The sequence below is a fragment of the Myxocyprinus asiaticus genome, chromosome 30 (assembly GCF_019703515.2).
Source record: "Myxocyprinus asiaticus isolate MX2 ecotype Aquarium Trade chromosome 30, UBuf_Myxa_2, whole genome shotgun sequence".
NCBI lineage: Eukaryota > Metazoa > Chordata > Actinopteri > Cypriniformes > Catostomidae > Myxocyprinus > Myxocyprinus asiaticus.
In genome coordinates this window covers 31,030,625-31,102,713 of record NC_059373.1, presented here as the reverse complement: position 1 = coordinate 31,102,713, position 72,089 = coordinate 31,030,625, and positions in this window count along the sequence as shown.

The following is a 72,089-nucleotide window of genomic DNA, read 5'->3' as shown; positions in this document are numbered from 1 at the left end:
TCATGGTATTCTCCAAAGTACCTTTGAGTACCATGTTAATACCATGGACATATGCTAATCATTTAGTACCATGTGTGACATACTGTATATCAAAGTATTGCCATCTGATACCTTTGTATACTGTGAAAAGTGAAAATGTGCAATTATTGCTAAGATGAGCTATTTCTACCTGATCGATGATCAGTGATCAATGAGTTTTGTTGGTGTAACAATGTAGTCAGGTTGATACTGATATTTTTATTGAAAAATATTCTAAATTATAATTTATAATAATATTATAAAAATATCAGTATTATCAATAATATTTTTGACTCAATAAAACCAGTAAATTTATACCACATGAACCACATTTTACAAACATGTCAGTGTACCCTGGTACCACCACAGTATTATTATTTTTTTCAAAGTATAGAGTATTTTGAAGCTTATCTAAACTACATCTTCCATCATCTACACTACAGCATCAGTGTGTGTGTTTGCCTCTTTTTCTTTCTCCTTTGTGACACTCTTAATTAGTCTCTTAGTCACCGTTCTCAAATTAACACTATAATAGTTATGTCTGTCATTTTGCAGTGCAAATAGTTTAATGAGTGTAAAGCGTCTCTCTCGCATTCACACTCTGTCTCTGGTTCTTACACCCCATCTAAACTGCTAGCAATACAACCAACTACTAAAGTTCTAATTGTTTGCACTGCGTTGTTCACATACAATGTAGATGTGCTTTCACCCACACTGAGATGAGCCGCAGTCCCGCAGCGAGGAGAGATGAAGTCCCTTGACACTCTCTCATGCTCCACTAAAGCAGGTTTCAGCAGGAAATCAATCCCTATTCCTCTCCTGGAATTCACTGCCATGTTTATCCTCTCTCCACCTGAATGACTGTGAGTATATCAATCCGCCTATATAGTCCACACTGCTCAGCGGGAATATTCAGTACAACTGGAACTATGCTCATGCTCTATTGTTGAAGGATATGTAAAATGTTTGCTATATAGCCTCTTTTTTTTTATCATTGCATCCTGAGTCCCTCGATAATATAACATCAGCAAATAATTAAAAACAATAAATAAGAATTAGAAAAAATAATGAAGAACTGCAATTTAGTGAAAATCTTAGCTCTTGCTTTCTTATATTAAAACTTGGTGCATCTCGATCGTTTATAAGACATGCAAAAACAAATGGGATTCTTGGTGTCATTAATGAAAAACCTGGAGCGATCCGAGTTCATGTGCCAAATTTGAATATAGTCAAATGCAAATTAGTGATGGGAAGGTCGGATCATTTTACTGACTATGGATGTTTGAATCTCGTTCAGCAAAATTGACTAATCTTTATTCAAGTCATTTCGTTCATTAGTCACGTGACAACTCAGTCTTCAGATCTGAGTCTTTCGTTCATTTGTTACATGACCGCTACTAGGCTCTGCATCATCATGATGGCGCCGGGGATGGCCGCCTCGGTGTGGAGCGCTCCTATTTTTTTGTTTGTCCTGTGTTTAGTAATCTTTTTTCCAATCAGTTTTAACAGAGACGAACTGCTGAACATTTGACAGCTTATACCAGACAGTCTTTTCCCGGTTTTTGAATATTCAGACGTTTGACTAGACATTTTAGTTGGAGGCGCGGCTTTGTTGTTCAAGACGCAGGCGAGGAAGACGAGCCGGTGCGCTGGGCAAACTCCGTCGGTGGTGCTTTCGAACAACGCTGCCGAGCATTCATCTTGTGAATCTCCGCTCTCTTCCTAACAAAACGGACAAACTACATCTCCTCACCCGCACAAACAAGGACTTTTCAACCTCTGCTGCCTTGTGCTTCACAGAAACCTGGCTGAATGAAGCCATTCCAGAGAGCGCGTTACATCTGCCGGACATTCAGCTGTTCAGAGCGGATCGCATCTCGGAGTTAACGGGGAAAGCGAGAGGTGGTGGAACATGCTTTTACATCAATGAATGTTGGTGTACAGATGTAACAACGTTAAAGAGGATGTGTTGTCCTAATTTGGAAGCGCTCTTTATTAACTGTAAGCCTTTCTACTCACCGCAGGAGTTTTCCTCGTTTATTCTGGTGAGTGTGTATATCGCGCCAAACACGTGTTTGAATGCGGCACTGCAATAGCTGGCTGATCAAATCAGACACGGAACAACAATACCCGGACTCAGTTATTATTATTCTTGGGGATTTTAACAAAGCAAATCTCACATGTGAACTGCCCAAATACAATCAGCACATCACATGCCCCACCAGAGACAGGAACATACTGGATCATTGCTACACAACAATAAAGGATGCATATCGCTCTGTCCCTAGAGCAGCTTTGGGACTCTGATCACTGTCTGGGTCATCTTCTTCCAATCTACAGGCAGAAATTAAAACCAAGTCAGTAGTAAGGACTGTAAAGAAATGGACCAATGAAGCAGAGCGGGAACTACAAGCCTGCTTCAATTGCACGGATTGGAGTGTTTTTGAGGCTGCAGCCACAGACCTGGATGAGCTCACAGATACTGTTACATCATATCAGTTTCTGTGAGGATATGTGCATTCCTACTAGGACTTATTTAAAGTTCAACAATGACAAACCGTGGTTTACAGCAGAGCTCAGGCAGCTTCATCAGGCCAAAGAGGATGCTTACAGGGGTGGGGATAAAGTCTTGTACAATCAGGCCAGGAACACACTGAACAAGGAAATCAGAGTGGCTAAAAGAAGATACTCTGAGAAGCTGAAAAATAAGTTTTCAGCTAACGACCCTGCATCAGTGTGGAGTGGCATGAAACAACTCACAAATTACAGGACTCCTACCCCCAACCCTGTGGTGGACCAACAGCTGGCTGATGACCTGAATGTGTTCTACTGCAGATTTGAAAGGCCCAATCTCACACCCCACACCCGCTCTGACCTTCACTTCACACAAACACCAACACCTCCTGCAAACCCCCTCCTCCCCCGTCCTGCTACTCAACCTGCACTTAACATCTGTGAAGATGATGTGAGCTGCGTCTTTCGGAAACAAAAGACGAGGAAAACTTCAGGCCCAGATGGTGTCTCACCAGCGTGTCTTCGATCCTGTGCTAACCAGCTGGCCCCCATCTTCACACAGATCTTCAATAGATCACTGGAGCAGTGTGAAGTCCCATGCTGCTTTAAATGCTCACATTATTACTGTCCCAAAGAAACCAAAAATCCCAGGACTTAATGACTACAGACCTGTTGCCCTGATGTCTGTGGTCATGAAATCATTTGAGAGACTGGTGTTGGCCCACCAGACCCTTTCTAGATCCCCTTCAATTTGCTTAGAGCAAACAGGTCTGTGGATGATGCAGTCAACATGGTATTGCATCATATCCTGCAACATCTGGACAGACCAGGAACATATGCAAGGATCCTTTTTGTGGACTTCAGTTCGGCTTTCAACACCATCATCCCAGCTATACTCCAGAATAAATTACACCAGCTCTCCATTCCTATGTCTATCTGTCAGTGAATTACCAGCTTTCTGACAGACAGGCAGCAGCTTGTGAGACAGGTGAAACTCACTTCCAGCACCTGTACAATCAGCACTGGTGCCCCCCAGGGATGTGTGGACCCCTCTATCAAGCTCCTGAAGTTTGCAGACGACACCACTGTCATCGGCCTCATCTGAGATGATGATGAGTCTGCATACAGAAGGGAGGTTGAACAGCTGGCTGTCTGGTGCAGTCAAAACAACCTTGAGCTGAACATGCTCAAAACAGTGGAGATGATTGTGGACTTTAGGAGGAACACCCAAACACTGACCCCCCTCACCATTCTAAACAGCACTGTGGCAGCAGTGGAGTCATTCAGGTTCCTGGGCACTACCATCTCACAGGACCTGAAGTGGGAGACACACATTGACTCCATTGTGAAAAAGGCCCAGCAGAGGTTGTACTTCCTTCGCCAGCTGAGGAAGTTCAATCTGCCACAGGCGTTGCTGATGCAGTTCTACTCAGCGGTCATTCAGTCAGTCCTCTGCACTTCAATATCTGTCTGGTTCAGCTACGAAATCAGACATCAGAAGACTACAAAAGGACAATTCGGACTGCTGAGAGGATAATTGGTTACCCCCTGCCCCCCCTTCAAGAACTATACACTTCCAGAGTGAGGAAAAAGGCTGGAAAAATCACTCTGGAACCCACTCACCCTGCCCACTACCTTTTTGAACCGTTGCCTTCTGGCTGACGTTTCAGAGGTCTGAGCACCAGAACCGTCAGGCACAGGAACAGTCTTTTCCCTCAGGCTATCCATCTCATCAACAGTTAAATTGCCCCATTGAGCAATAACTATGTGCAATACACAGTTTAGTCTTTTTTTATATTTATCCAACACATTCAACCTCTTCTGCCATTTCATTCCTCATAAAAAAACAAAACAAAAAAAAAAAAACATTTGCACTGTACATAACAGATTTGTATTTGCACTGTACATAACAGATTGTATTAGATTTGTATGTATGTATGTGTGTGTCTGTACGTATGTGTATAACTAGTTTTATTTTTTATTTTTTATTATTATCTATGTCTTGCTGCTGTTTTTGTATTGTTTTTGTATTGTTGTACACTGGAAGCTCCCGTCACCAAGATAAATTCCTTGTGTGTGTAAGCATACTTGGCAATAAAGCTGATTCTGATTCTGATAGAAGACAAATGATGTTAATACATCTATAAATACATTTTAAAATCATAACATTGACATGATGAGCTATTTTCATGTATTTAATGCAGTGTTTACAAGATATTTTCTGCCAAGTGTAAAATTAAAGTAAAATGGTCTTAGATGACTATCAGTAAATTCAAGGGGAAATTTAAGGCATAATTGATTTGGGTCTACAGTTCACAATAAGGACGAAGAACATAAATTATACAACAAGGGGATGCATCATGAGGGAAAAATAAATTACAGTTGATTCAAAATCAATTCAGGTGTCAAGTCAATAATATGGGGTTTTCTAATTGCTTTATAGTCTATGATATTTTATGAAGAAAAGATAAGTTTTCTTCGTGGCTGTCCCGCATCAAATGAACGGAACACGTGAACAGATTTTGTGCAAGCGTGGCCATGACAAATAGAACGAATCACTCTCCGACACTACTCGTTCAAGTCATATAAAAGATTAGTTCAAAATGAACTAATCGCTCATGAACGACCCATCACTTATGCAAATGAGATTTGCGAGCTATGGCAAAGGGGAATATTCAGTGAATAATTACTTGAATTTCCACCTCCATTCAAAGCTGTCCTATGTCTTCAGAATATTTGGACTATAGTGCACAATTAATGTAATTTTGACTACTTTTATGGTGCTTTCTATCCTTTTCAAAACTTGGCAGCCCCTAATTACTACTCTATATGCTTTCACTGTACAGAAAAGATCAACATGAAAACTCTGCAAAACTTCACCTTTTGTGTTCCACAGAAGAAAGTAAGTCAGACAGGTTTGAAACAACATGAGGGTGAATAAATGATAAAATGTTAATTTTTGGGTTAACCCAACTAAGGACAAAAGCAGTTCTGTATAACACAACCGAAAGATTACAGTACAGTGTGCTGAAGATGTTTTTCACATATTTAACAACCTTGGGATTACAGAAATTTAAATGTGGTTGTGAATAAATTGTTGATATGTGGTCTGCCTAGGAAAAGATATGACTGGACGTTCTACAATGACCCGAATAACTGAGAATCTTCACAGGCACTGTTTTTTGTGTCTAGTAGTGGGTCGGGGTTTCTGCCCAGAATGGGAATGTTCTGCCAAAAATGAAGTGAACTGTTTGAAGACAAGTTAGTGGGTGGTGGGCAGTATAGCAAGCAGGACGTACTGTATGTTTACACACAGCAACAATCTATGTATAACTCTGCACAAGTATGCAAACACAACTCAAGCATGCCTGCAAGTGATGTATTGCGAACATACATCCTGTTCTACTTATTTTGCATGTGTTCTATGTTCACTTTAGTGACGCTAATGGTAACGTGAGAATTCAACACAGAGGCTACACATCACACATGTTGGAATAAGAAGATGTGTGAAATCAAACTTGCATCAGTAGAACATTTTTTGTTTATATACATGTGTAGAGTGTATTTTTCAGGCCTTACCTTAACCCATATTAGAGATAGGTGTCTATCACTAAATTCAGTTGACTTCAACACCGCTTGTTTCATTATTTGCCAATGGCATGAGTCAAAAAAAGAAAAAAGTTTGGAGTGTCTATAAGTCCAGAGATATTAAGGAGATCTTAATATCCTTTTAGATTCTGGTTCAGAATAAACTTTTCGGTAGCACATATTTTACAGTACTTTTCTACATTTGTGTACTATATAATTACAACAACTACAGCAATTAACCCTACTAACCCTAAACCCAACCCTAACCCTAACCTTAATCCATATTAAGTACATGTAGTTACCTAATATTACTTAGTACTTTCTTGGGTAAGTACACTGTAAGTATACTGAAAGTACACGTACTCTAAAATGACAAAAACTTGTATTACACATGAACGTTTGTACTTTAATTCATTTTCACAGTACAGCCACAAATCGGCACTTAAAACCTCTCAAGTCTGGCACTGCAACTTTAAATCTTCACGCCTTGACTTTTGCCACTACTTTTGCAAAAAACCTGTAGCAAAATTCACTTGAGCACTTGTAAATGCTGATGTGAGAGAGCAAGAACAGTGTTCGGTGGGGGAGGGGTAAATGAAGTCGTTTTATTGGTTGATGAATGAATGCCACCGGTGTGGATCGTGTTAACTGGGGATGTGCGCTTGCATGTGAATAATTTCACTTGCCTTTTCAGCAGATTTGTTCAATGTGAATTGCCAAGGAGCAAAGAAAAGATGTTTTGCACATTATAAAAACAGTTTTAAATTACATAAAAGTCTTTCAATATTGTTTGTTAAAGAATACAAAACATAAAAAGTATGCCTGATCATAAAATGAGTTGGATTGAAAACATTTCAGATCTACCAACTTGCTTTATTCCACCACTGTAGACAATCATCCGCAATCCTCCTTAATAATACTGCTCTATGCTATTATCATTTTTAATCAAACTCATTGAACACAGGCTATATGTTTAAAACCTACAAATCCAGAGCTGGGTACCTGCCTACAGAACATCCACAAATTATATCATATTCATCAACAAAAATACATGATCACAAAGTGAGAATACCAGACTTTCCAAGATGTTAGATTAACAAACAAAAGTACAGCACAGGTAAGGTTTAACGTGCACTGCTGCAGCCATGGATGACAGAAAAATCAGTCCATTTCTCTTTCATATTATGTTGACAGTGAATCCAAACTTATTTTCAAGTACTGAATTTTAAGAAGCTATTTTTGTGAGAATAAATAAATGCATAAATTAATAAAGATTATCTGTAATAAGATTCCTTACCCATTCATCAATCAGATAATTAATTTGATATAATCTATTCTTAGTATACTCAAACACTTAGATACATAACACGCATTTGTTGAGCCAATTATAATCAGGGCTCGAGTTGAGGGGGGATGCGAGGGGATGCCATCCCCCTTGTTGCAAGAAATACCAATAAGCATCCCCCTTGTAAAACCACCATCCCCTCTTACCATCCCCTTTAGACCAATTGTGTCATGTATTACTTAGAACTAATCATGCAAGTAAAAGATTTCATATTTAATTTGAAAATGTTTGATAAATAACAGACTTTAAGGGCGATTAGCAGGTCAGAATTAGATTGACGTGTGAGGTTGCCAGATTTCTATAGGTAAAATTCCCCAATCAGACATGGACACTTGTACAGTTTGGATATATGCTGCCAGGGTGACGCTTTAGTAACGCAATCTGGCAACCTTGAGCACGCAAGCTCCCTCTCCACTGCAAAAAAAGACGCTGGTTTTCTGAAAACACTGGCAGGTATTTGCGATGGTTTGATTTGTCCTTCCTAGTGTTCACATGAAACTTACACCACAAGTTTTCAAAATGTTTCACGCACTTTCAAACATGGTCAAGTAGTAGATTGGAGTAAAAAAATGTGTGTCTGCAGTGGGCGAGCGATCTAGAAAAAAACTTTTTCATGATCATAGCGTGGATTCTTTTCACAAGATTCATCATAAAATACAATTACAGAGGGTAACAGGTGCATATTATGGCCATGTGTCCTAAGTGTCAATGAAGTGATGCTAATTTTTGTCCTGATCTATTCAATTAAAAATACATAAAAAATGCAATTCACAAAAACCATTTATTTGAATTGACCTCTTCTATGATAAACATTTTTCAATTGCTGAGTTTAAATTCATATTGATATTTTTTTCTGGTGCTTAAAATAAAATAAAAAAATAAAAAAATACATTTTGTGTCCAGAGACGGTAAAAAAAAAAAAGGTTCATTAAAATCTGAAATTCCTGAAAAAAGAAATGTTGGCATGACTAGTGCATAATAATATTTTAAATTGTTTGAAAACTTTTTGGAAATTAATGAATAAGTTGTTTATACTCATGTATTTAAGGTGCAAATAAAGTATTATAATACTTTTTACTTAATGGTTACACCACATGACAATTTGAAAGTCTGATGATGATGATTATTTTTATTTTTTTTAAGAAAATGCTACAAAAGTTTTTCAAAAATATAAGAAACCAAATTGGACAAAGATTACATTTCTGAGAATAACATAAGTGTTTTAAACTAGATTTTTAAAAGGTTTCTTATTTTAATTTTGGGTGTAATTTGTCAATGACCCATAAGTAATAGACCCCAGCCTGTTACAAGCAATACGAACCACATGTGGATATCACAGAAACGGAGCGTTCATATAATCGATGTGTGTTTGTGTGTGTGTGTTTTGGGAAGACTGCAACTCTGCGAGGACTAGTCAGAAACTTCGCTAGTTTTTCTTCCTCAGAGAATCATTTTTTTAAATAACACAAAAATGAAAATAATATAATGATGAAATCTATATTTGTCTCTTACAGTTAGTTAGCCTCATTTGACAGTGCAATTTATAAGTAGTAGTTACACATACCTGAAGCAGTTAGCAGAATACATCTTGCTGTTGAAGTGCTGCTGTCGGCTGAGGCTGTTTTACTACTACTTTTTTAAAATGTCCATTTCAATATTCTAATAAATCTCCTCATCAAGACAAGTGCACACCTACGAACCATTTGTATCTAAAGCATAGAGGTAATTACATCCAAAATTTCCAATCTCATTGGCTGGATCATACGTTACTTCTTATCAACGATTGGCCAGTTTACATGTCAATCAGTACTTCTTGTCTGATTGGGTGGTTCTTGTCAAGAGTGAATGAAGACACTGTTTGATACGCAGCGAGCAGAATACCGGTTCAAATAAGGATTTTTTTTTTATTGCGCGCATGGAGAACTCGGTGATTAGTACAAGGTTATAAAAACATTCAGGGCTTTTGCTGAAACATCCGGGGCTTAAGCCCGGTAAGCCCACCCCTAGCGCTGCACCTGATTTGAACCTGGGTAGCTGAATGTACTGTCAGTAGAATTAACCGCTGGACCAGCATCCCAGCTCTATTAGATCTGTCACTTTGTTGATTTTCAGGGTAATCAAGTCATTATAAAGAAATAAAAGCAATTGAAAGGATATTATTGACACATATCAGCCTATGATGCATTAATTTTGCACATAAAATAATTCCACTTGCGATTTACTGCTCTGACAAGTGTAATCATCAGTTCCCATTCAAACCGATCCCACGTTAACATAGGTAACCATGTTACCCTGTGAAACCATTAAAATCACTCTTAAACTGTGTCAGATTCATTAGAACAGACGTCAATGAAACAAAGCGGGTTAATAATGATACCAGCACTGTTTTTATAATGTGCAAAGTGTTTTTCTTTGTTCCTTGGCAATTCACATTGAACAAATCCGCTGAAAAGGCAAGTGAAATGATTCACATGCACGCACACATCCCCCATTAACACGATTCACACCGGTGGCATTCACTGGCTAGACATCAACCAATAAAACAACTTAATTGACCCCTCCCCCTGCAGAACACTGATCTTGCTCTCTCGCATCAGTATTTACAAGTGAGTTTTGCTACAGGTGTTTTGCAAAAGTAGTTGCAAAAGTCAAGGCGTGAAGATTTAAAGTTGCAGTGCCGGACTTGAGAGGTTTTAAGTGCCGATTTGTGGTTGTACTGCGGAAATGAATTAAAGTACAAAAGTTCATGTGTAATGTTGTGACTACTTGTCTGCAATTGTGAATTCAAAACACAAACTTTGAATTATTGTCTGTGAGTGCAGATTTCAACATTCAACGTCAAATTTTTATTTTACAAATTTTCACATTAGAACTGTAAGTGTAATTTTCAAATTATTAGTACACATATTTATTGTACAATTTCCCAAATCCAAATATGCATGCTCTCAAGTTTTGCTACTGATTTACCTTCAAAGTTTTTACACTCCCAGAGTGTAAAGTGCAGCATTAAAAAGAGACTGCTTAGCAATAAGTTTTTTGCTTAACATCTGCCCATGCCTTCTTTGCCTGCGGAATTCTGACATGTAAAGGTAATTGTGATAGTGCCTTTACACAGCGAGGGCGAGAAGTGTGCACACGCCACTGACAAGGAGATGCTTCGCGTGCTTTCAAGGGCAGTCGAAGAGCCCAGTCTCGAGTGGTCTCCTCCAGAGGAACTGGAAAAATCTCGCCTTGATGAGTTGTTTACTGCATTCCGGATGTCGTCAAGTGACCGTGTTCCACAGATCTGCCCCGTTCTTCCCAGAAGTTCATAAAAATTTACAAAATCCTGGAGTGCACTCTATTCAGCTTCACTCTCCTCAATAAAGTGGACCACGGGGAAGACGAAGGTTATGCCAAACTACCTCCTGTGGAGGAGGCAGTAGGGGCACATCTCCACCCAGCGAGTAGCAAGCCGTGTCGACTAACGTCCACACTGGCTGGAAATACATACTCAGCAGGGGGCCAAGCTGGTTCAACACTCCACACGATGGTGGCGCTCCAAGTTTTCCAAGCTAAGCTCCTAAAGTAAATGGACAAGCAAGGCTACGATCCAGAGCCGTTCAAAGAGCTCCTCACCGCTATAGACTTAGCACTGCGAGCCACTAAATTCACTGCGCAGGCCATTGGCAAGTCAATGGGCAACCTGGTGGTCTTGGATCTTCAGATCTGGCTGACCCTCATAGTGTGACGCGGAAAAAGCCGCTCTTTTTGATGCTCCGGTGTCTCCAGCAGGCCTATTTGGCAGCTCTGTGGATGGGTTTGCTTAGCGCTACATCACGACTCAGCAACACTCGCAGGCTATGAGATTTCATGCCAAAATGGAGCAATATTTCATCACAACCGGCTCGCTCCAGCTCTGTTTCGGGCCAGCGCCTGGCTAAAAAGCCCAAGCCTGCTGCCTCAGTGCTGCCAAGTCACTACCGAGCCGCCGGTAAAGCCATGGCCCAAACGAAGGCAGCCACCTCAGTGCGAGTCCTGTGCCGATGGGAAATACCACTGAGGAGGGATCTCCTCTCTCAAATGCAGGGCACAATCTGGCATCCCCAGCCCAAGCTGTGGAACCTGCATGTGTGGCCTCTGAACGGAGTGTGCTAAATGTGCCAGAACTGACTCAGTCAGTTATGAACACCATTTTACAGGCTAGAGCACAGTCTATGAGATGCCTTTACACGCTAAAATGGAATGTGTTCACTAATTGGCGCTTTTCACGTGGCAAAGACCCAGTGAACTGCCCCATACCTGAAATTCTTACATTTCTTCAAAAAGCGATTGGACGCAGGGCCACTCCATCAACGCTCAAAGATTATGAAGAGACTGTCTCTGCATATCATGCACCTGTAGCCGTCACCTCTATAGGCAAACATGATTTGATCATAAAGTTCCTTAGGGGAGCGAGGCAGTCCCGACTTTGGACCCAACTTTGGTCCTAAAAGCTCTAGCAGGGCCCCCCTTTGAGCCTCTGGACTCTGTTGAATTGTGTGTGCTTCCTCTTAAGACCACATTACTGGGGCCTGGGTAGCTCAGTGGAAAAAGACGCTGGCTACCACCCCTGGAGTTCACTAGTTCGAATCCCAGGGCATGCTGAGTGACTCCAGCCAGGTCCCCTAAGCAATCAAATTGGCCCGGTTGCTAGGGAGGGTAGAGTCACATGGGGTAACCTCCATGTGAAAAAAGGGCTGCATTACTGCTTGCTTTGGCCTCAGTAAAAGGGGTCGGTGATTTGCAAGCACTGTCAGTTGACAATTCATGTCTGGACTTTGGTCTGGGTCTTTCAAAAGCCACTGTCAAACCCAGAAAAGGCTATGTGCCTAAGGTTTTATCCACGCCCATTTATCCAGAGCTCAGATGGTCCACCTTCAAGCCTTTTTCCCTCCTCCATTTAATTCAGATGAGGAACAGTCCTTGCATTTATTATGCCCTCTGCGAGCGCTACACATATACATTGAGCGCACCCGCCAGTTCAGACTGTCTGACCAGCTCTTTGTGTGCAATGGAGGACGCACAAAGGAATGTCCGTTTCTAAGCCTTTCTCACTGGATCGTTGATGTGATTGCACTGGCTTACGAGTCGCAGGGTGTGAATTGCCCAATTGGTGTTAAAGTACACTCAATTAGAAGCATGGCCTCTTCATGGGCATGGACAAACTGTGTGTCCTTGCAAGACATATGTTTTGCAGCAGGATGGTCTTCTCAAAATACATTTGCAAGGTTTTACAACCTAGATGTAACGTCTCTCTCATCGCAAGTCCTCTCTGTCTAGAGCATTTGCTATTTCATTGGCCAAACATATACTTATGCCTCTCTTTTTAAGTACAGGCTGCCTGTCATTTTACACAACTGCCTGCATTCAGACCATTGTATTTCCCAAAAGTCACAAGTACTTTCATTTTAATAAAACTTCCTTCCCGACTGGGTTCGTGAAGGAGTTAATTCAAACTATATGACTATAGTTCATGTATCCATTCTGAGTGTTCCACTCCTGGCTTACCATGATGGTCATTCACTTGCAGCATACTCATGTTGGTCGCCGTCCCGTGGGACTGCGGAGTCATGTGTCCTCTTTGGTAGGGTTATGTCATGTAGTGTGGCATGATAGGACTCTGTTCCCCATAGCGTCAGTTTACTGACACAATGTAAAGTGAACTGAATCATAAGGGAACGTCTTGGTTACGTATGTAGATGAAGGGAATGAGACATTGCATAAGCTGGCTGCACTACAGACAAAGAGTTTTTTGAGGTGCGAGTGATGCGCTCTTTGTTCCTCAGTCAGAATTCTGAGGAATAGTGTTTGCGTGCCTGCTTTTAAACCAGACAGATTCACACCCAAAAGAGCTGGGCTTAAACACCATAGCCAATCTTAGAATTGCCGTTATTGAAGAAGGGTTTCAACTAGGTCATGTAGAAGGACACTCCCCACAGCGTCAGTGAGACGCAAAGTCTCGTTCCCTTCATCTCAGGGAACCGAGGTTACATACGTAACCGAGATGTTTTCCACAAGTCTTAACAAATTACACTGCACTCATCCGAAAGGGAAGCTAACGGATCTCACACTGTAAAGCAATGACTCATTTCGAGTCGTTAGTTCAAGTCACAAGTACTGCCATAAACAGGGTTGCTGCAGAGTTTTTAAAATCAAATTTAAAACCTTTTAAGACCTTTTTCCAAGACCTGAACAACAAATTACAAATAAAAATAAAATAAAAATACTAATAAACAAATACAATTAATACCGTATCCCCATACCAAAACAAACCCACACAATCTCAAAATAAATCATGTATCACAGGCTCTTACTTAAACAGGCAGGGACACACATTCAATGTGCCCTTAACATTACTTATCAGTAAAACAGGGTAGGCTATTTGCAAGTTTAAAATACTTAAGACATGTTTTCCACATATATATCACATAAAAATATTTGTATGTACCATTATATAAATAAATACAAATTAGAGGTTGACCAATATTGGATTTAGCTGATATGATAATGAGTTGAAAGGCAATTAATCTGCCAGTAGTTTTTAAAATTTGAAGACTATATGAAATGTTCTTAGTCTTTCCTTCATGGGGAGGGCCAGACAGAGACTACAAGAGTCCAAATTGAATTAAATTGCTGATGCAGTTTATAGTGCAACCAAAGTACCAATATCCAGGGGAAGAAAAATATTTGATTCATAGTGCGGAACTTTTACATTTAAAAGCTGAAATACACCGGGGACTTTTATTTTGAAATGTTTCCACTTCACTGCATCCAGCTGCTCACTCAAATAGATAAGGGAAATAAAATGTGTACTCATACAATGTAAACAATTAAAACATTGTCATATTTCATCAACACTACATCATCATCATCATGAACAGTTGATCATTAGTAATCGCTTGTCATAAATTTCCGATATGGCCTAATGATTGCGAACTGCTCAGCAACAGCTGAAAACACTCACAAGACCCCATGTGCTTGGAGAAAATGCAGTGCCATTTGAAAGATGCAGCACATGCATTTATTTAATTGAATCATATTCATTTGAAGTTTGATAATCACATTAGGTCATATCACGATTCCCATCTTTCCGCCCCCAAATTTAAGACCTCTTTAAATGATAATTAAGGCTTTTGTTGTATCATTTCAGATATTTAAGACTTTTTATGTCCTTAAATTTTGGAAAACTGAATTTAAGACATTTTAAGACTTTTCAGGATCCACGGGAACCCTGATAAAGTCAAAACATCATGTATCAAGTATTCTAATATTTGCCAAGTCACACCATAAATCTTCAAAATGTTCTAGTTAAAATCTGTCTCAAGTCCAAGCCAAAGTTTTCCAGTGCATATCTCTGGTATTTCAGGCTGGAGTAGAATAATAATAATGTGTGCGAGTTGTGGCTATTGATCTCAGTGGACAGTCTGTCTTTTACTTATTTTATTATTTTATCACTACATATCTAGTGCTGTGATCATGATAAATGATGTGGAGTCATCCTGAAGGTCATGCTATATAAATATAAATCTGCTGACATTAAGTATGCTAGTAATACCATAGACCATAGATAAAATGAAACCATTTGGTAGTTTCTGTGTCTGTATATTAGTGTTATATTTTTTTTCTCTATTGCTCTATTTCCTGGAACTGGGTGACATTTTATAGGCCATCTTAAATATACACAGAAATAGACCTCAGAAGTTGAAATAAACTATTATTCCTTTAACTTTGGTTTGTATGTTTATTGAAGATACTTTTTCTTTAAACACAGGCAAAAGTTTGAAAGTCAAACCACCAAGCGATTGTTTTATTTATTTAAATAATTATTTAATGAGTAAAAGGTCCCTACACTTGGTTCTTCTTTGAGATTTTAGATGTGCAGTAATTGGTACATTTAGAGGTATTTAATGATTACTTTTATTAAATTTATATATGTAGCGCCCCCTACCCTCTTAGGTGTGTATTGCCTAAGCTCTGTTAGGGTGGAGCACCCAGGTTCACTTACCTTTGGCACTTTTCCACTGCACGTTACGGTTTGACTCGACTCTACTCGCTTTACTTTTCTGATCTTGCTTTACCACTGCAGTTTAGTGCAGCCTCAACGTGGGTGGGATTATAGGCTGATCATCATAGTTGCGCCGCCTCTACTGCCGTGACCTCGTCTTAAACGCGACACACAAACACACAACAAAATAAATAAAGTGAAGCATTCAAGCAGAATATAGAGTTAACGTAACAAAACGTACCATCCTCCATCGTGGACTCCAACAACGCTGTGGCCGAGTCTGGGGCACTCTCCCTCCCATTGCTCGCTGGTCTATTGCCATAGATAGCATCCATTTGGTCGAACCACTTCCACTTTCTTCTGTTTGAACCACTCCGGCTGTTGTGGTCTTTGATAGTTCTGTAGTCACTTTTACGTTTTTGTAACTTTTCCCTACACTTTTGGTAGGTCTGGTAGTAGCCGTGTGCGGCCAACAGCTGCTGAGACACTTCCTGAAAGACTTTTTCGTTTCGTGTCGCCCCATCCAGCTCTCATTGGATCCTCTCCTCGGCTACTAACGAGAGGAACGTCTGTACCTCGTTTATTGACCATGGCGTGGTTTTGCGCACAGCCATTTCTTTTTACAATTCGAAAGTCACGTGAACAAATGATACTGCTATCGCTGTTGCTAACTTTAAAACTAGTGGGTTGATGTCCCGTGTCGCAAATCCAGTGAAGCTAGTAGTGACGATTCTCTCTGACCAATCAGTGATCTGCAGGGTTTTTACGTCACATTTAGTATCAGCTTGGCTCGTTTGGAACCTCGACCGAGGTGGTACTAAAAAAAAAAGTACCAGGTACCAGGTACTATCCACAGTGGAAAATCCCCAAAAAGCGAGTAGATTCGAGTCGAGTCGAGCCGTACCGTACCGTGCAGTGGAAAAGCCCCATTTGTGTCTCCTGACTACATATAAAATCTTACTCTGATACCACTATTATTATATTCCCACAGAAATATAAAGAAAATAGCAAAGACTGATTTATAAACAATAATCCAATCGATTTATTTAGAATAAAAGTATTAGGGAAGATATGAAATAATAAAGCAATATTATATTCAATGCATAAACAATAAAGCTTTTTTTTTTACTCTGTTACTGAGAGATGTTATTTTGTGAATATATTCAAATATGCTTATAGTACTTATAACACTTATAGTGCAATTGTAGTGCAATTAACACTGAATTCAAAGTATATTACTTCAGTAGTGAATATGAACTAATATAAGGCAACCATTTTTCACAACTTCAAGTATGATAATATAACAGTATACTCTTTATTAAATGTGGGCACACACACACACACACACACTCTCACACACACTCACTCACACCTCCTGATGCAGGCCTGTAGCCTTGCGGTCTTAGAAATAAAAAGACTGGCCTCTTCACTTGACTGATCCACATAAAACAAGGCTAGAGGTACCTGAATGCTCTTTTTGAAAGAAGCTGATCTCATTCTGTATCAGTTCTTGGTCTGTAAAGCACTCACGAACCTGGTTCGGTTCCAGCGTGCAAACGCTTCTGCGAATTTCACACTCTCCCTCGCTGCCAGAGGAGCCGCGAGCCACAGGGGACTTGTAGCACTATCTGGAGCATCGCGTCAAGGCCGTTTCACACAAGACGTGGAAAGCGGTGGGATCGCCGCGTGGCTGACGTGACGGTGCTCACGTCGCGGTTTCAGGGGCAGACGTTGCCATTGTTACAATCAACAAGGACACATTTGTTTTTAATTTTACAAAGTATATTTGCCCTGGCAACTAAAAGGCAACTGGCCAAAACAGCTTAACGAAAAATGGCTAAATTTGTTTCTTTAACGGTTTATATAGTTCATATAGTAGTAAAATCAAATCAGTAATTAGTCAGTTAATCAGTAAATAAATCTGTGGCATGGGGGGCGTGGTAATATGTCGGTCTGCGGGAGAGCGGTAAGGCTCGTCACCTGGCTCATAATTATCTCTAACACCTGTCTCTCATTATAGTGATGGTGGAGTGAGACTTAAAAGGCATGCCAAAGCATCAGAGAGGGAGAGAGACAGGTGTTAGAGATAATTTTGAACCAGGTGACGAGCCTTACCGCTCTCCCACAGACCGATACATGACCACACACCCATGCCACAAAATCATAATCAGTTGTTAAAGCAGACAAAAAATTATTAAATAAAACTGGCACTTGTGATTATTATTGACTTGTGTCTGTCACAATAATGTATTATTTGTTGTTATTTATAATTTCATGGCAATTAAGCAAATATTGTGTATGGTTTATGACTAGCATAATGTCACACACAGTTAACTGACATTTTGCATGTATTTTTACCTGGCAAACCAACTCGTGCACTCACAATCTCCCACGTTCTGGATTTTTTATTTATATCTCTGTATGAGTTTTTTGACATGTCATACAACTCAGGAAATTCCATTACATTTAAAACGATCTTCTCCTCCAAGTTTTCAGCACTCTGATATGAGCTCAGTGAAATGTTCTATGATTAGTTGTTATTAATCTGTTCAATGATTGGTTAAAGCCGACATGGCTGCCGCTGCCGCTCACAAAAAGATCAAATATATTTACCTCTCGCGGCACCTGTCGTGAATAGCTGTGCACGTGAAAGCGGCTGGATATTGGGTGCATGAGCACCGCTTGCGGACCGCCTCCGTGCCGCTAGCAAAACTGCTTGCGATTTGCTGCTTTCCACGGGCCTCTCATTGAAAATGAACTAGATACTCACGCTTGCCGCGTCCCGTGTGAAACAGCCTTCACTCTTCGTCGCACCTCCGCATCTCTCATGGAGCGAAAATAAGCAGTTAACTACCAATACATGCTGATTTGCACAGCGATCCATTCTCACAGCTCACAAACTGTCCGTTAAAGAGCAGTAAATTTTTGTGATGAAGCTTTTAAGCAGCGATTTCACTCGAACGCCAGTGAAGAGAATAATGAAGTCTACCACTTTCAAACGTTCACTTTAACACATAAACAAAATGTAAACACTTCAATAATGAAACAAAACATTATAACTTGCATGTTTGAGCAGTTAATTCACCCTTTCTCAATATCGGAGCATTACTGCATCTGTTTACGATCTGCCAGTCTGGACTGACTTTCTAAATTCCAATAACAATCCGCATAATAGTGTAAGGGCAGGTCATAAGCAATTAACATTCAATAAAATAAAAGGAAACAAACATGATGGGAAAAAACACAGTTTTGCACAAGTGAAATTAAACCGAACTATAATGTAATAAACTATAATAAACAGGGTTTATCAAGGAAACATTTGCCTGTATATGCCATTGCAATTATATTAACTTTTACAACCCATAAACATAGTTATAGAAACATAGTTATAAAAACAGGGGATGCCAAAAATATTGTCATCCTCTGTTGGACCATCTCCCATTACTTCCTCTTGGATATGATCCTGTTCACCACTGTGATAAACAGTTTCCTCCTCCACAGTTGTCTGAGAAGATGGTGGCCTTTTTTGTATTCTGACCCGGTCTGGGTAGTAGTAAAAGGGGTCATCCTCTTCACTCTCAGAGGTATCAACTTTCTCACACTCTATGGGTGCAACTTTCTCTTTCCTTGACTGTTTCTCTTGTTGTCTTTTCACAGCTTAGGCTCTGGTTACCGGCGGCTGTGGGACTCTTGTCTGTTCATTGGGTGCAGACAATCTCACACTGTCTCCAATGGATAACAGGTGATCTCAGCAAATAGTCCTCGTACTTCCCATTCCAGTCTCGGGCTTCAGCTGATACACAGGTAGGTTCTTCAATTTCTCCACAACAACGTATGGTAGGGAATTCCATCGGTCCTGCAGTATGAGCTTTCCAGTAAGGGCAAGATTTTTGATGAGCACACGGTCTCCTACTGTCAGTGTTTGGTGTTTCACTCTTTTGTCAAAGATGAGGGTAACGAGATAACATGTCAGTGACAATGTTGTGTCAACCTGGCTTGTATTGCTGACTAAAGTTGTAGGTGGCTAAAACTGCTAGCCAGCAATGACCTGTCACGTTCAACTTTGCACTTGTCAGCATGTAGGTAAATGCTTCGATGTCCTCAGACTCAGCGCGGCCACAAGTTCGGGGTCCGATCCCCCTCAACGTGGTGCCTCCGGCTCCGCCCCGCCATGAGGCCCCACCCGCCGGTACGTCTGATGCCATTGTCTCCTTGGTCCCCCTCGCCCAGTGCTTGGGGGCGTGGCTTGCGCTCCCCAACCCGTCGTGATGGCTGACCGGGACCGTCCGACTCGGCTATGCGATTCAGTTTGCCAGGCACCCGCCCAGGTTCAGTGGCATCCGTTTGACCTCAAGTTCAGGGTGAGAACACCGCTGCCCTGCGTGCAGGGATCGCGTCCCTTCTGCGGAAGGACATGGTAGAGCCTGTCCCTCCAGCCGAGATGAAGAAGGGGTTCTACAGCCCCTACTTCATCGTACCAAGGAAAGGCGGTGGGTTGCGGCCAATCCCGGACCTGCGAGTTCTGAACCGGGCCTTGAACAGACTCCTGTTCAAGATGCTGACACGGAAAAGCATTTTAGCGAGCGTCCGGCATCAGGATTGGTTCGCAGCGGTAGACCTGAAGGACGGGTACTTCAATGTCTCGGTTTCTCCTTAGCACAGGCCCTTCCTTCAGTTCGCCTTCGAGGGCCGGGCACACCAGTACAAGGTTCTCCCCTTCGGTCGGTCCCTGTCGCCTCACGTCTTCACGGAAGTTGCAGGGGCAGCCCTTGCCCCGCTAAGGGAAGTGGGCATCCACATCCTCAACTGTCTTGACGACTGGATGGCTCTAGCTCACTCTCGAGACTTGTTGTGTGCGCACAGGGACCTGGTGCTCAGGCATCTCAGCCGGTTGGGGCTTCGGGTCAACTGGGGAAAGAGCAGCTCTCCCCGGTACAGAGCATTTCTTTTCTCGAGTTGGAGTTAGACTCAGTATCTATGATGGTGCGCCTCACGAGGGAGCGCACGCAGTCAGTGCTGAACTGCCTGAAGTTGTTCAGGCGGAGCACCGAAGTCGCACTGAAGCATTTTCAGAGGCTCCTGGGGCATATGGCGGTCATATCCCCCGTATGTCTGGGGGAGCGGCATGCAAATTCCACTCGCCAATTCCCATTGGCCTTTTCTCAAAGATCAGATGTGTCTGGGGCTCCCAAGAGCGACCCCTAGTGTCACTACATCGGCAACTTTTATGCGCTTTTTACACATGATGAAAGTTTATCAATCAACATGCGGACCAAATTGGCCCAATTTTTGACCGGCCCAGTGGGAATTCTCTTGATCTTCCTGATTAGCCACTCCGGCCCTGCTCACATTTAATAAAGAGTATACTGTTATATTATCATACTTGAAGTTGTGAAAAAGGGTTGCCTTATAGTAGTTAATATTCAATAGTGCAGTAATATACTTTAAATTCAGTGTTAATTGCACTACAGTTGCACTATAAGTGTAAAGTTTATACTGTAAAATGTAGTTTGCACTTACTGTGAAAGTCCAAAAGCTAAAGGGAGTAATTTATACTGAGTATCTAGTGAAAGTGTATACACTGATACACATCTGAGTTTATTCAGTGAATTTTGCACTTAAGAGTTCTGTGAATGTGTATTTGTTGAAGAATATTTGAATATATTCACAAAGTAACATCACTCAGTAACAGAGTAAAAATAGCTTTATTGTTTATACGGTGGCGGAATGATCCGCCCCTCCGGCTTGTCATCGTTGCCCCGCCTCTTAGGGCCGCCCTTCAGCCAGGCTCACGATGGGAGTTGGGCAGGAGAGCGAGAAGAGGTGCATAATTAATAAGCCTTGTTCTGACAGCAGTGAATGAAGCACACCTTATGGGAATAATGCTTCATCACCGCTGTCTTTAAAATGCAGAGCGCATCTCTTCTCGGGGAGCCGGCTTCAAATCTCCACGTGTGCACACACTGGCATCCTCGCACGCCCAGGACCAGAGCTGGGAGGGTTCAGAGTCGGACGCACTGCTGGACCCGTTCCTCGGATGCATTAATGAGTCTCCGGGGGTGAACAGCTCACGTCACCACCGACGGGCTAGATGCTGGGCCGCCTTCCCCTCACACCTGCCACGGGCCTGGGAAGACAGGCCGCCAAGGACGCCACCGCCCCTCACACCGTGGACCCTGGAGGGGAGCGTTAGCGGCCGACAGACCCAGCTTATCCCTGGGCCATCCTATGGACACTACCCCGCCCTTCACGGAGCCCCGTCTCACCGTGAGGATGCCAGATTCTCCCTTTATTATGAACACTATTCCCCTGTAGCAAATTAGCTTAAAAAGGGAATTATTTATAATTAATTATAACTGGTTATAATGAATAATAAATATTTAGATTGGATCTTAGAATCAACTGTAACAGAATCGATATTACAATTATTTGATCTGTCCGTCCAATATAAATATGTAGCAAATTAGCTTAAAAAGGGAATTATTTATAATTAATTATAACTGGTTATAATTAATAATAAATATTTAGATTAGATCTTAGAATTAACTGTAGCAGAATCGATATTACAATTATTTGATCTGTCCGTCCAATATAAATATGTAGCAAATTAGCTTACAAAGGGAATTATTTATAATCAATTATAACTGGTCATAATTAATAACAAATATTTAGATTAGATCTTAGAATTAACTGTAGCAGAATCGATATTACAATTACTTGATCTGTCCGTCCACCGAGCAGACAATATAATTATTTATCAATTCTAGGAAGATTACTTTCCTGGCCAAGGAACGATAGCCTTCCTACTTATACAGTGCTAGCAGTAGTTTAGCATGTAGCAAGGAGCAACATTCAGTGACTTTGAATTGTGAGCGGAACACAGAGACAATCAATTGTGAATATAAGGGATTTAATAAATGAAACTATAACTAACATACAAACAAACTAAGCAAAACATACATATATAGAATGAAGGAAAGTAAGGAAAGGATAGAGAAGAGCAGAGAAAGAAGGCAGTATTTCACATCAGTTAACCACAACCTAAATGAGAATCATCAGAGGCACAATTCACCTTAAAAGGGGTTCAAACTTAAACGCACATCTAATCAGTTGTAAATGGTTACTTGCATTGGTTTGTTGCTGAATAAGAGTCTTGATGCGGTAGACGAGGTTCTCGATGATTTCTTTAGGAGTGAGTTGAAGAAGTCCCCAGGAAATCCACAAAGTTACTTGAAGGTAAACACTGCCAGAAGGTTAAACTCAAGAGGAGAGTTTTGGAGTGTGTTGGTCTCAAGGAGAAGAGTTTTGAGCGATGATTAGTCTGCGTTCTGGAGTTTTGAAAGTTCATTGCCGCACCCATTTTGTGGGTGGAGTGGCCAATCAGAGGCATGCATTTTGAGCGGGAGAGACATCCTTTGTCTCCGTTTATGGCCCATTCGCATTTTATTGCTGATCTGGACCGCTATTGCAGCTTTTAATTCAAAACATAGTAAGAATTGTTCGATGCATTTCACGATCACATGGTGTACATTATGGTGTGAGAAATAAAGAGAAGATCATTTTGATACCAAGAAGGTAACCTCCAGACGATATTAAAGCAGAGATACACTCATACACTTGAATATAGGCGTTTAACGTCTAACTAATACAAGTAAAGGGTTTTAAGTAAGTTAATATAATAGGGGAATATACATACAACACATGCATATAGCAGATACATTTATAACTGCTTACTATGGCCTAAATAGAGAAAATGTCTTTAGGTGTGTGTGTGACGTGTATTGGAATTACTGGAGACAGACAACTGCTCTGGTGCCTGGCACGGGGGGGGTCACCCCCCTTTCTGTGGAATGTGTTTGAAGCTTGATGGAGACACTCCAGAGGCGACCTGTTTTAGCATCCTTTTGATAGTGATAAAGACCATCTGCAATTTAGCACCCATATAAATGTAAACGCGGAGGCCAGGTCAGTAATTTATATGCAAATGTCAAAAGGCTAAAAGGTTTTTTTTAAACAAAGTGTAATTAACCATCACTGATCTTACACAGACGTTACACCCCCTTGGACACTTTATTACCCCTTTGATGGACTTGCATCCCCACTGAACTGCTGCCTACTGATGGTGAGGAGACTTGTTAAGTCAGAGTTGGCAACGACAGTAATACAACACATACATCTGCAGAGTTTTCAGACAAGCTTTCAAAGTTCCTGATGAAAGAGGGGAAGTCTATGACTGACACACAAGCCTGACTCTTAGTTCCCATGCCAGTTCTCCTGAGTCAGTCATCTGTGCTGTGGGTGAGATCCTAGAGAAGACGGCAAAACAACAGAATGACAGAAATGCCTACCGCCATTTATGTACATTTTCTGGCACTGTTCCTACACCCTCTGGAGAGGAGACATGGAGAATTAGATAGAAGAAGCTAGGCTGATTATAACTGAATGTGAGTGTTCTGAGAAAGAAAAATGGAGACGAATTGTAGAAAGTTTAAAAGGCCCTGCTCTGGATATCATCAAAGTTGTTCGATTTTCCAGCCCTGATGCTAGTGCTCTTCAGTACCTTGAAAATTTGGAAAGCACCTTTGGAAACTCAGAGTTGAGTTTGATATGATGCTTCTCCAACTGAGGTTAAGAGAGCATAAAGAATGCCCACCTGCTTTACTAAGCCTCTTGAATGAGATATGTGAAGCTGAGGAGAATGAAGCCGTCAGGCACAAGATCACTGCAACTGCAATGCCCGTACATCTTATGGATGAAGGAAAGATCAGTCCATTTGTAGTGAAGGAGCTCAAAATGAAATTTAGGAACTGTGGAACCAAATAAGAGGGGAAGGTCCAACTTCTGTGTCTGCTTTAACCATGACACACTGGTGTCAGGAGCACAACCTCTCCCTCAGCATCAGTAAGACAAAGGAGCTTGTGGTGGACTTCAGAAGAAAGACAGAGAACACAGTCCCATCACCATCAATGGAGCACCAGTGGAGAGAGTCAGCAGCTTCAAGTTCCTGGGTGTCCACATCACTGAGGAACTCACATGGTCCATCCACACTGAAGCCGTTGTGAAGAAGGCTCGTCAGCGCCTCTTCTTCCTGAGACGGCTGAGGAAGTTTGGAATGAGCCGCCACATCCTCACACGGTTCTACACCTGCACTGTAGAGAGCATCCTGACTGGCTGCATCTCTGCCTGGTACGGCAATAGCACCACCCACTACCGCAAAGTACTGCAAAGGGTGGTGCGAACTGCCAGACACCTCATCGGAGGTGAGCTTCCCTCCCTCCAGGACATATATACCAGGCGGTGTGTGAAAAAAGCTCGGAGGATCATCAGAGACTCCAGCCACCCGAGCCATGGGCTGTTCTCACTGCTACCATCAGGCAGGCGGTATCGCAGCATCAGGACCAGCACCAGCCGACTTCATGATAGCTTCTTCCCCCAAGCAATCAGACTTGTGAACTCTTGATCTCCCATGATCAAAATACATCAGCACTGCACTTTATTACTCTTATATCTCACACCGGACTGTCATAAATTATATTATTATTATATTATATTCTCTCTTAACAACTTACTATCAACCGACAGCCTGAATGTCAACACAGTACAATACAACCTAGTGTACATTCTATATATACTATATATACTTTTTTATTGTATTGTGTGTATTGTATACTGTACAGTGTATTTTATTATTTGTATATTGTGTTGTGTGTATTTATGTGTATATTAGACTTTAATTGTGTTGTGTTAATCTGATGTTTATTTTAAATTGGTATAAGTCTCATCACTTTCACGACTGCTATTTTGCTCGGAACTGCACCCAAGAATTTCACACACTATTGCACTTGTGTATATGGTTGTGTGACAGTAAAAGTGATTTGATTTGATGATGCTAGAGACCAAGACAACCAAGTAAGAAAAGCATAACAGACAAATGAGAGACAAACAATGATTCAGAAGTACAAGCATTGAAGAAACAAGTACAGCAGTTACAACAGCAGCTGGCCATCATGAGTGTTGGTCACAGTCGTCCTGTGAGTCATGTTCTACCGCTGCATCATACCCAACCACCATCCCAGCCTGCTCATTTTACATTGAGGTACAAGTCAGTCAAGAACAAAAATGATTTCTTCTGCTATCAATGTGGAGAAGACGGCCACATTGCTACAAAATGCCAAGCACTCAAACTCGACTCAAGTGATTCAGAAACTAGTCTGCTCTTTATGGAAGGCAAAAGGGGTGAAGAATGATGAAAATCCTAAACAGCAGCAATGCTGGAGATCAATAATTTTTTTCAAAAAAGAGTCAAACCAATGCACAAGTGTCAAGCAGTCTTCCAAAGGGATTGGTAGGTCCCGCCTTTGGCTGTAAAGATTAATGGATATCCATTGCAAGCTCTGCTAGACAGTGGGTTCCAAGTCACCATCGTGTTCGATACCTGGTATTATAGATACCTGCCTGATGTGCCTACCCATCCTCTCATTGGGTCATCCATTTTGGGCCTCAGCTCATCTAGTTATCCCTACAAAGGATATGTTATGGTAGATGTCTCATTCCCTGCTTCTCTTACTGGGGTAGAAGGGTCCATCTTAATTCTTGGTCTGGTCTGTCCTGAGCCCTAAGGCCCTCAACAGGTTCCAGTAATAATCAGAACCAACGCCAGTTTCTTAAAGCATCTGACTGCTCTTAGCGGAGACACAGGAGCTACAAACATTGCCCACACCCTAAGAATTCAGTCACACCCTGAACTCTGCCCACCTCAGAGTTGCAAAAAGAACACCACTGACCAACCTAAAGGAAAATTCAAGTAGATGGGCCCAGATCCTTTCACCGTCCCTTCAAGAGGTGAGCGGTATGCTGTCTGTAAAGTGGAGTCTGATAAATCACTAAAGAATGACATCTTTGTTGTTGAAACCCTGCTGATATAGTCCCAGCTGGACTGTTTATTCCCCCTGTAGTACTGCCCTCTTCAGTTGTGGAAGTGAATAACTTCAGAGTGCTGACCCACAATGAAACTTTGAAAGACATCTCCATTCCCACTGGGACTAGCTCAGATTGCCTATGTGTTCCCCACTGACACTGTCACCATGTCACAAGAATTCCAGACCCCTAAAAAACAGATAAATCCAAAGTTGTTTGACTTCGGTGAGTCGCCTATTCCAAAGACCTGGAAAAAGAGGTTACAGCAGAAATTGTCAGAATGAAGCAAAGTGTACCCTCTTGATGAATGGGATGTGGGACTAGCAAAAAGCATTGAACCTCACATCAGACTAAATGATTCCAGACCTTTCAGAGAACAATCACAATGTTTCGCCCCAGCTGACACTGATGATGTGCAACATCATTTAAAAGACCTCCTAGTGGCCGGCATCATCAAAGAATCCAGAAGCCCTTACGTGTCACCCATTGTGATAGCTCAGAAGAAGAGTGGAGCTGTACGGATGTGCATCAATTTCCGTACCTTGAATAACAGGACCATTCCTGATCAATACACCAACCCATGGATAGATGATGCCTTGGACTGCCTCTCTGGCAGCAAGTGGTTTTCTGTCTTGGATCTTCGCAGTGGGTACTATCAGATAGCGATGGCCAAGGAGGACACAGAGAAAACTGCCTTCATATGACTTCTTGGTTTCTATCAGTTTGAGCATATACCACAGGGGATCACTGGGGCCCCTGCCACATTTCAGAGGTTTATGGAGAGAACGGTTGATGACATGCAACTCCTACAAGTCATTGTTTACCTTGATGACATCATTGTGCTTGGCCACACCCTCAAAGAAAATGAGGAGCTACTGCTGAAAGTTCTAGACCAACTAGAGGAATGTGGTCTGAAGGTATCCATTGACAAATGCCAGTTCTGCCAGCCTCAAGTCAAAAACATTGGTCACATTGTCTCCTCTGCTGGTATAGCACCTGACCCAGAGAAAGAGAAGGCTGTCACTCACTTGAGAGTGCCTACAGACCTGAAATCCCTAAGGTCATTTCTTGGTTTCTGGGCGGTTGTGGACAAGTTTCACGATTACCTGTACAGTGACAACTTTGTAATAAGGATGGACAATAATCCACTTACCTGGCTCTGGGTACCCACCATAGGACCGGTCAGCGACGGGGGAGGAGGGAACCGTCCTCGTAATCCGTCACAACCGCCCAGGCGTGGGTGTGTTGTGCCGCAGCTGGGCGCGCAGGGGCGGGGGGCCCGCCTCTGCAGCATCGTGCCTGCTATAAATGTGCAGTGTCCGGTGATCACAATAACACCGGCCGTAAACACCGGGTGTGTGACCCAGGAAATGAAGAAACTGCTCCTTTTCTGAACATGTGGGTACCGCAGCCTTTCAGGCATGTGGCAAATCAAGGAAAAGGAAACAAAGGATTCTCCTCCCGGCACTCCACCAGGGGATGGAGTGGTCTGCTTACCATCTCTAGGCCTGCAGCAAGTCTTCACGTGCCTGGGTCGCCCATCTCAGTGGTGCTTAGAAGCCTTCCTCGGGTTCTTGGTGGCGGGCTGTGAGATGGGGGCTCTACGCCAGGGTGAGGACGCCCCTGGCAACGAGCAGACAGGGTGTGGGATCTTGATCCGCGCCGGGGCATATGTTTAATAGCCTCCGTCTGCTTCTTAACCGCCGAGAACTGCTGGGCAAAGTCCTCAACGGTGTCAAGGAACCGTACCTTGTCAGCCTCCCTCATCTCGACCACGTTGAGCCATAGGTGGCACTCATGGACCACCAGGGTGGACATCGCCTGCCCGAGAGTCCGCGCCATGACCTTCATCACCCGGAGGGTGAGATCGGTCACTGAGCACAGATCCTGCATCAATCCTGGGTCAGAACTACCCTACTCAGAACTACGTAGGGTGAAGGCAGCCTGTTCAGCGGCACCATAGGCTTTAGTTGCCAGAGACGACGTAAACCTACAGTCCCTGGATGGGAGTCTCGGCTGGTTCCACTAGGTGGCAGCATTTTGTGGGCACAGGTGCACCGCAACTGCCTTATCCACCTGGGGAATCACCGAGTACCCCCTGGCAGCCCCACTGTCGAGGGCAGTGAGGAGCTCAGCGACCGGGTCCGGGCAGTGAAAGGTGCCTACCACGACCTCGTGAGCTCTTCATGCACCTCTGGGAAGAAATCGTCAAGCCACGAGGGTTCAGGGGGGAGTGGAGGGTTCCACTCCAGCCCTATGCTCGCAGCTGCCTGGGCAAGCATGGCCGCCAGCTCCGCGTCGGCCTGCGACTGGGTGACCGCACCCGAAGGTGGGAGCCCAGTCAAGTCTTTGGCATCAGACTGGACCAGCCCGCTCTCCGATGCAGCGATCGAAAGCTCATCCACTTCGCAAGCGCCGAATGAGATCGTGAACTCGCCCTGAGACGAGCCGGCGGTCTCATCCCAGAACTCGACTGGGGCAAACGAGCATACTGGGGAATGGGAGGTCCGTGGGGGGGGGTTACCCGGCAGAGCGGCTCTCATTGGGGTCCCCAAATCGCCCCCAGTGCAAACCGACATGGCCTCATACCCATAGGTAGAAGGACCGAGGTGGGGAGCCGCTGGGGTGGCTTTTCCTCTGACGAAGGAAAGCCGTGACCGCAATGTTGCCATGGTCATGCTCTCGCAGTGAGGACATGACCCATCCACGAATGCTATCTCCGCGTTGGCAGCGCCCAAGCACGGAAGCGGAAAGGTAATGACCGCAACCGAGAATTAAACACAGACAGAAAGGCATCTTTAAAAAGACGCTCTCTGTCATTGCCACTCTTTTAGAGAAAATATACTCTTTTATTTGCAAGAATATATACTCTTTTATGCTGTTGTAGCGCCCAGGGGCATTCTCTGCACTCAACAGTGCACAAGGGGGAGAAACTGCTGTAATGTGCCGTAAATCCAACAGCTTTCTCAGAGGTGAATGGAACGGCAGAGGGATTCAGCTCGCTGAACACAACCGCTCGGCTCCGAAGAAAAAATCTGAATGAGTGGTTGCGAGCCAGCTCCTTTTATACCCGGATGTCCGGGAGAGTGGCATGCAAATTCAACTCACCAATTCCCATTGGCCTTTTCTCAAAGATCAGAGGTGTCTGGGGCTCCCAAGAGTGACTCCTAGTGTCACTACATCGACACAACGTCGAGTGAGTGACAGATAGGGAACTGCCACTTACAAAAATTCACTCTAACACATAAACAAAATGTAAACACTTTTATAATGAAACAAAAACATTATAACTTACATGTTTGAGCAGTTAATTCACTCGTTCTCAATATCGGAGCATTATTGCATCTCTTTACGATCTGCCACTCAAGTCGCTCTCAATGGACTGATTTTCTAAATTCCAATAACAACAGTAGTGTAAGGGCAGGTCTTTAGCAATTAACATTCAATATAATAAAAGGAAACAAACATGTTGGCAAAAACACAGTTTTGTACAAGTGAAATTAAACCGAACTTTAATGTCTACACGGGGTTTCTTAAAGAAGCATACGCCTGTATAAACCATTGCAATTATATGAACTTTTACAACCCATAAACATAGTTATAAAAACATTAAGGAAAATAGTATTAATTGAAGCACTCTCTTTACTGTGTCAATAGCTGTATACAAATAAGAATAAAAGGGAATTATTCTCAGAATGTGTTTAAATGTACCTGAACATGTATTTACAGGTGCATCTCAATAAATTAGAATGTTGTGGAAAAGTTCATTTATTTCAGTAATTCAACTCAAATTGTGAAACTCGTGTATTAAATAAATTCAATGCACACAGACTGAAGTAGTTTAAGTCTTTGGTTCTTTTAATTGTGATGATTTTGGCTCACATTTAACAAAAACCCACCAATTCACTATCTCAAAAAATTAGAATACATCATAAGACCAATAAAAAAAAACATTTTTAGTGAATTGTTGGCCTTCTGGAAAGTATCTTCATTTACTGTATATGTACACAATACTTGGTAGGGGCTCCTTTTGCTTTAATTACTGCCTCAATTCGGCGTGGCATGGAGGTGATCAGTTTGTGGCACTGCTGAGGTGGTATGGAAGCCCAGGTTTCTTTGACAGTGGCCTTCAGCTCATCTGCATTTTCTTGGTCTCTTGTTTCTCATTTTCCTCTTGACAATACCCCATAGATTCTCTATGGGGTTCAGGTCTGGTGAGTTTGCTGGCCAGTCAAGCACACCAACACCATGGTCATTTAACCAACTTTTGGTGCTTTTGGCAGTGTGGGCAGGTGCCAAATGCTGCTGGAAAATGAAATCAGCATCTTTAAAAAGCTGGTCAGCAGAAGGAAGCATGAAGTGCTCCAAAATTTCTTGGTAAACGGGTGCAGTGACTTTGGTTTTCAAAAAACACAATGGACCAACACCAGCAGATGACATTGCACCCCAAATCATCACAGACTGTGGAAACTTAACACTGGACTTCAAGCAACTTGGGCTATGAGCTTCTCCACCCTTCCTCCAGACTCTAGGACCTTGGTTTCCAAATGAAATACAAAACTTGCTCTCATCTGAAAAGAGGACTTTGGAACACTGGGCAACAGTCCAGTTCTTCTTCTCCTTAGCCCAGGTAAGACGCCTCTGACATTGTCTGTGGTTCAGGAGTGGCTTAACAAGAGGAATACGACAACTGAAGCCAAATTCCTTGACATGTCTGTGTGTGGTGGCTCTTGATGCCTTGACCCCAGCCTCAGTCCATTCCTTGTGAAGTTCACCCAAATTCTTGAATCGATTTTGCTTGACAATCATAAGGCTGCGGTTCTCTCGGTTGGTTGTGCATCTTTTTCTTCCACACTTTTTCCTTCCACTCAACTTTCTGTTAACATGCTTGGATACAGCACTCTGTGAACAGCCAGCTTCTTTGGCAATGAATGTTTGTGGCTTACCCTCCTTGTGAAGGGTGTCAATGATTGTCTTCTGGACAACTGTCAGATCAGCAGTCTTCCCCATGATTGTGTAGCCTAGTGAACCAAACTGAGAGACCATTTTGAAGGCTCAGGAAACCTTTGCAGGTGTTTTGAGTTGATTAGCTGATTGGCATGTCACCATATTCTAATTTTTTGAGATGGTGAATTGGTGGGTTTTTGTTAAATGTGAGCCAAAATCATCACAATTAAAAGAACCAAAGACTTAAACTACTTCAGTCTGTGTGCATTGAATTTATTTAATACACGAGTTTCACAATTTGAGTTGAATCACTGAAATAAATGAACTTTTCCACGACATTCTAATTTATTGAGATGCACCTGTATATAAGTGTGTGTACACTTCTCTATACTGACTTCACTTTTAAGTGGAGTTACATATAAAATGTAAATTTAAATGATCGAGAGTCACCGGTATAGTTTGGGTAATTTGGGCTATGAAACCCTAGAGAGAGGGCATTTAAATCTTGCCTGTCAAACTATGTTTTCTTTTTATTTATTTTTATCTTTTTTATTCACTTTCACAGTTCACTTGAGATCCTTTGTTTTGCCATTAAAATTTAGCAAGAGGAAGAACATTATGCTCCTACTATTATTAAAGAAACTGCCGATTTGTAAGAACACATAAGCATCCCAATTATGTTTTGGTGTTATTTTGATGTCACTATCAGCTATATTGATATTATTGAAACAATTTATTTTCAATGTAATTTTAATTTGACTTGGACTTTTAATTTATAATTATACAGATAAATAATCTGCCGTTGATTTTATCTAGCATTCCTGTGCAGCAAAGCATTTATGTTGCTGTGGTGGTTCTTTGCACCAGAGCCAATCAGCTTGAAGACTACGCTTTGTTTATTTCAGTGCCCGACTGATATATCAGTTAAACCATGTGGATTTGAGCGATCTCTTCTCCTTAAATTGTTAACTAGTTTGTGAAATACATACTGGAAAGTTCATAAAAAATTACCCCATCATTTGATATAACTAATATAACGTTAACCTTGTCCCAGACAACCATGTCACTCATGTTTATCACATCTGTTTACTGTTAGCCAGCTAAAGTTTGTCAGTGCAGTCAGTAATGCAGGAGACTGAAAGGTAAACATCAGAGCATCTTTTTGCAGCTCAGCAGACAAAGGTGCGGTGGTGGATTGTGTGTGGTGATTGTTGATTTCATGCTTTGCTGTTACCTAATTGGTGAGATGCAATGCTGGAAAGTAAATAAAGTCTTTATTTTTACTTTTACTCTCCGTAGCAACGAGCTTACAGCTAACTAGCTAATCACGTAGCTACTTTCATTGCTTGTCAGCTGAGTGGAAGCTAATGTGTAAACATGTATTCAACAAATGGAGTCCTGCAAACATGTTTTGTTCAGGATTCACAGTTTGGTACCCCTTCAACCGAACAATTCCAGTCATTGCATTTATAAAATGTAATATTTAAAAGTCTGGTTTTCCAGACATTAAAATAGGATACGTAATAAAAGTAGATTTAATAAATAGTATATTTGCCCTGTGTAAATAATAATATATAGGAACTGTATATAAAATAAATGAGGGGTGAAACATACTAATACAACAGGCTGGAAAAATAGATATTTATTCATTTTAATATCCTTTATATATATATTTTGAATGTGTTGAAACTTGACACCGGGCGACGCACCCTAAAAACAGCACCGTTAGAATGGTTTCATGCTGAAGAGCTGCTTAAAAGTTTTTTTTCTCTCTCGTAAACGTAAATGAGTGTAAATGCCAACATCAGCATATATGTCAAAAGGATTGAAGCCTGTCATGCAAAACATGAGCTCATTGATGTCATTAAGTGAGTCTTTTTTATTCCATCAGTTACTCCTGGTCGGAGGCTGCCGTATATATTTAGTTTATACGTAGGGTTATGTCCTACATAAATTTAATGGTGCAATGCTCAAATATTTAGTAGAGTGTAAATTGTGACTTAGTACCCATTTACGCCACAACTAGGCTAAGTTGTAACGTACGTATAGCTGGTGCAACCGGCCCCTGATGTTTATTTAGCTATTTATTTTATTTTTATTTATTCTTTAATTTAATGGTCAGCATTTGACGGATACTGAACATACAGTACTGATGTTTATTTAGCTATTTATTGTATTTTTATTCTTTATTTAAATGGTCAGCAATTGAATGATACTAAACATACAGTACTGATGTTTATTTAGCTATTTATTTTATTTTAATTAATTCTTTATTTTCTCAGTGTTCATTTCTAGAATTTGTTGACAATGTATAATAATAATGTCAAATATTCTTTGATAATAAATATTTGTTTAAGAAATAAGCCTTCTGAGTACCTTTGCATAGTCATATCGGTGCACAATCGGTGCACAATCCACATAGAAAAGGTCTGTTTTCATTCCAGCTCAAAAATTAGCTATATTGGTCACCATATCGGTAATCAGTGAATTTTCCTTCTCTAAAATCGGTATCGGTCTCAAAAATCCCATATTGGTCTGGCTCTAGTTTATTTTAATGTGCTTTAAAAGCAGATGAAGTCATGATCTGCTAACCTGATCATATCCAATTATTCTCTGCAGTGCAGACTTATTCGCCTCATTTACACTTGGCTGCACAAACCCTTTTTATAGTCAGCAGGGGTGGAAAGAGTACTGAAAAATCATACTCAAGAAGAAGTACTGTTACTTCCCAAAAATGTAGTGTGAGTAGAGTAAAAGTAGCTGTCCTAAAAACTACTCAAGTAAGAGTAAAAGAGTAGCTCATTTAAAAGTACTAATGAGTAGTGAGTATTGAGTACCGAGTTGCAAAACCTATGCCCCATTATAATGAACACTGTATGCTAACTTTTAAAATACATCACTTATCTATGATAAACACTACATGAATCTGATTCCAAAAAATAAAAGGGAGACATGATAACAGAAATTAAAAGATTAAAAAGTTATTTTCAATACACTGATCACCATTTTAAATCGTAATGTATGAAACAATTATATTAAAATCAGTTTATGTGTAGGGTCAAAATTTCCCTTAATGCTGACAGAGCATTATTGTTGTGCATAAAACATGTTCAAAACAATGCAAAGAATGCAAAAAAAAAAAAAAAAAAAAAAAAGCTAAATAAGCAGGATCACTTGGCACATCATGTCCTGCACAATAGAGGAGGTAGAGCAGGCATGGGAAAAGTTGTTTGGTACAGGGGTTACATCACGTTTGAAAAGGAATAATTCGCCCAAAAATGAAAATTCTCTCATCATTTACTCACCCTCATGCCATCATGGATGTGTATGACTTTCTTTCTTCTGCAGAACACATATTAAGATTTTTAGAAGAATATCTCAGCCCTTTTGATCCATACAATGAAAGTGAATTGGTGCTAAAATATTGAAACTCCACAAATCACATAAATCAGCATAAAAGTAATCTAATCCATGTGCCTCCAGTGGTTTAATCCATGTCTTCAGAAGAGATATGATAGATGTGGTGAGAAACAGATCAATAATTAATTCCTTTTTTACTATTAATTCTCCTCCCTGCTCAGTCAATCTCCACTTTAAATTTCACATTGTTCTTCTTGTGTTTTTGGTGATTCACATTCTTCATGCATATCGCCACCTACTGGGCAGAGAGAAGAATTTCTAGCAAAAAAGGACTTGAATATTGATCTGTTTCTCACCCACACCTGTCATATAAATTCTGAAGTCATGGATTAAACCACTGGAGTTGTATGTATTACTTTTATGCTGCTTTTATGTGCTTTTTGGAGCATCAACATTTTGACACCCCTTCACTTACATTGAATGGACCTGCAGAGCTGAAATATTCTTCTAAAAATCTTAATTTGTGTTCTTCTGAAGAAAGTCATACACGTCTGGGATGGCATCAAGGTGAGTAAATGATAAGAGATTTTTCATTTTTGTGTGAATTATTTATTTAAGTAGCACATGGGGGGCACATTGTACTCCTTTTGAGATACAATGTTCAACACTGATTTAGTTCTTGTATCTTTAAAGCCCATAAATAGTTGTGTTGTCATTCTCATGCATGGTGCACAATTTTTGTGACTGGTGGAATGTTCTGCCTAAAGTGTTGCTCTACAAGGGTTGATACTTTTCTATCTTTATAAAGGCTAAGCATAATTATAAATTATTTTATCATCTCTACTTTCCTGGTAATTTATTATACCAATTAACACACTCTCTACATTTGGGGTCGGTATTATTGAAAAACAAACAATATTTAAAAAACATATTATTATTAAAAATATCACTGTTTTATTCTATTGCAATAATACTTTTAAAGCTACTCAAGTTATTCAGCCAAAAGTAGTGAGTGGTTTTCTCGTTTCCTTGTTATTGTTGTTTGATTAATAGCCTTTATGTGACATATCCTACTAGACAGTGCTCAATTCGGTTACACTTCAAGTCTGACATTTTGATGCAAATACGCTTTTTGTCCCACTGTTTAAGTTTACTTTAGACATAAACGACTGCGTTTACATTAAATCCTCACCAAGACGGGCACTGTCAAAATTATGAAGTGTATTTGACCATTTAGGCGCGAACACTCATTAGCACCTGTCAATCGAACAGCGCGCAGCTACAGAGGTCAGGAAATAAAAAGTCAATCTTTTATATTTAAATCTTAAATCTTTAAATTGATATTTATATCAACCAACCAGTGGTGCTCTTGCTATCGTGGTCGTTGTAATGAACACCCCTGTTCTAGATGTATAACATAGGCAAAATATAGAAAATTACTCAAAAGTTTGATTGAGGACATCTTTCTTTTTTCCGATAAACATCTAGATCATTTTATTGCCAAACCCTATTTATAACATTGCATTAATCTCTCACATCAACCCAATAATCTCAGTGATAGATAGTTAAATTGCAGGCTACGTTATAGACACAGAATTTAGTAAGCAGAAATATGAAATTATCCTCAATATGTTTCTTCAAATTAGAGGCAGGATTAATGCTGATATCTGGCTTGAGCAAGTTAAACTCACATGACACAATCAAGCAATTGGCCCTTTTCACTGCGAAAATCCCTTTCAGGTGCAGCTGTGATGTTCAGGTGTAAACTGTGCTTGAGGCATCCATAACAGTTGGTGCCAGATCTACAGCTGCCTTTCAAGATTTTTATGTGTGATTTGATTGGATGGGAGTCACGAGACTCTCCCTAGCCAATCATGTTGATAGATAAAAATAAAATCAGGACAGGGAAGTAGAACACAGAAGGTGGGAAAATAGCGCATTAAAAGTACAGTTACAGCACTTAAAATGTACTCAAGTAAAAGTATACAATTTTTAAACTACTTAAAAAAGTACAAGTAGAAAAGTAGAAAAACTACTTAATTACAGTAACATGAGTATTTGTAATTTGTTACTTTATACCCCTGATAGTCAGAGCAGAGTAAAAACACATACAAGCCTTTCTCATGTTCTAATGAAATGCATTGCTCAGCTGTTATTTTTTCCTTTTTTTTTTTTTTTAGTATAACCTTTATGATGTACAATTATGTATTTTTTGTTATTTCACCATACATCCTCACACTCTTGCAAATTATCAGTAAAAATTATACTGTACATTTTACATATAGTGTGAGAGTCGTATCAGCTATTATTAGTTGATTGCTGAACAATGACTGTTGGCACACTACTTCAATTTTATTTGTCAGTATATACTTAATTATGTTTAATGGGTACATTGCTCAAGTGAATGTGAGCCACTCCAGTAATTCATAGTTATTAGCCATGCAGAACATCAGAATAAACTGAGCAATGAGCAAACAGATAAAGTACAAACAGAGCCACAAACATCAGTGACTGTCACCTAAAACAAATGCAGCACAGTTAAATAGATCCACTAGATAGTGCTTTGTCTCCTGTAGTGGTCAAATATGTAGGAGGAAAGCTAGGAGATCTTCTGGGAAATCTGGTTCTCTCATGAATAATTCTACGAAGCTAACAGTGTCGATGTAAAGTGATGTTAGACTGCCCTTATCTAGCTATCTGTCACTGACAGGCAAGGCAATACTCAAGCAGGTAATATTTTATCAGACATAAACCTTGGTGGTTTTGTGTGTTGTTTTGGGGAGAAAGAGGAGGGGGTATGTATTGTATATGGTTGTTCCACTGACAATTCCATGTTGATTGAAATGAATAGGCTTTGACTGAGTTCAGAGCAGAATGAGAATATCTAATGAGAGAGACTAAGCAGAAACAGTAATTATATATATATAAGTAGTTCATATTTCTGGGCATACATATTAAAAAATTCCATTATTATTTGAGAAAATATGTGTTACATAAAAGAAAAGGCCATTTTTGTAGTATTTTGAAATATACTGTATGTTGCATATATGAAGAAAATATGACTTTTTTAGTATCCCATGGGAAGACATCTGATATGACAATATTTGTAAAACACATGTTCATGCATGGTTTTCACTTCTACAAAAAAGTCAAATTTTTTCTACATATATGAAACATCACCGATGTGCACAGAATGGGGGCTACCCTTTCATTCACAAATCTAAAGGTGCCCTTCACAAATGTAAAGGTGCCCTTTTAAGCGGAGGTGCCTTTAAGAGCGCAGAGATTTAAGCGGAGGTACCTTTACTACAGCACAACCCCCCACCGCTCAACAACTATTGATGGCAGATTTCTCTTCACACTCTGTCCATGTCCTTTCGCCCCTGCCCCTGCTAAGGTCTGTGCACTACACTGTGCAACATACATGACTCTGTGAAGCTCTGTTTCAGCATCTGTCCAATTTGACTACATTTCTTTTCCACAACATAGATTTTCGACTCCAATGTCACAGCTTACAACTAAACGGCGTGAGGTAATTGCATCAGCTCCTTCAGAACTTTGTGTTTGGCTTAAACTTCTTATGTCAGAATGTCCTTACCTCAAACATGCTCAACCCGCTAATCCTAAATGGCTTTTCAACCAGTGTTACAACTTCTTAGGCCAAAAACATACTTTATGCAAGTATGTGTACGCAGATGCGAGCACATGGCCAAAAATGCTGGTAAATTTACTGAAAAGGCTCTATTGCTATCTTTATTTTATGTGATTGCTGTAGTTATGACATTCAACCATATGCTTCCTTTATATTTGCATGCTGTAATTTGTCTCTTCTGAAGATTTTTCTTCCCCCCTTCTCTTTCTCTTTTCTCTCGCCAGCTTTCTTTTGAGCCAAACTGTCGGTGACACAAAGGCAATTAAAGGGGGCCTTGCAAGGAACACTGAGTGCCATTTTGACTCCCTGCCTCCAACTAACTAAATCAAATCACAAACAAATAAACCACCACCCTATCTCATCTTTCTTCACATGATTGTCCTCATTTTATAAGTTTAAAGGAATATTCCGGCTTTAATACAAGTTAAGCTCAATCGACAGCATTTGTGGCATAATATTGTTTGCAACAAAACAATATTTTTCACTTTTTTTAATCACTGTTACAGTGAGGCGCTTACAAGTTAATGGGGCCAGTCTATAAACTTTATTATACTCACTGTTTCAAAAGTACAGCCACAAGAAATAAACATTATACATGTTAACATGATTTTAGTGTGATAAAATCTCTGTTCTACATGATTTTAATGTGATTAGGGTTTACAAGGGATCATCATGGTAATGTTGTAATATGAGATAACTTTACACTGATAAGGTTATAATAAGCGATTTTATCACACTACCTGATGTTGATGATTAATGACCTAGATGTAAGATTCAAATTGCTTTTAACAGGAGCAGGTGATGTATGTTATGGTTATGGATATTAAAATACTTTATCGTATCCCAACTTAATATGCAGAGACAACTAACCCATTTGTAGATTTCCCCAAAAGTGTTAACACTGTGGCACTGTAAACCATTGCTCTGCATCCCAAACTACCCAACACAGCAACATTGGCTCAACCATTGGTGGACTATCATTTTATTCACTCTGGAGCTTTAATTTACATTTAGTTACACATTTTTGGTGAAGTTAAGATGAACATGTCTTAAACAACCTTCCTTTTTCATGCTTTTTGTCCCTCTGAGCTATCGCATGAATGCATCTTCCAAGACAGGATTAATTTTTTTAAGTACAGAAAACAAGCTCTTTCTGATCAGTGAAGCAAACAATCTCTCCCTCTCTTCTTTAACCATATCACTTTCACCGCATCACTTTTTTACACACCCACAACAAATGCACGCAAATAAACAAATGCACATGCAAACCCATGGATACATGCACATAATTGTCACTTTATACCCCAGCATAGTTATGAATTGGACTTTATTGTTCTACACCCACTTCATAATTAAAACCTGATGCATATGATAGTCATCAACTGCAGAACCTGCTTCCTATGATAAATGGCTATTGATCTGATGCCAGTCTCACCCCTTGGCTCATTGCAGAATAAAGAGGTTACACCTGTCTGCCCAGAGGCATCATGTGTTTTTAGACACTAATGACATGTTTTTCCTCTACCACTTAAAACATACTCATTCACACCTTCGTACATGATCACGAGAGTTATGAAACTGCAGGCTATGCATTAGCACACATGCATGTCCCATCTTTTTAAAATATATTATTAGCTCTCTTTTAAATGGATTTAATGGCTGTCATTTTAAATATTTTATTATATGTCTTAATTCTTGGCAGAGTAATTCTGACTGATGAATAAATGTACAAATATTTAATGCAATTTTCTTTTTATTTATGGTTTTTGTATATTTGATATAAAATTCTTGAGAGTATTTATTTTATTTTATTTTAATTTTTTTATTATTATTATTTATAATGGTTGTTTTCATGCAAGTTGACTTTGCTGAATACCAAACTGTAACGCTGGTACTCCCTCTAGAGGTAAAATAATGTTTACACTGGTGTGGGTTGTTAGAAATAAACTCACTTTATTTTTACTCACTAAGCTTATTTTGTTAACTCATTATAGAGTTCTCTATTTTAACTCTATATGGTGTAAATTTGTTATTACACAAAAATTACATATTAATTTGGATAAAATGTTTATTTTTTCAAACATGTTTACCATATTTAATAAGTCTAAACATTCAACAGTCAGTTTTTTTTAAATGTAACAATATGGCACTATGCATGCTCAGTTATCAGTCTTATTAGCAAGGGCGGATTAAGAACTGAGAGGCCAATGGGCCAGTTCACCATGGAGGCCCCCCCATGACGTGTCACGTGACTATGTTCACCTTTATGCGCTACAGAATGCTTGCCAGATTTTGTTGGATTTTTCAAATTGACGGAAAATTTTTTTGGAGCAATGTCTTACACAGCCAATTATATGTACTTTTTTTAATTATGAACCGATCCAAAATCATGCGTTATTAATAGGGATGTGCATGGTATTCAAATACCAAATCACTATTCAGTTATTCTGCACGTGTTTAGAGGTCTTCAACCCGATCTGAGTCCGACGGTACCCGACAAATTTACAGGTTTTGGGCCAGGTTCGGGTCAGTTTTTCAAGTAGGCTATAGGGCGAGTTATGGGCTGTTCACATGTGCGTCGAGGCCATGTAAACACACACTGGACGGACGTCTTTGATCGTTGTGCCACAACTCAGTGTTAAGTTTAAAAGAACTTTAATATTTACAAATGCATCTCAAGACACGTGTTCTGCTTTATAGTTCGTTGTGCAGGACCGTCACATTTTTTTTAGACACTGTTAACTTAAAAATAATTTCAGTATTTATTAACGCATCTCGAGACACCTGTGTTCTGTTTCACCATTTGTTGTGCTGCATCAAACTTTTTCAGCGCTGGTGTCACAAATCAGCATTCTGATGAAGTTCAGGTTGCAAAGAGGACTTAATGTGATTGTTACCCATGATTCCAGATTGTTTTTCACCTGGCAAAGTTTCAGTGCTTGATAAATGTTGAGTGTTTCCCCCCTTTTGCTCTGGTGCGCAGACAATAATGCACAATTTAAATGCTGAATCGTTTAAAAATCAAAGCATACCAAAGAAGTCCTATAAACTGTAGCGTTTGCTGCCTCATGGAAAGTGACCCTGCCCGGGCAGAATTAGCCTATGCATTTTTGCATTGAATAAGAATAGGCCTACTATATTGTAGGCAGTGACAGATATTATTTTTTGTTCGACTTTAATGTGATTTTATCATTTGAAGATTTATATAGGCCTATTTTGCTATTTAGGCTCATAGCTCACTGTGCGCTTTATTCCCTGCTATCTGAGATCATGTTAGATGCATCCATGGCAATAAACATTCTTTAAACAGTCTTTATTCCTGAGTCCCGACAAATAACACAATAAATATTACAAAAGGTTCCTGTGCACATATTTAGGGTATTAAGGCATCTTTCACGTTATCATTAAACATTAAATACATGCAGGACTTAAACATGTTAAAGTCCTCTATACTGTTGCATGAATTCTGTTGCTTATATGAATTTAAACCATCAGCTTTGTACACAGTCAGGGTAAACTGCACCTTATCTTTATGTTTGGAAGCATTTTGTAAATCAGACGCTGTTCTCTGTAGTTCTTCAAATAAACGCGCTGCATCTGTGAGACGCAGATTCCCTGAGCGTGCACTTGAGTGCCTGTGCTCGCGCTGCTGTTATCCAGCATGCATTCGGCCGAACAAATAGTATTTAACATAAGGCTGACATTTACGTGGATTTATAATAGATATCTCAAAATAATTAAATGATTGATTTAGAGCTCGGGGCCCTTTGGGTTTAGAGGCCCCAGGGCAATGGCCCAATTGGCCCAGTGGTTAATCAGTCCCTGCTCATTAGAATGGTTTATCAAAGGGTTTAAAATAGGCTGTTCAATGCATGTAACAAAAGTTGCCATTATAAACCTATACAGTATGCATTTAAGTGTCTGAGTACAGTAGCCTATACTGTATCTACACTTTTAACAATAGTACTATATTTTTAAACAATGGGAGATCATGGGATGTTCAGGAGAGTTCCATGGGCTGAACATCAATTCAGTACCATAATTTCTAACCCAACTGGTTGTTGAAACAACACACATTTCATTACCATCGAAATTACAGTATACTCCTATCTCAAATATTTAACAAACTCAATTGTTTTACAGTCTTTTTGAAAATAATAATAATAATTAGCAAAAAGAACCTGTAAGGTTTCAACAGAAACTGTACAGTCTGGTCAATCACTTGAAACTTCCTCCTTATTTTCTCTTTGCGTAGTGACATCTTGGCAAATGTTCGCATATTCATCCATGAAGTGTCTATGCACAGTGTTGAGGTGCTTCCTGAAGTCATTGTATGTATGAAAGGAAATGGGACATCCTGCTTTAAAAATGACAAAGAGCTACCTCGTAGGAGAGACTGATGATGTAGTGAGCTTTGAATAGCTCATCAAAAATTGCCACTGATGTCTGAGCCTTGTATGAGACTGCCTTTTGTTCGAGGATGGTGTGACTGGCTCCTTTCCTGTGGTCAGTGAGTAAGTAAGTTCCAAGTTTAGTTCAAGTAGTGTTTCTCAAGCAATAACACATCTTTACAGTTTAAGACAACTTTAGATTATGTATTTAAAATACAAAATATAAGTAACTGTATTCCACTACAGTTACAATTTAAATCATTGGTAATTAGAATACAGTTACATTCAAAAAAGTATTTTGATTACTGAAGAGATTACTTTGCATTTTATTGTCATTTGTTTCATTTAATATTTAGTCCTTTCAGATGGAAAACATTTGACAAGTGATGCGATCCAAAGTGCATTTGAACAGCAGTGAAACACTTTCTTATGATGTGTTACATTCATACGAGCAGACAGAGAAGTACGTTTGAAGTAAGTTTGGAGCAGAAGAAATAGAAATAAACCTTGTGTAAATTGTCAGCTTTACACTAATCTAAAAAGCTATTTCTAACCAGTTTACATGCACGTTACCAGGCATGAACATATTTTTTTATCAAGAAAATTCACGCTGGATCATAATGTTTTTTTTTTTCTAGTAAGACCTTTGATATTAGGGCAAAAATCGTATTCTTGATAATGAGTTTTGTATTGTTTTCCTGTTAAAATATCAAAAAATCCTTAAAACAAGATCAGTTTGATTGATCTTGTTTTAGAAACAACACTGCATAAGATATTTAGGTTTTTCAGAGAATGTATTTTTAACATGTGTATTTTGTCTTACTGTACTGGCAGAGTTTTTATAGTCAAAACAAGTGAAAAAAATCTACCAGTGCTGAAGAAGTAATCCAAAGTATTTAGAATACGTTACTGACCTTGAGTAATCTAACGGAATACATTACAAATTACATTTTACAGCATGTATTCTGTAATCTGTAGTGGAGTACATTTCAAAAGTAACCCTCCCAACCCTGCATATTTCAATACACAGGTTGCTTTAGCAAGGTTAACTTTAGGTAGAATTTGGAAAGGTCAAGAAGCTAGTGATTTTCTCACCAATCCAGGCACATCTAGGAAAGAAAATGAAGCATCCTCTTCATGAACCATCTTTTGTCTAGAATAAAAAATTGCTCTCATTATTAATTTGACCACAGTGTCATCAGTTGAGAGAATCATTATTAAAAACACCTGTCTGTATATTTCACCTTAAAATTTTGACCAATTAAAAGAGATTCTCACCTGCTTTTTGAGATTAATCCAGATGAATAGAATGATGTGTCACACTGAACTATCTTGATCCTTAATGAAGAAAGGTCATGGTAGTGTTTCTGTATAACAGAGACATTAAACATACATTGAACCCAAGTTAATTAAAATAAATACACCGATCAGTCACAACATTAAAACCACCTGCCTAATATTGTGTAGGTCCCCTCATGCCGCCAAAACAGCGCCAACCCGCATCTCAGAATAGCATTCTGACATGATATTCTTCTCACTACAATTGTACAGAGCAGTTATCTGAGTTACCGTAGACTCTGTCAGTTCGAACCAGTCTGGCCATTCTCTGTTGAGCTCTCTCATCAACAAGGCATTTCCGTCCATTCAAAGTAAATTCTAGAGACCGTTGTGCGTGAAAATCCCAGGAGATCAGCAGTTACAGAAATACTCAAACCAGCCCGTCTGGCACCAACAATAATGCCATGGTCCAAATCACTGTGATCACATTTTTCCCCATTCTGATGGTTGATGTGAACATGGTTGATGTGAAGCTCTTGACCCGTATCTGCATGATTTTATGCACTGCACTGCTGCCACACGATTGGCTGATTAGATAATCGCATGGATGATTGTTGGTGCCAGATGGGCTGGTTTGAGTATTTCTGTAACTGCTGATCTCCTGGGATTTTCCCACACAACAGTCTCTTGAATTTACTCCGAATGGTGCCAAAAAAAAAAAAAAAAAAAAAAAAAAACATCCAGTGAGGGGCAGTTCTGTGGATGGAAATGCCTTTTTGATGAGAGAAGTCAACAGGGTGGTCAAAGTGATTAGCTCTTTTACCTGTATGGCGGGACTTCGTTTTCTACATCTGTGACCGTTGAGCGTTCCAATAGAGCGCAAAAGTGCCCTCCCACTTTTTCAGCTGTCTGGGTTCCAGAAGTATTTTTTCCCACTCATTTCTTACATAGACTTTTCATAAAATCCTCCATAAAAGAGTTGAAAGCCATGAAGCAAATCAACCAGCTCCGAAGTGAATCACAACGTTACAAACTTTGTTTTGAAGCAAAAAAAAAAGAAAAAAGTATTTGAAAATCAGACAAAAAGACAAAAGTACAAGACTGTGTATTTACTTTCATGAGGCCACAAACTACAATACCATGAAGCATTGTGAATGATGTAATTGAATATAAAACTGGAAATATATCAAACTTTTGATTGTAGGTTGCTGATTATAAGTACATAAACAATATAGTTTATGTTCAGTAGTGGTTCTAGCTTGTATGGCACCCTGGGCAAAACCCGCTTCAGCACACACTGTGGACTAATGGCTTCAACAGAAGTCTCGGAACTCACAGTAGGTCTGTCTTTAAAGGTTTGTACGTTATCTGTAAAAATAATTAGTCCATGGAAAAACACAACTGTTTCACTCTGTTGCTGAACACAGGTGTCTTTAAATGAATGGCCCTTTTAAATGCAGTTCGAAATCTGTTGAGTGAAAGGAGGAAATATATAAAAAAGCAAGCGGATGCGTGATTAACACCACATATGCAAATAACTGAGTGAAAGTGACATGTTGAAAGCATGCGTTAAAATGCATTACACTGAAAATGTATTATTTTATTCAGCCACAATTAATAAAAGAGATGGCTTACAATGGAATTTTGGAAGCTTTACATGGTTTCAGATTCCTTATTAAGATTTTAAGTTCTAGTTAGATTTTGAAGGTTCTTTCTAAAACTACGGAGATTTATTAGCTTTACAAGCTTTCTGTTCTCGTTGTCTGTTCTGGACGATATGCTCTGACTTGAACTGACTGCTAAATTAAATCTCTGTTGAGTAATTGATGTGGTTTTCTCTATATGTTCTTTGACGTGGTCTACTGTATGACCACAGATTTGGTTCTCTAAAAATTTTGAAGAGCAGGCCACTACTTTACTACTAAGGGTGATAATAGTAATAATAATGACAGTATGTTTCCTTGTCAATATTTGCATGAACCCAAACAATGCCTACTGTTTCCTATAATACTTGTAAATTATCACCATAATATTTTGAGGGAAAATTTGAATTTGAAAATGGACTGACATGAATTTCTGAATTATTTGTATATTATTTGTAATATTATGTGTATTGCATTAATATAGAATTTGCTCTGTCCCCCTCTTGCTTTTCTGACAGCATTCACTCAAGCTGACTTGAACTTCACAAGTTTGTGCAAAACCTGATGATCCATGTTAGTCCAGCATGATTTGAGAATGTTCCAAAGAACATCTTGTGTGGTTCAATGGAAGCAAGGAAATCTGACCTTTTGTACAAATGATTTGTAACCTGTTCAAAGTCACAAATTCGCTAACATTTGCTTAGTGACCTAAAAATAGTGCGGAATATTTATTATAATATATTTCTGCTTCATTTTTCTTCATAACGTTTCTCTTTTAAATTTTCAAATCAAACCTGAAATGTTCTGTTTTCTCCAGGTTTAAAAATAAATAAATAAATACAGATTTTCAGTAAGGTCTCAGACTTTTTGACCCTACTGTACATTATTCTTTTTATGGATTTTAAAGTGAATTGACCATAGCAACGATTTTTGTATATTCAAATCTAATTTTATGTACTTGAATCATATTTGGCCTTCGGTAATTTGAGAATTGATTTGTTTATGCAAATTAAGCTTAGGCAGTGAGCTGCATCTTCTCACTCACTGACTGGACAGTTTTCAAACCTGACACCAGGTGGCGAAATTTTCCTAAAAACCTAAAAACCTTTCCGGTCTCTTCTTGCAGCCGCCACCCTTTTTCAGCCACCTAGGATTTGGTCTCCTTGTCGTCATTCATGTCACGCTTCGCGTCAAAATATCATGCACATACCCGCGTGTGCATTTTTTAGGTCTATGTGAATTCAGCTCTGTCATTTCTATGACTCTTGTACAAGCACATAAACAGACCTATTTTACCTGTTATGCATCACTGTGACTTTTAATTTCTACCAGTCTGCCATGATGAACACCCATAGCGTGTCTATGGATAACTATGTGTTTGTATGTGTGTGTTTTGCGGGGTCTGACTCTATTGGAAAGCAGGATACTGATACAGTTTTAAATGTATTTTGTGTCTGCACCAATTTTGTTTGCATGTGTCAGTGTCTGTCCGTCTGTGCGGGTATTTGGTTGTAAGCATGTAGGCTATGTCAGGCATCACAGTATCTATCGGAGGGAAACGCCTACAAATGAGACAGATATAGGTCACAATTGGCATTTTGCAAAGGGAGGGGCATTGTTTCTTTATTTATTTAGCCCATGTTCTAGTCATTTGTTAATTCACCCTCTGCTTCAGTAATGGAAAAAGTGGGAAAGATAGATAGATAGAAAATGAGAGACAGGCAAAGCTTCACATGAATAACACCATGGTCTCTCTGCATGTAGACGAGGACAAAAGTATCACCATGGAAACACCCATCCAGTCTTGCCTCCCACTTCTGTTTTAACCCCCACCATTGCTCTCCCCTGTCCCTCTCTTTCTCTCTCTCTCTGCTTACCTCCATCTTTTTCCTCCCCGACATTACCTCTGCCTCTCTCCACCGCTGTTCCACCAATGCCTCCCTTCTTTGTCTTTCTATCTTCAGTTCTCTAACCTGTCCGACACATCTGTCTCTCTCCCCCATTTTGCTTTCCAAGCCTTCCACTTTTCTTCCTGACGCTGTCCACCCCCTTCTCTCTTTTTCTCACACATTTGGGCACATTTTGAGGGTTGCTCAGCATCTGACGAGATGCACGAGGTGTGATTTGTCTTTCCTGGGAAAATCCATGATTCTTGCGCACTTATCCACTTATGGAGAGCGGAATCTATTCCCTCCCTTCCCGTTGGCCATTTCAGTATTCCAAGATATATGGAACACCCTTCCCCCCACATCTCAAATATGACATGCCTAGATTTCTAGTGAGCCAAATTTCTTTTGCATGGTAATTAAATGCTGATCCAGGATGTGTGTATTATTAGAATATCCTCTCACTAATTAGTTCAGGACAAAAGGGTTTTGCTCCAAATCTCATCAGGTTATTTCACATTCTCTTTTTCTGTCATTCTTTATTGGGTTATTGAAATGTGATTCATGCTTTTATTAAATGTCTATGGCTCTCATCTCTGATGGAGTGTCAGCTTATAGACATACTGTCTGGAATACACATACACAGGCACACTTCTTTCACCATCCTCTCTAGGGCATGTGGTCAGCCTCTTTTTTTCATCGCACTGCACATCAAAACTCATGTTTCAAGTTCCTTTGAAAAGACATTGAAGGAGACTGCTTTGGAATGTGTGTGCATTTGTGTAGCATTTGTGCATGTTGTGTGCTGTATGTATGATGGAGGCACCGAATAAAGGTAAAGGTGTAAAATGAGACATCTCCCGTAACAATGTCGAACCCTCAGGAGAGGCATGTAATGATCCTGAAAATGACACAGTATTTTCTTCCTATAACCTGGCATCCATTTCCACAGGAGCAAGGCTCTAAAAAAAGGAGTGGATACATTTTTTAACCCCTAAAGGAGGATCCTCTGTCCTGCCATTCACCACAAAACTTTGATGCCAGGAGATTCAATGTGTGATGATGTATATAACACATTAAACAGATCCAAGATGTGCATGCTACAGTGTAGCCAAATATATGGGGCTAGGTTGTTTTAGATTTTTATTAGGGTGTTCTGGGTGGTTGCTTGGGTGTTCTGGGTGTTTGCTAGGTTGGTCTGGGCATTTTGGGTGTTTGTTTGGTTATTCTGAGTGGCTGCTAGGGCATTCTGGGTATTTGTAGGGGTGTTCTGGGTTGTAGCTTAAGCATTCTGGGCGGATGTTAGGTGGTTGCTGCATTCTTCTGGGTAGTTGCTAGGGTGTTCTGGGTGGTTGCTTGGGTGTTTTGGGTGATATGTTGTTTTCAGTGGTTGCTAGGGTATTCTGTGTTTTTGCAAGGATGTTATGGGGGTTACTAGGGTGTTCTGGGTGGTTACTAGGATGTTGTTGGTGCTTGACAAGGTTTTTGGGGGTTTTTGCAAGGGTGTTATGGGTGGTTGTTATATTGTTCTGTGTGGTTGCTAGGGTGTTCTGGGTGTTTGCTAGGGTATTCTGGGTGGTTGTTATGGTGTTCTTATAAGTCCTATAACTTATAAAAGTGAAAAGAAAAATAGCACACCTATTCTCAACATGCCAAATGATTTGAGGTAAAATCGTTGGATTACCTTTAATGGTAAATGTACCACATCTGCTATTCACACATGCGATGACTTCTGTATTTTCTTGTTATGTAACCATTCACACATCAGCACTAAAATGCCATTAAACTCAGAGATGTAGTTAGTTATTTTATCCGTCCACACATTTCTTTGTGGTCTTAGGCTGGATTACACTTCACCACTTCTAAAATCTAAACAGAATCAAAAATACTTGGTATCATACACTTACCAATTATCAAGTCAAGTCATTTTTATTTGTATAGCGCCTTTCACAACACACATTGTTTCAAAGCAGCTTTACAGAAGATCATGCGTTAACAGAAAAAGAAACTATAATATCTATAATGTCTTGGAGTCATCATTGTATAGTTTGAAAAAATACGATTGTGAATAGTGTTTAAAAATAAGTAATTAAATAATAATTGTATTTAGAACCCCAGTGAGCAAACCGAAGGCGACTGTGGCAAGGAACACAAAACTCCATAAGATGTTGGTTAATGGAGAAAAATAACCTTGGGAGAAACCACACTGTAAAATGTAATGAGTTGAGTTTACTTAGAAAACCTGTGGAAACTGATTGCCTCAAAATTAACAAGCAAATTAGTTAATCATTTTTGAGTTGATAAAGCTTACTATAATTTTGTAGAGGTAACTTGTGTGTTTGTATAGGTTACCAGAAAACTTGAGTATTGCTAACTCAATTTGCCTAGTTAAATTAGCTCAGCCAACTTAGAGATTTTTAGTTAAGCTTACTAACACCAAAGTACACTAAACTCAATAATCCAGTTATCTCAACAAGTCTAGTTGTTCACATTACTAGAAAAACTTTTGGAAACTGATTGCCTTAAATTTCTCAAGCAAGGTTTACTCAAAACGTCATGGTTACTGGTGTAACCTCCGTTCCCTGATGGAGGGAACGAGACATTGGTGTCGATGTAGTGACACTAGGGGTCACTCTTGGGAGCCTGAGACACCTCTGGTCTTTGATAAAAGGCCAATGAAAATTGGCGAGTGGTATTTGCATGCCACTCCCCCGAACATACGGGTATAAAAAGGAGCTGGTATGCAACCACTCATTCAGGTTTTACGCTGAGGAGCCGATATAAGGTCCGGCCATTTCAGCGGTTAGTTCAGCGTTGTGGCAGGAGGGACCAACGTCTCGTTCCCTCCATCAGGGAACGGAGGTTACACCAGTAACCATGACGTTCCCTATCTGTCACTCACTCGACATTGGTGTCGATGTAGTGACACTAGGGGTCCCTATACAAAACGCCACAAGGCTGAACTGTGTTACGTGAACTGGCGGTGTGTGGTGGGCAGACTTGCTGTGTGCCTCATAGCCAGCGCACCAGGTCGACCCAACACAGTTATGAGTGTCGAACGGCCCTTTTTGGGGACAAGTCGACTACCCAGAGATAGAGACAGGCTTAACGCAGTCGTGGCCTCTTTCCCCTTCTCTTTTTCCACTCCCTAAAAAAGAAGGGGGATTATCTGACTGGGCCGCCAGGTCTAGTCGGGGGGTGTCCCTCCCAAGGGGAAGACACAGCGGAGACCACACCTCGCCCCAAGAGGGGGGGGGGTATTTAAGTGGAAGAATACATCACATGGTCTTTCCAACCATGTGGAGAGCCTTCAAGGTAGATCCTGCCCAATGGGGGAGGAGTTACTACAACATGGAGACTGAGGGGCTCTGCCCAAGGAAGACGCAGTTTGCCAGTAGGGAAACGAACTAGCGGAAGATATAGATCGCATGGGGTTAGCCTTACAGGGAACCGCCACATGCGGAGCACCTACCCCTGAACCGGGCTCTTAGTTAGCGCGTGTACTGGGCCGGCAGCGAGTCTCTCAGAAAACTCGACTGCCACAGGGCTCGGAGGAAGTCAACCAGGGAACAGCTTTTGTGAACACTACTGGGAATTAACAGCACACGTCTTCAGCTCAAAAGGAGGTGGAAGGCGCTATGTGCAAGCGATACACCCGGCTGGCTATCCCGGGCTTATCCGCTTGTGTTGCGTGCCACTACCTGGGACGAAACTGGTTCCACCCGGAGGTTGTAGAACCTTGCAAAGGTGTTGGGTGTTGCCCAGCCCGCTGCTCTGCAAATGTCTGTTAGAGAGGCACCTCTGGCCAGGGCCCAAGAAGCTGCTACACCACGGGTAGAATGGGCTCGTAGCCCTACCGGGGGCGGCATGTTTTGGGTGAGACATGCCATAGTTATGGCATCAATGAGCCAGTGGGCGATCCTCTGCTTGGAGACATCGCTTCCTTTCCGCTGTGCACCAAAGCAGACAAAGAGCTGCTCAGAGATTCTAAAGCTCTGCGTGCGATCCAAATAGATGCGTAAAGCGCGCACCAGACACAGCAACGACAGGGCTGGGTCTGCCTCCTCCTGGGGCAGTGCTTGCAGGTTCACCACCTGGTCCCTAAAAGGAGCGGTGGGAACCTTGGGCACATAGCCCGGTCGGGGGTCTCAGGATCACGTGAGAATAGCCTGGACCGAACTCCAGGCACGTTTCGCTGACAGAGAACGCTTGCAGGTCACCTACCCTCTTGATGGAAGTGAGCGCAGTCAGGAGGGCAGTCTTCAAGGAGAGTGCCTTAAGCCCAGCTGACTGCAAAACTCAAAGGGGGCTCTCTGTAGACCCTGAAAAACTACAGAGGTCCGATGAGGGAACAAGGCACAGCCTGGAGGGATTCAGCCTCCTGGCGCCTCTTAGGAACCTGATGATCAGATCATGCTTCCCTAAGGACTTACCGTCGACTGCGTCATGGTGTGCTGCTATGGCAGCAACGTACACCTTCAAGGTGGAAGGGGACAGCCTCCCTTCCAACCTCTCTTGCAGGAAGGAAAACACTGATCTGATTGCACACCTCTGGGGGTCTTCCTGACGGGAAGAACACCACTTAATGAACAGACGCCACTTAAAGGCATACAGGTGCCTCGTAGAGGGAGCCCTAGCCTGAGTGAATGTGTCTACCACCGCAGGTGGGAGACAGCTTAGGTCTTCTGCGTCCCGTCCAGGGGCCAGACATGGAGATTGCAGAGGTCTGGGCGCGGGTGCCGGATGGTGCCCCTTCCCTGAGAAAGAAGGTCCTTCCTCAGGGGAATTTGCCCGGGGGGAGCTGTCACGAGGCGTGAGGTCCGAGCACCACGTCTGGGCGGGCCAGTTGGGTGCTTACCAGGACGACCTTCTCCTCGTCCTCCCTGACCTTGCACAGAGTCTGTGCGAGCAGGCTCACTGGGGGAAAACGCATATTTGCGAATGCCAGGGGACCAGCTGTGTGCCAGCGCGTCTATGCCGAGGAAGGCCTCGGTCAGGGCGTACCAGAGCGGGCAGTGGGAGGATTCTTGGGAGGCGAACAGGTGCACCTGTGCCTGACCGAATCGACTCCAAATCAGCTGGACCACCTGAAGGTGGAGTCTCCACTCTCCCTTGAGGGTAACCTGTTGTTACGGCGCGTCCGCCGAAGTGTTGAGGTTGCCCGGGATGTGAGTGGCTTGCAGTGACTTGGTGCTGCTAACTCCGTTGGAGGAGACGGCGGGCGAGTAGTGACATACAGCGGGAGCGCAGACCTTGGCGGTCGACATATGCTACCGCTGCTGTGCTGTTTGTCCGAACTAGCACGTGCTTGCCCTGGATCAACGGCCGGAACCTCCACAGGGCGAGCAGAATTGCCAGTAACTCGAGGCAGTTGATGTGCCAACACAGCCGCGGACCCATCTAGAGGCCGGCGGCTGCGTGCCTGTTGCCAACAGCGCCCCAGCCCGTTTTGGAGGCGTCTGTCGTGACCACGACACGCCTGGAGACCAGTTCTAGGGGAACACCTGCTCGTAGAACTGAGAGGTCGTCCAAGGGCTGAAAAGACGGTGACAGACCGACATAATGGCCACACGGTGTGTCCCGTGGCGCCATGCCCGTCTCGGGACTCGAGTCTGGAGCCAGTGCTGAACCGGCCTCATATGCATCAACCCGAGCGGGGTGGCCACCGCCGAGGATGCCATATGCCCCAGGAGCCTCTGAAAAAGTTTCAGTGGAACCGCTGTTTTCTGTTTGAACGCCTTCAAACAGGCCAGCACCAACTGGGCGCGCTCGTTCGTAAAGTGCGCCGTCAAGGAGACTGAGTCCAACTCCAAACTGAGAAAAGAGATGCTCTGAACCGGGAGGAGCTTGCTCTTTTCCCAGCTGACCCGAAGCCCTAGTCGGCTGAGGTGTGAGAGCACCAGGTCCCTGTGTGCGTATAACACGTCTCGAGAGTGAGCTAAGATTAGCCAGTCGTCAAGATAGTTGAGAATGCGAATGCCCACCTCCCTTAATGGGGCAAGGGCAGCCTCTGCGATCTTCGTAAAGACCCGAGGAGACAGGGACAGGCCGAAAGGGAGGACTTTGTTCCGATACGCCTGACCCTCGAATGCGAACTGCAGGAAGGGTCTGTGTCGAGGAAGGATCGAGACATGAAAGTACGCATCCTAGAATGCGTCTTTGCATCAGCATCTTGAACGGGAGTCTATGCAAGGCCCGGTTCAGTATTTGCAGGTCCAAGATTGGCCGCAACCCACCGCCTCTTTTCGGTACAATGAAGTAGGGGCTGTAAAACCCCTTCTTCATCTCGGCTGGAGGGACAGGTTCTATCGCGTCCTTCCGTAGGAGCGTAGTGATCTCCACGCAAGGTAGCAGCGTTTCCAACATTCACCAAGGTGAAGTGGACACCACTGGACCTGGGTGGATGCCCGGCGAAGTGAATCGCGCAGCCGAGTCGGACGGTCCGGACCAGCCCTCGTGATGGACTGGAAAGCGCAAGCCATGCGTCCAAGTTCCGCGCAAGGGGGACCAAAGGGACAACGTCATCGGATGTACCGGCAGGTGGGGCCTCGCAGCAGGGCAGAGCTCGAGGTGCCACACCACATCGTGGCCGTGCTGAGTCCGAGGACATCGAAGCACTTACCTGGCTCCTTGTGACCACCCCCGGAACAGCCTGGGACGGGGGAGGAAGAGGCCTGTCCTTGTGACCCGTGGAGACTGTCACATCGGGGGCGGATTTGTGCCATAGCTGGGCGCTCAGGGCGGGAGACCGCCGCTGGAGCACCAACCTGCCAAATGGAGTGGTGGACGGTGGTCGTGATGCCAGCTGTACACACCGGATATGTGACCTAGGGAACAAGGAAACCACTCTTGCTGAGCTCTTGAGTACTGCAGCCACTTGGGTATGCAGCGCAATTAAATGCAAAAGGTAACAAAAAGATGAAGATCTGCTTACTTCAGCTCCAGAGCAGCGGGTTTCGTTGTCCCTGGGTCGCCCGTCTCAGGGGCGCTTCGAAGACCTCCGTGGGTTCTTCGGTGCCGGCTGTGAGACGGGTGGCATCGGCTTCCTGCGGTGGACTCCACGCCGGGGCCGGGCCGGAGGGGCGGGCTGCGGTGGAGCCGGAGCAGTCACCGCAGGGGGACGCCCTCGGCGATGAGTAGATGGGGTGCGGGATCTTGAGCTGCGCCAGGGCAGGATAAGCCGGCTAGCATCCATCTACTGCTCTACCATCGAGAACTGCTGGGCAAAGTCCTCGACGGTGTCGCCGAATAGGCCCGCCTGGGAAATGGGGGCAGCAAGGAATCGTGTCCTGTCAGCCTCACCCATCTCGACCAGGTTGAGCCAAAGGTGGCGCTCCTGGACCACTAGTGTGGGCATCGTCCGCCCGAGAGACCGCGCCGTGACCTCCGTCGCTCGGAGAGCGAGGTCGGTCGCCGAGCACAGTTCCTGCATCAATCCCGGGGCGGAACTACCCTCGTGCAGTTCCTTTAGCGCCTTGGCGGACTTGCAGGAGAGCCATGGCGTGCAGGGCGGAGGCGGCTTGTCCAGTGGCACCGTAGGCTTTGACCGTCAGAGACAACGTAAACCTACAGGCCTTGGACGGGGGCTTTGGGCACCCGCGCCAGGTGGCGGCGCTCTGTGGGCATAGGTGCACCGCGAGCGCCTTTATCCACTGGGGGATTGCCGAATAACCCTTGGCCGCCCCACCATCGAGGGTAGTGAGAGCGGGGAAGCTGAAAAGATCGGGACCGGGCAGTAAAAGGTGCCTCCCGCGACTTTGTCAGCTCTTCATGCACTTCCGGGAAGAAAGGAACGGGGCGGGGCGTGGCTTTGAGTGGCGCCGCGAGCCCAGGAACCAATCACAGAGCCGCGAGGGTTCAGGGAAGAGCGGTGAAATCCACTCTAACTGATGCTCGCGGCTGTCCGGGAAAGCATGTCGTCATCTCCGCATCAGCCTGTGACTGGGCGATCGACCCCGAAGGGAGGAGCCCAGCTGAGGCTTCCGACTGGACGAGCCCGCTCTCCGATGCTGCACTCGAGAGTTCATCACTTTCGCGGGCTCCGAATAAGAGGTCGAACTCACCGTGAGACGAGCCGGCGGACTCACCCGGAATCCTGATCGGGGCAGACGAGCATGCTGGGGAATGGGAGGTCCGCGGGGGATACTTGGCGGAGGTGGTCCCATTGGGGTCCCCAAATCGCCCCCAGTGCTAGCCGCGCTGGCCTCAAACTCGTGGGTAAAAGGACCGAGGCGGGAGCCTCTGGGGTGGCTCGCTTTCTTACGAAGGCGAGCCGCGACCGCAACGTTGCCATGGACATATTCTCGCAATGAGAACATGACCATCTACGAACGCTGTCTCCGCGTGAGCAGTGCCCAGACACGAAAGACAGTGATCGTGACCGTTAGAAGGCGAGAGATAACGAGCACAACCAGGAATAACACACAATCGGAAAAGCATCTTTAAAAAGACGCGTCTTTAAAAAGACATTCCGTGTGTGCGCTCTTTTAGAGAAATATATACTCTTTTAGAGGGGAAAAATGCTCTTTCAGAAAATATCCTCTCAAGTTTTTCTGCCGAAGCGCCCAGGGGCGTTCTCTGCAGTGCACCAGTGCAGAGGAGGGAGAAGCCGCTGAAATGCGCTGTCAGATCCAGCAGGTGAATGAACAGTAGTATTCAGCTCAGCGAGCATGACCGTTCGGCTCCGAAGAGAAAATCTGAATGAGTGGTTGCATACCAGCTCCTTTTTATACCCGTATGTTCGGGGGAGTGGCATGCAAATACCACTCGCCAATTTTCATTGGCCTTTTATCAAAGACCAGAGGTGTCTCGGGCTCCCAAGAGTGTCCCCTAGTGTCACTACATCGACACCAACGTCGAGTGAGTGACAGATAGGGAACTGTGAGTTGTTAATACAAAGACAGACATCAGATTGCTGGGACAACACTAGGCCATTTATTAGTTCCATAAGACAATTTTACTTCAAGTTATTACTTTTTTCAAATATGCCGTCACATCAACAACATTAAAATTGTAAGAAAAATTGCACATACTGCACACAGGAAATAAAATATATAAAGTTCAATGCCCCTTTTCTGACATTTTGTAAATCTTCTTTGGCTGGCCATAAGTGGCAAATGCACTGCCATTTTTGTATTTTAACCTTTTTTTCCACAAAGAACTGGTGAAATGCAGAAATGGATAAAACTGAAGACTCGGTAAACAAATTTCTTATTAGTAAACAAGTTTCTTAGTTCTCTTAAAATGTGTAAACTCTGGTCTAAAATCAACCACTTAACATTAAGCAAACAGTCAGTTTTCCAACAGGAAAAAAAATACATAATTCAGTGGTGATATGCCATTTTCAAACTCAATAATGGTCAATAATGAACAATTACACTGAATAATGCTCCATCATACCACAATAATGCTACTGCATCAGACGATTTTTTAGGGATTGCATTTTAGGTTTGAGAGACTTGTGCCCAAGTGACAAAATCACCCTTTGAACAAAATCGAAGGTGTTCTTCAGTACTGGAGGATACTCTAAATTCAGAGCATAAATGAGCCCAAAGAGCAGACACATGGCTTGGGGAAGATTGTCCAGGTTATCCACTACAATGGTACCTTCCAAAATGATTGCAGTGGATGTGGCGTCAAGGTGCAGTGAGTATGGTACAGTATGAGAGTCCTCAGGAATAACTGTAAGTATGCCAATTGAAATGCCTGATTTCTCTTCACTTTCCTAAAAACAGGAGTGGCATATGAAAAAAAATTAAGCATTTTTGTGAAAATTATTAAATACTGACTAACATATTTTGTTCTGTGTGATTTCAAAAGACTGATCAGAAAACCAGTACCAGAGAGCACTCACACAGGTCATAAATGAGTGGTTATAAAACGGTTGTTTTTCTGATTGGTTGAGCCGCGTTCGAAGCCCTTGTAAATTACATCAGTATTACTGCACCACTGCATCTGTGTGTTGCTAAATTAATGCCGATATCCAAATAAATGTTAATAACCACCCCAATCTTTAAGCATGCTTTCCACTGCATCTTTGTTGCTGCATCTGTGTTGCTTGGCAACCACTTTGTTGAATTGTTTCTGAAGAACTACATTGCTTGGCGGAAGAATACATTTGTTATCAATATCATTATATTTGTTTTGTTGCTGTGTGTTTATTTTATGAATAAAATAAATATTTTTATGGACTAAATGTTTTATAAAAGCAATAAGCCCCGTGAAGCCATGATTTACAGTGAATTTAGAATAGCTAAGGGAGTTTTATTCCACTCCGCATCGTGCCTAACAACGCCCCTTAGCTGTTCTAAATTCACTGTAAACCACGGCTACACGGGGCTTATTGCTTTATTTTCAACCACCAATCACTCACGTATTTGTTTTTCTCTATTTCCAATGTCTTTATTTCTTTCTAACCTCCTTTATGCCCGTCTGGCTTTTTCTTTCACTTTCTTTTCTGTTCTGCCTGTCCTTTCTGACTCTTCTTTCTTTCCTCCTTTTTTGGTCTTTCCCTGGTTCTTCCTTCATCTTTAATTCTTTTACATTCTTTCTATCTTTATTAACTCCCTTCTGTTGTCTTTTTCCATTATTTTTTCTTACTCCATGTCTTATCTAATATCTTTTTTCTAACTCTGTTCTTTTCTATTCTTACTCTCTTTTTCTCTCTCTCTCTCTCTCTTCTACTTTCTCCTCTATTCCTTTTTTTTCTTACATTGTGTCAGTGTCCTGTCTGTTTTTTCTTCCTTCATAACTTCACTAGCCAGATCTCAAGATTGGTTAAAGAACTGTTTGCATTACATTGAATAACCAGAACATCACAGGGAAAACAACTTACAAAACATGTCTTGTAAAAATCTGTGGGATCCTCTCCAAGACGAAGTGGAAGGCCATGCAGAACAGCTGTTCTTCTCCCACTGATATTGGATTCCTGTAAAACCATGAATATGTATATATATATATACACACACACTGGAACTGCTGACAATGATGACAAAGACGAAGATGACGATGACGTGAAGATGAAGAACCCAAGTGCAGTTTATTTATAAACGTGAACCAAAAAACCCTATCTAGAAACGTGAAACATAAATCATAAACATGAACTTGACTATAACCTGACTAGACTTGACTTGACTTGACTTGGCTTGACTTGACTATGGCTTGACAAACACATACAATCACATTCAATACTTGACAAAGACACAATGGAAAACATGAGGCTTAAATACATGGACATGGGGGAACATAAACCAATGAACAAACAGAACTGATAACAAGATAATTAAAAATAAACCAATGAAAACATGACACATGAACATGGAGGGAAAATAAGACATCACATGACTAGGGAACAGGAACTAAACTTTTCAAAATAAAAGACATGAATCAACCAAATACACCTGACATATCCCCCCCCCACTAAGGGGTGGCTCCTGACACCCCAACACATAAACAAAACATGTAAAACATGACATAAATTCAAAGTTCTGTAGGGAGCTGGGGGGGGTGTCTTGGGTGTGGGGCATGGCATAGCGAGAAAGGGCAAGGGGCATGGGACCAAGGCAAAGTCCGTGGAGCCATGAGAGGCTCGAGGGGCGGAGCCATGGAACAAGGTGCCCGGAGAGTAGCCGAAGACTCGAAGGGCCAGGGTGGAGCCGATGGCAGGGAGGACCAAGGCGGTGCTGGAGGCTCGGAGGAGCAAGGCGGAGCTGAGGGATCGGAAGACTGAGGTGGAGCCGTAGGGAAGGAGGTCCCTGGTGAAGCTGACAGATCGGAGGGACGAGGCGCAGCCAGAGGATCGGAGAGCCAAAGCGGAGCCAGGTGACCGACAGACCAAGGAGGAGCCGGAGGGTCGAGGGACCCCAGCACAGCCGACAGGCTGAAGGACTGTAGTGGAGCCGAGGGAAAGCCGAGCTGAGGCAATGTCGAGGGACCGACAGGCCAAGGCGAAGTCCAGGTCTCGGAGGGTCCAGGCAGGATCGGAGGGCCGACAGTTCCCCTTGCCTGCTCAGGAGAACTAAGGGTGGGTATAAGGGTGGGAACCATCTCCAAGTCCCACTGCTCAGGTGTGGCTGTGACGTCGAGCAGGCTGAGGCGTCGCTGTGATGTGGCTTGGAGCAGGCTGAGGCGTTGCTGTGACGTGGCATGGAGCAGGCTGAGGCGTCGCTGTGACGAGGCATGGAGCAGGCTGAGGTGTCGCCGTGATGTGGAACTCTGGCTCGGCGGCGGCCATGACGTGGAGCTCTGGCTCGGCGGTGGCCATGACGTGGAGCTCTGGCTCGGCGGTGGCCATGACGTGGAGCTCTGGCTCGGCGGCGGCCATGACGTGGAACTCTGGCTCGGCGGCGGCCATGACGTGGAACTCTGGCTCGGCGGCGGCCATGACGTGGAACTCTGGCTCGGCGGCGGCCATGACGTGGAACTCTGGCTCGGCATCCGCCTCCCCCACAGTGAACGGGGAACCAATGAACCGTAGGGCATGGTCGATATATTGAGCCAGGCTGAGGGAACTGCGACCGCCAGGCATCAAAAAAGAAATTGACTCATTCAGTCCAAATCTAAAACAGTCTTTGAGGGCAACCTCATTAAAGTCCACCTGGCTGGCTAGACCGCAGAAGTCCTCAACATCGTCCTCCAGGGGACGATTCCCCTGACGTAGGCGCAGAAGTAAAACTGATGGGTTCATGGTGGGTCAAGTATTCGGTAATGTTGTTGGCTGCTGACAATGATGACAAAGACGAAGATGACGTGAAGATGAAGAACCCAAGTGCAGTTTATTTACAAACGTGAACCAGTAACCCTGACTACAAAACAAAACATGAACATGGACTGGACTAGACTAGACTTGGCTTGGCTTGGCTTGGCTTGGCTTGGCTTGGCTTGGCTTGGCTTGGCTTGGCTTGGCTTGACAAACACATACAATCACATTCAATACTTGACAAAGACACAATGGAAAGCATGAGGCTTAAATACATGGACATGGGGGAACATAAACCAATGAACAAACAGAACTGATAACAAGATAATTAAACAATAAACCAATGAAAACATGACACATGAACATGGAGGGAAAACAAGACATCACATGACTAGGGAACAGGAACTAAACTTTTCAAAATAAAAGACATGAATCAACCAAATACACCTGACATATATATAGTACTCATAGCAAACACAACAGAGAGCAAACAACAGCAAAAGCAATGGTTCTTTTACCAAAATAAAATCACAAACACACAAAAATAAAAATAAATTGGTGTGTGTCTGAGAAGCTTACGTCATTTTCAATCTGTTGCAATATCCTCCTAATTTTACAGCCAATGTCTCCCCCTTTGGCCTTGAAAATATCAGTGAAGCGTGGAGTGAATCTGTCCAGTTATTGAAAGAATTCGGTTCGCAGGTTTTTGCCAGATATACGGCCAAACTCTGCCAGAATCTAAAAAAAAGGATTCACTTTGGCAATGAAATGTACAAGTAAGAATTTAACATCAATCCTAGAAATTGGATTATGAAGTCAAGTTTCATACACTTTTCACTACTACGGAAATTATACATTAAAACAATGCATAGCAACTGTTTATAGTGAAATAACATGTGATACAAGACGACATTAATTTTTACTTACCTGACTCTCTGTGAAGAGTGCTGGCCATCTTTCCAATGTATCCTTCACTGCAGGCTCTGTCTCTATTAATTCCTTTCTACGCAATGCAAACATAGAGTTCATGCTTTGGGCTATCAGCGCAGCATTAGGATGATGTTTTTTCATGTCTTCTACTGTCTCTTTCCTTTTGGACTCCATGCTGGTTTCATCTTCACCATCAGGAAAGTTAGGTAAGAAATTGATTTCATACCTCTTGAGTCTTTTGATGTTTGACCGAGGCTGTTGTCCTCTCCTTTCCCACCATTTATGGAGACCTCCAAACATCCATCTCGGCGCAGTTTTGAGCGGTAATTACCCATTTTCCACCTGAGGCTATCATACCACCCATTCCACCCCTTAGAGGAGCCAGGCTGGTTAAGACAGGGGTGTTTTTTTATCAGAGCAGCAGCAACATCCTCAAAATTTTCCTTATCTGGATAAGCTTTGAAACTGTACATTGTCTCTGAGAGTTTTTCAAGAATCTCATGCTTAAGTTCAGCAGACACTTTTAGGTATGTGTGATCTCGCATGTACAGTAGATTTGCCTGACGTCTGTATTCAACGTCGACAGGAAAAGTAGGAATCTCAAAAGGGTCTGGGCATGCAGTCTGCTGAGTATGACTTGAATTATCTTCAGAAGACACAGAGAGGATCTCTGTCTCAGCTGTGCTAGGTGTTGGTGTTGTCACAATTGAAATTATCTTCAGTGTGAGCTTATCTGGCAAGTCTTCAATGTCAGTAAGGTTCACTAGGGGATTGTTGAAGTCAGGATCCTCAAATTGAAGTGAGAACTTGTACTGAAGCCCCAGCTTCTCTTTAAGTTGTTCCAACAGTGAGTCAACTGTCTGTGGTTTCCCAGGAAGTGTGATTTTTCTGATGTCGTTTTCATTAACAATCACTCTGAGTATGGTCCTTGTCTCCATATTTTGTCTCTGTAAAGGTTAAAGAATAGAGTTAGCTTTCTGAACTGAAAGTGTCAGTTTTCCCAAAAACCAAAATTGTCTTATTTACTCACTTTCAAATCTGTTCTTTGGAACACTAAAGGAGATTTTTTTGAAAAACATTCCACTCATCCTTGCCCATATGGCATTCAAAAGAACACATCATAAAATGCAACTCTTGCCATGTAATCCAAGTGTTTTAAAACTATATGAATGGTTTTGAGAAACAAACTGCAATATAATTTGGCTACTTATTGGGCTACATTACTTATATATAAATCTTGAACTCAATCTGTGTGCATTCTTGAAAGTGCATGGGAGCGGACAAGAATGATCAGAACATTTCAAATTCTCCTTTTTGTTTTCTAAATACGAACGAGAGTAAATAATGACAATTTTTCAGAATTCACTTTAACATGACAATTTTAAGTGTCATCTATTCAGCATAAGATATAATGTTTAAGTGTAACATAGGTTTTGCCCCTAAGTGTATAGGCTGGCAAATGAAAGGGTCATTCAGATCTGAGGGCTTGGTAACTGACAGTGACAGCACATGACTGCACAGTTCAAAAGGACATAGGTGCTCAATGTACCAACATGTCAGAACTTTACACACAAACATAACATCACTGTTAATGAGAAGAATTTTGAAAACCTGTCTAAAATCAGGTAGGCCTGAACAAGTACCAACAGATACAACCATATCTGGATTATACTTGATTCCGTCAATGCTCACAGATGATGCTGAGAGGACAGTGTTCTGAACTGCGAATCTCTGTTTCAGGAAGACCTGAATATTCTCAGGCAAAGTTGAAATCAAAGTACCCATCACCTTGTCCATCTGGATGGATGGCTTGAAAAAGGAGGGTGAGTCAACATAGTAAGCCATCAGTCTTTGATGCCGAACAGCCAGAGTTTGTGGAACATTTTTGAAGTTTTTGGTGTCACGAATGACCTGTTTGAAGAATTTGTTCTTACCTTCAAAGCGCATTGTCCACACATCTCTTAGCGTTCCATACATTCTTATGAACTGCGGATAGTGCTCAATGTAATGATGCTTAGGGCGCAATGTGAAATGAGGAAACTGTTAAAAGTAAATCTCTGTGTTCTGAGATTTTAGCATCAAGAAAATCAAGAGAATCCTCAGTGAACCTGAACGCAACTGCCATTTCTAAAATGTCTTTCAAAAGCAACAAAATGTTCCATGTTTGATCATTTTCAGGGATATCAAAAACAATCATGAGTGGCAGAAGTCTAATTAGTGCCCAGTTTTCATGGGCATTACCACCAATGGTACCTCGAGAGGCAAAAGTGGCTGGGATGATCTGAGGCTGATCAGTTTTGTCTGAGAATTTGTAAGGAAACTGCTTGATAGCTTGGTTCAGGGATTCAAGAGAGATTAACTTCCTGGAGACCAAATCATAAATGCACAAGGACATTTCAATGGGGATGACACCCTCCATAATGTCATGCATTATGTCAGGTGGAAAACCGCCAACTGTGCTAAAATGTTCCAACCTTTCACTTAAAACACAGCCATGTTTCACACCATACTTCTTTACCAAACTCTTATCATTTAACACTTGAGCCACTTGCCTGCCATGCACCTGCTTGGTTCTCAGTTCAAAAGCTCCAGACTGGACTTCCTTCTCCTGGATTTCACTCCTCTTGGCCAAACAGAACCGACACGGGTGCTCAACAGTGAAACTTTCCTGTAATCCAGCAAAAGAATGTGCACCTAAATTATCTGATGACACAAATAGTACAGTTCCTTTCACACAATCTCCTAACTGTTCAATATATACACCATGCTTTTCAAGAGTTACCAGGTCTTGAACAAGTGGGTGTAGGACTTCGGCGTAACCATGTTCTTTGACTGCACTAGATCTGCATAAAATTGCCAGCTGAATAGACTGAAGTGACGAACGATCTTTTGAGGGAAGATTGGCTAGAACCCAATAGAGACTGAACATTTTGTGTTTTTTCTGTGAAGTGCCAAGGGGATTGGCAGTCTTAAATTCATCAACATAAAGACCAAATACAATCCTGAAGGTCTCAGTCTTAAAAAAGTCATTTTCTTGATAGTGGCTGCCATCTCTGTAAGTGCTGAATTCATTAACAGAGCGATCATTACAAAGGACCTTACTTAGAATGTCAGTCCTGTTTAGAATTTTTTTGTAACATTTGCAAAACTGTTAGATAAGAGACAGATTGAGAGTAAAGTTTGTATTCAATTGGCATGACAATCGGAAATTCAGTCTGAAAATATAATGCTCTTCTGCTAATAGTGGAAAGAGGCTCGCCAGCTTTGGTCATCTTCAAAATTGGGTTGCTGTCTTTTACTGCATAAGTAATTTTTCTCACTAATGAATCACAGTCACTGAATCCATGTTCATGGAGAAAGTGCACGATAGCCTGATGGACCAGGGGCTCTGACAGAAGTAAAATCTGATTTAGTTGTTGGATTACTTCCTGTGCAGCTGAATCAGAAATATGTAAAATAGCCTGCATTTTGAGAAAAAGTGAGGCTAAATTATGCTCTAGCTGATGCTGCAAAAAAAATCAAGGTTTTCATTCTCTTCATTTTCCTCCAAGTGTACATCTATAGGATCATGGCACAAAGACTCTTCTTGTAGCAAATTTTTATCTACACTGGGAGTTAAAACATGCAGGGCAATGTCAGACTTTAACTGCCTTTGATTAAGTGTTCTATGCTCTCTACATTTATGGGCATTAAATGTTGAGTAGAAATTGCTCTCAAAATTGCAATCTTTGTATGGGCACTGCACCATTTCATAATTTTTGAGGTGCTGCCGCAAATGAAAACAGAAGTTTTATTTTTTTAATTTTTTTAATTTTTTTTGGGGTTAAACAAACACTTTATTATAATTGAAACTTGAAACCTTTTTTTTTTAATGGATGTGTAAAAAAAAGTCTCCCTTTTGAAAATAAATAGAATAAATAAGAAAGCTAAAAGAATTATAATAATAAACGGAATTATAAACATGATAAAAAAAAATAGCATGTAACTATAACATGTTATATAACTAAAAAATGTTAGTTTACACGTTAGCGTAGCATGTTAAATTAACTACTAAATGAAAAATAACATCAGCTGTGTGAGCTTTTAAAGCCATGTCCTATGATTATTAATAATTAACATATACTATAGGTGCACGACAGTGCAGCCAGACTGCTCCTGTCTGTACCGTTAACTCAGTGATTCTCAACTGGTTTTGCTTCAGGACCCAGATTTTACATTGGAAATCAAGTGGTGACCCACCATAGTAAAAACGTAACCTGTATTTAATATATCCTGGGTCGAATTTCCTTTTATGTTGCATAGTTTTGTTCATGGTTCCCTATCTGTCACTCACTCTTTTTAACTCACTCATCTGTCTTTTTAAAGACGCGTCTTTCTAAAGATGCTTTTCCGATTGTGTGTTATTCCTGGTTGCGCTCATTATCTCTCGCCTTCTGACGGTCACGATCACTGTCTTTCGTGTCTGGGCACTGCTCACGCGGAGACAGCGTTCATGGTTGGTCATGTTCTCATTGCGAGGACATGTCCATGGCAACGTTGCGGTCGTGGCTCGCCTTCGTAAGAAAGCAAGCCACCCCAGAGGCTCTCCGCCTCGGTCCTTTTACCCACGGGTATGAGGCCAGTGCGGCTAGCACTGGGGGCGATTTGGGGACCCCAATGGGACCGCCTGCACCGGGTATCCCCCCGCGGACCTCCCATTCCCCAGCATGCTCGTCTGCCCCAATCGGCTTCCGGATGAGTCCGCCGGCTCGTCTCACAGCGAGTTCGACCTCTTATTTGGAGCCCGCGAAAATGATGAGCTCTCGAGCGCAGCATCGGAGAGCGGGCTCATCCAGTCGGAAGCCTCAGCTGGGCTCCTCCCTTCGGGGGACGATTGCCCAGTCACAGGCTGACACAGAGATGACGACATGCTTCCCTGGGCAGCCGCGAGCGTCGGCTAGAGTGGAACCCTCTGCTCTTCCCTGAACCCTCACGGCTCAGTGATTGGAACCTGGGCTCGCGTCACGTCTCCGAGCGACAGAGGTCACGGCGCGGTCTCTCGGGCAGACGATGGCCACACTAGTGGTCCAGGAGTGCCACCTTTGGCTCAACCTGGTCGAGATGGGCGAGGCCGACAAGGCATTGTGTCTTGCTGCCCCCATTTGTCAGGCGGGCCTATTCAGCGACACCGTCGAGGACTTTGCCCAGCAGTTCTCGATGGTGGAGCAGTAGACGGATGCTAGCCGGCATATCCTGCCCCGGCGCGGCTCAAGATCCCGCACCCCGTCTACTCATCGCCAAGGGCGTCCCCCTGCGGAGACTGCACTGGCTCCGCCGCAGCCCGCCCCTTTGGCCCGGACCCAGCATGGAGCCCACCGCAGGAAGCAGACGCCAACTGTCTCGCGGCCACCCAGAACCCGTGAAAGGCTTCAAAGTGCCCTTGAGATGGGCGACCCAGGGACAACGAAACCCGCTGCTCTGGAGCTGGTAAGCAGATCTCTCCATCTTTTTGTTACCTTTTGCATTTAATTGCGCTGCATGCCCAAGTGGCTGCAGTACTCAAGAGCTCAGCAAGACTGGTTTCCTTGTTCCCTGGGTCACGTATCCGGTGTGCACGGCCGACAGCCCTCGCGACGGATTGGAAAGCACAAGCCATGCATCCAAGTTCCGCGCAAGGGGGACCAAAGGGACAACATCATCGGACGTAAGCGGCCCCCTCTACGAGGCGCCTGTATGCCTTTAAGTGGTGTCTGTTCGCTAAGTGGTGTTCTTCCCGTCGGGAAGACCCCCAGAGATGCGCAGTCGGATCAGTGCTTTCCTTCCTGCAGGAGAGGCTGGAAGGGAGGCTGTCACCTTCCACCTTGAAGGTGTACATTGCTGCCAGAGCAGCACACCACGATGCAGTCGACGGTAAGTCCTTAGGGAAGCATGACCTGATCATCAGGTTCCTAAGAGGCGCCAGGAAGCTGAATCCCTCCAGACTGTGCCTTATTCCCTCATCGGACCTCTCTGTAGTTCTTCAGGGTCTACAGAGAGCCCTCTTTGAGCCTTTGCAGTCAGCCGAGCTTAAGGCACTCTTCTTGAAGACTGCCCTCCTGACTGCGCTCACTTCCATTAAGAGGGTAGGTGACCTGCAAGCATTCTCTGTCAGCAAAACGTGCCTGGAGTTCGGTCCGGGTTACTCTCACGTGATCCTGAGACCCTGACCGGGCTATGTGCCCAAGGTTCCCACAACCCCTTTTAGGGACCAGGTGGTGAACCTGCAAGCACTGCCCCAGGAGGAGGCAGACCCAGCCCTGTCGTCGCTGTGTCCGGTGCACGCTTTACGCATCTATTTGGATCGCACTTAGAGCTTTAGAATCTCTGAGCAGCTCTTTGTCTGCTTTGGTGCACAGCGGAAAGGAAGCGCTGTCTCCAAGCAGAGGATCACCCACTGGCCCATTGATGCCATAACTATGGCATATGTTGCCCAGGATATGCCGCTCCCGGTAGGGCTACAAGCCCATTCTACCAGGGGTATAGTGGCTCCCTGGGCCCTGGCCAGGGGTGACTCTCTAACAGACATTTGTAGAGCAGCGGGCTGGGCAACACCCAACACCTGTGCAAGGTTCTACAACCTCCGGGTGGAACTGGTTTCATCCCAGGTAGTGGCACGCAACACAAGCGGATAAGCCCGGGATAGCTGGCCGGGTGTATCGCTTGCACATATTGCTTTCCACCTCCCTCGGAGCTGAAGACGTGTGCCATTAATTCCCAGTAGTGTTCACAAACTTTGTTCCCTGGTTGACTTCCTCTGAGCCCTGTGGCAGTCGAATTTTCGGAGAGATTTGCTGCCGGCCCAGTACACGCACTAACTAAGAGCCCTGTTCTGGGGTAGGTGCTCCGCATTTGGTGCTTCCCTGTAAGGCTAACCCCATGCGATTTATATATCTTCCACTAATTTGTTTCTCTGTTGGCAAACTGCATCTTCCTTGAGCAGAGCCCCTCTGCCCCAGTCTCCATGTTTGTAGTAACTCCTCCCCCATTGGGTAGGATCTATCTTGAAGACTCTCCACATGGTTGGAAAGACCATGTGACGTATTTTTCCACTTAATATCCCCCCCTATCTTTGGGCGAGGTGTGGTCTCCGCTGTGTCTTCCCCTTGGGAGGGACCTGGACCTGGCGGCCCAGTCAGATAATCCCCCTTCTTTTTTAGGGAGTGGAAAAAAAGAATGGGAAAAGAGGCCACGACTGGGTTAAGCCTGTCTCTATCTTTTGGGTAGTCGACTTGTCCCCAAAAAGGGCCGTTTGACACTCATAACTATGTTGGGGGAGGTTACATGTCTACCTGGTGTGCTGGCTATGAGGCACACAGTAGTCTGCCCACCACACACCGCCAGTTCACGTAACACAGTTCAGCCAATTGTGGCGTTTTGTATAGGGACCCCTAGTGTCACTACATCGACACGACGTCGAGTGAGTGACAGATAGGGAACGTCATGGTTACTTGTGTAACCTCCGTTCCCTGATGGAGGGAACAAGACGTTGTGTGCCACAATGCTGAACTAACCGCTGAAATGGCCGGACCTTATATCGGCATAAAACCTGAATGAGTGGTTGCATACCAGCTCCTTTTATACCCGTATGTCCGGGGGAGTGGCATGCAAATACCACTCGCCAATTTTCATTGGCCTTTTATCAAAGACTAGAGGTGTCTCGGGCTCCCAAGATTGACCCCTAGTGTCACTACATCGACACAACGTCTCGTTCCCTCCATCAGGAAACGGAGGTTACACAAGTAACCATGACGTTTTCAAGTACAAGGTCATGCATCAAGTGACATTATTTTTGTTGTTGATGTCAACAACAAAAGTGACAGAAAGTTTTCTCTCCCCCCTTTTAAAAATTGAAGAGCATATTTACTTATATGAGCCCATTATTATCCCGTTTGTTTCCTAATTTCAAACATAATTCAAACAGAACATACGTATTACACAGGAGGAAAGGCTCCTCATTACCATGGTTAGGTCAGTGTAGCTAGTCTTAAATAATAATAATAATAACAAATTATAGTTTTTATGAAAAAATAAATACTAGCTGAAACACATCTTGAAACTTTAACTACAACTGCCACTGTTGATATAAAATGAGGTCTAATAGATTCTACCTTTAGATTATTTCATATGAAACTATAACCTTTTGTCAAAACATAACAGTTACTTTTACTCATGTAAAATCGTGAAACAATTTTGTAAAGGTGATGATGTGTAATGATTTTATTTTATTTTTTGCCACATAGCACAGTGTTCCTCTTTTCCTCCTCAGTGCTGTCTGGCATGTCAGGGCTGCCTACTGTTTGAGAGGTTTGACTTGACTTTCTCCGTAACACTTTAAACCAGAAAAGTCTCACTAGAATTTAAATTGGTCACATCAGTTTTGAGGTCTGCGCGCCGCAATATCGAGGGAAGCCCGGTTGTTGCACGTGCGTACCAGAGAGTAGATCATGATCACGAGATTGTTCCATTACACTCGTGCGAAAGTGCAGATGAGAAGCCTTTAGCTGATTGCGAGATTATCATTAAATCTGTCTCGGCAGTCCTAAATAGGCTATCACTTGGACAGCTGCCGAAATATCTTCAATGGGAGAACCATGTCATTATTCTTTCCCTGCTGTCCATGACCCAGTCTGAATAGACCTGCGACACACCAGTTGAGAAACAATGTTTTAACTCACACACTCACTTATGTCAGACCCCCTCGCTTCTCTCTGACATTTTCTCCGCTACATGTGTGTGTGTTTGTGTGTGTGTGGGGCAAGTTGACGAGTCTGACAGGCAGTCGAGGAGGAAAGGAGATGCGCACGCGCAGGTGAGATTCTCCGTCCGGTTGCATTTTTTTTTCTCAATACCGTAGATAAGCAAATGTACATGGCATGATAACCGTCAATATTCACACTGTGGTATACTGTGAAACCGGTATACCGCTGCAACCCTAATCTTGACTGAATTTGGACTTTAAAGGGAATAAAAACTCCGCCATGAACACCGCTGCCTCTCTCCCAGATGAGCTAAATAATTTTTATGCTCTTTTTGAGGGAAATAACACCACCCTCATGGAGAGAGCTCTCACGGCTGAAGCTACAGAGGTTAGTTCACTCTCCGTCTCTGTAGCGGATGTAACCCGATCCTTCCAACGGGTGAATATCCACAAAGCCACGGGCCCAGACGGCATTCCGGGCCGCGTCATCAGAGTGTGCGCAAACCAGCTGGCTGGTGTTTTTACAGACATTTTCAACCTTTCCCTCTCTTTGTCTGTACCCACATGCTTTAAAACATCCACCATTGTGCCTGTTCCAAAGCAATCAAAAATAACTTGCTTAAATGACTGGCATCCTGTTGCTCTGACCCCCATCATCAGCAAATGCTTTGAGAGACTAATCAGAGATTACATCTGCTCTGTGCTGCCTCTCTCTCTTGACCCGTTGCAGTTTGCTTACCGCAACAACCGCTCCACTGATGATGCCATTGCATCTACAATACACACTGCTCTCTCCCACCTGGAAAAAAAGAACGCTTATGTGAGAATGCTGTTTGTAGACTACAGCTCAGCATTCAACACCATAGTGCCCTCCAAGCTAGATGAGAAACTCAGGGCTCTGGGCTTAAACATCTCGCTGTGCAGCTGGATCCTGGACTTCCTGTCAAGCAGATGCCAGGTGGTTAGAATAGGCAGCAACATCTCCTCATCACTGACCCTCAACACTGGAGCCCCACAGGGCTGTGTTCTCAGCCCACTACTGTATTCCTTGTACACACATGACTGTGTGGCAACACATAGCTCCAATGCCATCATTAAGTTTGCTGATGACACGACGGTGGTAGGTCTGATCACTGACAATGATGAAACAGCCTACAGAGAGGAGGTGCACACCCTGACACACTGGTGTCAGGAGCACAACCTCTCCCTCAGCGTCAGTAAGACAAAGGAGCTTGTGGTGGACTTCAGAAGAAAAGACAGAGAACACAGTCCCATCACCATCAATGGAGCACCAGTGGAGAGAGTCAGCAGCTTCAAGTTCCTGGGTGTCCACATCACTGAGGAACTCACATGGTCCATCCACACTGAAGTCGTTGTGAAGAAGGCTTATCAGTGCCTCTTCTTCCTGAGACGGCTGAGGAAGTTTGGAATGAACCGCCACATCCTCACACTCATACCCGTAGGAAGAAGGACCAAGGTGGGGAGCCACTGGGGTGGCATGCTTCCTTACGAAAGCAAGCCGTGACCGCAACGTTGCCATGGTCATGTTCTCGCAGCGAGAACATGATCCATCCACGAACGCTGTCTCCGCATGGGTCGCACCCAGACACGAAAGACAGCGATCGTGACTGTCAGAAGTTGAGAGGTAACGACCGCAACCAGGAATAACACACAACTGGAAAGGCATCTTTAAAAAGATGCATCTTTAAAAAGACATTCCGTGTGTGCCGCTCTTTTAGAGAAATATACTCTTTTAGAAAAATATACTCTCTTTATTCTGCCGAAGTGCCCAGGGGCATTCTCTGCAGTGCACCAGTGCAGAGGAGGGGAGAAGCCGCTGAAATGCACCGTCAGATCCAGCAGAGGTGAATGAACAGTCAGCTCAGTAAACATCGACTGTTCGGCTCCGAAGAGAAAATCTGAATGAGTGGTTGCATATCAGCTCCTTTTATACTGGTATGTCTGGGGGAGTGGTATGCAAATACCACTCGCCAATTTTCATTGGCCTTTTATCAAAGACCAGAGGTTTCTCGGGCTCCCAAGAGTGACCCCTAGTGTAACTACATCGACACAACATTGAGTGAGTGACAGATAGGGAACTGTGCATCACACACTAAATGACTGAGGATCACTCCGGCTGTCAAGTCGATCCAATCACAAACACACATGGAAACACACACC